This window comes from Scyliorhinus torazame, chromosome 20, assembly GCF_047496885.1.
Source record: "Scyliorhinus torazame isolate Kashiwa2021f chromosome 20, sScyTor2.1, whole genome shotgun sequence".
Taxonomy (NCBI): Eukaryota; Metazoa; Chordata; class Chondrichthyes; order Carcharhiniformes; family Scyliorhinidae; genus Scyliorhinus; species Scyliorhinus torazame.
Window position 1 is genome coordinate 13,167,788 of NC_092726.1, and position 58,429 is coordinate 13,226,216.

A 58,429-nucleotide genomic window follows, 5' to 3' on the forward strand; every position below is an offset into this window, starting at 1 on the left:
GCACTTATGACAAGTAACACAGGAAGATAAAAATAGGTTTCACTGTCCCTGGACTTGAGAGGAAGATAAAATTCGAAGCCAGGAATCCTGCTGCTGCAAAAGCTTCAGCTAGAAACAGGATTCAGAATAATAAGAACCAACATAAAAATGTACAGAAAGTAGCAGAGAGAAAAATTAACTTTGCTGTTTATTCCTCAACTGTCTGTTTCTGCAGAGACGTCTTCTGGTGATTTCTGCTTTAACCATTCAACTGCACAATATCAGCGTGTAGGCAAGCACGTGACTGAACAAATCATTGGGTACTCTAAAACTTTTTTCCGGACTAAGTACAGAGTGTGCTGGAAGAATGATCACAATGAGCTTCAAGCAGACCATTATTACTACAGTACTGCTTCTGCAGTTCTTTGGGCACATGATCTAATGATTCAGGTTATCCTGTTCCAAAGACAGTTCAGAATTTTTTTTTAAAAATCACATATTTGTCCATTTTGAACTTGAGGAAACGCAGCATTTTCATGAGATGCTGATGCCAAGCAAAATCATTCATGTCATTAACCAGGCTTAAAACATCAAGATCCCCGATGCCCAAAATGAAAAATTACCACATGGTATAAGGAATGGCGACAAATGATTTTAATACCTTGGTCTATACGAAGTCAGCTAATCTCAGCTAGGTAGCAGTTGAAGCAATGCAAATGCCCTCACAAGGAGAAATCAGCCAGCGTATCACCATCCAGTAATCCTGGTTGAAATGTGCACGAGTAGATGTTAGGTGAGAGAATAATCAGTCTTTTCAAATACAATATGCCAACCCATAATACCCAGGTGCACAATGACTCGTTGTCACAGATTTGCATTAAAATCTCTTCATACATAAACAGGTATCAGGCTTTTCCCATAACTCTCAGATTTCTTGGTACCGTACAACCAGAGCACCATGAGAAAAACACCTCCCACCTTGCTACACTTTTTAACAACTTCAAACATCCTCCTGAGATATTTTCTCCCTTTAGCCCAATCCAAATTCCTGCTCAGTGCTTCAGTGAGCCTCCCTTTACAGCTTCATATAGTACCCTCTACATTAAACTACATTAAAGAGTAGGGTGCTGAAAGTATGCAACAATTTTGGCTTTTAATGAAGATTTAGAAAGAAGAAATACAGGCTTGCATTCATGCGTTTAATGACACAAAAATGGTTATGGTGCTAATTACACATTAACTTGCGTACAATATACAAAGTGCTACCTGGCTAAATGTCAGATTTGTTGATAATCACTTCGGCTCAGTTGAATTCAATAGTTTCTTTTTTTGCAAAACTTGCCCCCAATCAAAAACAAAGACTTCATTTTTTAAATAAATATCTTTTTCATAAAAGTTTGTGCTGCAGCTTTTTTTTCACTGCTGCATGCACAACATACAGAAATGTGCAAGTACACATGTTAATTTCATTTATGTACAAATACGTGTTTTCATCAGGTTTATGTTTGTTGTATTCAAGTGATACTTTCTACTGCTTTTTTTGTTGATTGGGAGATATTAATATTAATTCAGTCTATAATTCCTCACATTAAATCAAGTGTCTGCAATTTAAGACGACGATCGTTTCTGCTCCCACCCCCACCTCCCCAAAATGAAACCATCGTTTTTATTGTCTGAAAACAAATGTCCTTCATCAATTTCTGCTCTAATGCAACACATCATTGATGGCATAAAAGCATTTAAATTCTCAAAATGTATGGTGCAACACCCAAGAGGAATGAGGTAAGTTGCAGATGGAACCCTTCCTCAGTGCTGTAGAGAGTCCGATCCATAACTTGACTGTATCTTTTTCCGTCAGGTCTGGACTGGTCTCAGAATTTCAACTTTGATGATTTTCTTTCGTTCCCTGAAATTATACATGTGTGCAAACACTTCCCAATCTCCTGCTTCAATTTCTTGAAAACAGAAAATAAACATCTTTCTTAAGAATTTAACATATGCAATATTGGCACACAATAAATTAATTATTTTCTGATAATTTGCCCTCACTTCCACCGAAGTGAAGAAAGTTAGAATGGAAGAACAGAAAATATTTTCAAACTGCACCAAGCTTCTCTTTGCTGCCAACTAGCTAATCTGACGAGGATATTTTTCCCTGCAACATTGTCACATTCATCTCAAACCAATACATTCTTAAACAAAAATCTTTTGTTAATATATCTAATTTATCAGAATTAAACTTGATTATATCAGGAGCGGCACAATCGTAAGAGCATGTTGAACAGTTCCGCTGAAGTTGAAATTGTACTTCTGTCTTCTTCCTTAAAAGACGGCATAATTAATTACTTTTCCTTCAGGTCAATGTGCTCTGTTGTTTTTTTCTTCATGAGATGCCTCAGTTAAACGCCTTAAATTTTTCACAAATGTGTTCTTCAAGGTCTTCATGCTTGGGAATGGAGCATTCTTCATTTCCCCATGTGAGCAACAAGGCACCCCGAAGACAAGAGTAGCACAGGTGACATGCAGAGTGAAGCTTCCTTTGCACTGCTTCAGTTTAAGTGCCTCATCTGCTGCACTGACATTTTTCTATTTCTCACACAAGCCAGTTTGGCTGGGCTAGTCTGAGCATGACTGTGAACTTAGTGATGAATTAAGGGCAATCTTGTGCTACCGGTTTTGTGCTATACTTTGGAAGCTAGATATCAAACTCATTTTGTCTGGGATCCTTCCCACCAGAATAAAATAGAGTTGCTCATCCCATTATGATGTGGATCATTCACTTGAGGAAGGAGCAGTGCTCTGAAAGCTAGTGATTTGAAACAACCCTGTTGGACTTTAACCTGGTGTTGTAAGACTTCGTACTGTGCTCATCCCATCATGAAAAGCCCAAATGTAATAAACTTCACTCAGTCCTCAAATATTGTTTGCCTAAACAAAAGTTCAAAACTGAAGTGCATTTAGCTAAAAGCAAACAACTGAAAGAAGCCTGGAAAGGTTACAGGAGGCTGGTATTTCACTTGTACCATTCTCCTTCCTATTAAAAGGAGTAGACCAAAGGCTAAACGGTCAATGCCACAGCAGGTTAGTTTCACAAGATGCTGCACAACAATGTGAAAATTATTATTCTTAGGCCAAGACAGGTAAGATGATGGGAGTTCATGGACCCAGAGAGAATGGCAAGTTCTTTCAGGTTATTCTGCAAACTTTCTTTCTGACAGTTCAGAATTCAGATCTTTTATTTTTAGTAACAATGACTACTCTGTGGCTGAATTAGCAACTCTTTGTTGGAATGCAACAGCACTATTATGAGCAACAGAACCCAGGGGTGTAGAAATCAGCTGGAGATTTCCCCGACTGAAAATGTCAAGTGAGAATATATTTTAATTTCGTTTTTTTAAATTAATTTACGGGATGTGGGTGGCGTTGGCTGTGCCAACAATTATTGCCCATCCCTAACTTCCCCCCATTTCAGAGGGCATTTGAGAGTCAACCACATTGTTGTGGATCTGGAGTCACATGTAGGCCAGACCAGGGAAGGACGACAGATTTCATTCCCGAAAGGACATTTGTGAACCAGATGGGTGGTTCCGACAATCAACAATGGTTTTATGGTCTTCATTAGACATTTAATTCCAGTTTCTTTTATTGAATTCAAATTTCACCATAGTGATTCTACACACTATGGTCAAAACATTTGCTGCCAAGGTTTTGTTCTCATTTCAGAAGCTGGAGAACTGCAATAAGGTTTCCAATGTAAAAATGAGTACATAAAAACAAACACAACTAACTTCAGAACTGTGGAAGAAGTAGAAATCGAAGACAAATAACTTTGCTCCTCCAAAGCATTGTCAGGGTCAAGCTGCATGTCTGTCCCTGCAGAGGACTGGACAAAAACTATAATTTCTGGTTGGGGGTGGAGGAAAGTATAGAATTTAACAAGAAGAAAAATGTAATGCAAATGTCTATGATCAAAAAGCAAATCCACCTGAAACAGCTCCAAACAGAAGCTCGTGTCAGCTTTGTTAATGCTAACTCATGTATCTCTCTTATACAGAAAGGAATGTGAATCTCAAAACATGAGATTGTATTGCTCGCTACAGCTGGTTCAGTGCTGCTGTACACTGATCCCTTCCTCTTCCATCCCCACTGGTACCTTTTGTTAACTGCATAGATTTTGCAATTTAATAATCTAATCTAAATGGAGTGCAAATACTCCTTGAATAAGAGTGTATGCTGGTGAATCTATTTTCGACCAAAGCAAACTATTAATTAAAGCAGATCAGGCTGCTGTCACGTGCATCCTGCTTAACAAGTCAAAGTTAAGGACAACAGTGATCAGCCCACTTTGTGCTAAGGTGGCCAAGCAGTTTCTTCAAAGAAAAAAATGCAATGAAATGGGATATCTTGTGCTTGTGGTGTTTTTTTTTTTTTTCTTCCTCCAATTCAAATGTACTGATGGAACAGCAACACAATTTCACAGGTCATGTTTAAATCTGAGTCTGGCTCTCAGAAGGTGCTGGATGATGAGGTTGTCAGTCTTTTTCCAATGTAGATCCTAAAACAAAAGGGTTCACATTAGGAAAGTAAGTTTTGCCTTCCCAAATTCATGTTTGCACAATGAAAATTACATGTTGTTTAAATTTAGTTGGTTGAAATTAACATTATCCAAATTATATAATAAATAAAAGCATGGCGACTTCTCCAAACTTCAACCCAATTTACAGCTGAGATTTAGGCCAGTGCAATCTCAAGCCAAACAGTGAATGCATCTTCAATTTAAAATAAGCAGTCATAAAATTTTGTCACTTCAAAGGCACCAAGGAGTTTCATCGTAAGTAAATTGTAAGTAGGCAAGTCATTTGCACTCCAAGTGCATTTTTTTTGTTAAACTAAAATAACCACGTAACTGCAAAGAAAAGTTTGCTTCCAGTACACTATGGAATTTTCATCAGTGAGCTGTTAGTATGAACTCCCAAAATTTAAAATCATCCAAATCTCGTGTCAGGAAAAATAGTGATGACATGAAAATATCAGGGAAATCCTATGAATTGGAATGCGTTCTGCTGGTTATATATTTTTTTTAATTATTGGAAAATGGAAACTGTTTATAAAGGGCCAGGACGGTTGGTTGGGTTAATGGAACAAGTGCTTTTGATATAAATGCAGAAATGCTGGATAAACTCTGCAGGTCTGGCAGCATCTGTGGAAAGTTAAACAGAGTTAAGTTTCAAATGTAGAAGAGTAATACGTACTAGAAACGTTAACTCTGTTTTCTCTCTCCACTGATGCTGTCAGACCTGCAGTTTATCCAGCATTTTGGTTTAATTTCAGATTTCCAGCATCCGTCGTATTTTGCTTTTATTTTAGTATTTTCGATATGTTCATGAGCCAAGCAACACTGCAAACAAATGTTTCCCAAAGGCAAGCTGGTAGCAATGGAGAATTGTACGCCCTAACTGTTTATTTCCTTTGTTCCCATTTCTTTTATTTTGGTTTATGGACCCAGCATCAGGATGTGCCTTTAAGCAGAAGACTCAAAGTTGAAACAGCCTGCTTACCAGGACACTGCATTTCCAAGTATTGTATTTTGGACAAGAGAAGCCAGACTCTTCAGACCAAGTGGTTTTTAGGAACCAGCTTTGGAGGGAGTCAGTTCGACTGGTTAACTGGCAACTGGTGTGTTGGCCAGGGATAGTGCTCTGCCTGACAATGGCAAGTAATTGGTTCCTGATGCTTTATGAGAGAACTTAGCAGAAGTGGTTAGACCTTGGAAGTGAAAGGGATGCTCTCTCTCGCTTTTTTTATCCTGCTTGCTGAAGTGAAAGAGCTGCTCTAATGTTCTGAAAGCAATGAGTGCCTGACACATTCTTTGCTGTGAACCTAAAATAATGTTGAGTCTGCAGAGAAAGTGGACAACCTTCCCAGAGAATATGATTGGATGCCTAGAAGGAAGTACCACCAAAATGAACATCTGAACTTCAGAAATACATTGATTAGAGTTCATCGCAGTGCATCAAGGACCCCTATCCTTTTATTTTTACTGATATTTTATTTCCCTTTCCACCATCCTTTCCCCGGTGTTGTTTGTCTTCGTGTGCATGAGTGTATATAAATATATATATATATATATATTTGAGAGAGTGGGGCGAGTTAGGAAGGGGGGGTGTTGGGAAAAGGATAGGAGACAGTCAGTTACTTTTTCTGACCGTTTAGTTATAGTACTGCACATAATAAAAGATTACTTCTGTTTTAAAGTTCCAAAGCTGGTTACTGTAGTTTATTGGGGTGGCTGTTTTGAGTCAACAGCAGCTGTTTGAACTTCCAGCAAACCATGTGTGTGAAGAAAGCCTGCTTGAAACACGAGTTGGCTTGGTTTGTTCTACCCAAGAAGCAACCCCAGAGAGATATAATAAATGTGCCAAAGTAGGATATAACTATCTGCATGCATGTCATTACCGATTCAGAATCCAATCTAAGTCATGCCCTCAGTGGATTTATCTGCCTGAAGCTTGGTATTTCCATAATCTCGTGATATCGCCAGTGAGGGGAGGGGAAATTTGGGAAACACGGTCTCTCTGCCGAGACTCAAGTTTCCCGATTCTTGCGAGATTTTCCATCCTCGCTGCCGATCCAGTGGGTGGCGAAAGCGGGTTCAAGATTCCACCCTGCTAGTTGGAGTCTATTATGAAGGAAGTCTTAACAATGCATGTAGAAAAGCATAGTCAGATTACAACAAGTAAACATGGTTTTACTGAGGGGAAAGCCTGTTCAACAAATTTACTTGAGATTTTTGAGGCTGTAACCCACAGGGTAGTTAAAGGTTAGGTTGATTGGCCATGCTAAATTGCCCTTCGTATCCAATCATGTGCAGGTTAGGTGGGGTTACAGGGATTGGGCGGGGACTGGGCAACGGTAAAGTGCTCTTTCAGAGGATCAGAGCAGACTTGATGTGCCGAACGATTTCCTTCTGCACTGTAGGGATTGTATGGATTCGAAAGGGAAATAAGTAGATGTAGTATACTTTGATTTCCAAAAGGCATTTAATAAGATGCCACACAATAAGCAAGGTAAGAGCTCAAGAAGCTGGGGGTAATTTTTACCATGGGCGTTGGATTGGTGAATGGATAGAAAGAGTGTGGGCAGTGAATAGTGAAATGCCGCAAGGATGAGCGTTGTGGCCTCAGCTATTTACAATCTATGCTAAATGACATAGATGAAGAGACAGGAGATAATGTATTGAACATTTCTGATGATACCATGCCAGGTGGAAACGTATGCTGTGGGGAGGACATAGTGAGGCTTTGAAGACATTTAGACAGGTTAACTAAGCAGGCAACAAGATGGCAGGTGGAGCATAATGCAGAGAAGTGTAAAGTTATTCATTATGGTCGGATGAATAGAAAAGTAGAATATTTTTTGAAAGGTTGTGAAACTTTTAAGTGTTGATGCCCGAAGAGACTCGAGTATGCTTGATAAGGAACATAGGACATTGTCAATTTAGTGGTGCGGGTAGATAGGTGGCAGATTAAGTTCAACGCGGAGAAGTTTGTGGTGATGCCGTTAAGAATGTTTCCAGGGCTGGGAAACTGCTCTTGCTCCTAAGGGGACCAAGAACGACAGGGCACAGGTTTAGTGATTTCCAAAAGAAGCAAATGTGATGCGAGAAAACACTTTTTAACACAAGTGGTTTGGATCCCGGAATGCACTGCCTGCAAGTGTGGTGGAGGCCGGTTCAATCAAGGCATTCAAGAGGGCATTAGATTACTGCTTCTGTGAAACAATGTGCAGGGGTATAGGAAAAAGGAAACCGACACAAGTCTGAGACGGTTTGATCGGGTAAACGTTGTGAGGTTGTTTCCACCGATTGGCCAGTCTAAAACACAGAGATACAGTCTCAAGATAAGGGGTCAATTGTTTAGGATTGAGATGAGGCAAAATTGCTTCATTCCAAGGGTTATGAATCTTTGGAACTCTCTGCCCAAGAAAATTGTCAATGCTCCATCATTAAATATATTTAAGTCTGGGATGGACAGGCATTTGGGCTCACGAGGAATTAAGGGATCTGGCCAACGGCTGAAAAGATGGAGTTGAGGCCCAAAACCAGTCATGATTGTATCGAATAACGGAGCAGGTTCGATGGGCCAGATTCCTGCTTCAATTCCTCATGTTCCTGCAGACACTTTTTAACATATTCAACCTCTATTCCAGAGCAAAACAGAGTTCAAGACCTGCTGTCTTAATCAGAAAGTTGCAGGAGGTATGAAACATGCCAGGGGAAGAGGGAGCAAAACATTAAGAGAGAACAAAATGTAGACTCAACCTAAAACTGGAGTCTTCTTTTATTTTGCATTGCTTTGCTGCTTGGAACTTGAACATGACTTTATAATTGCAGTTTGTCCAATGTTAACATTCGGCACTCTCAGGTCAGGTGCAACATAACTGAGTTCATAATAAAACTCTTCTGCACCTGTAACATTTCCACGATCCAACATATATGGATATTTCTAAAAACAGACAGCAGGCAAACAGCTGAACAAAATGAAGCAGCGGCACCAACTGCAAGTCCTCATGAAACAAGAAGCAGTCAAAAATGGGGCGATTTCAAATGGGAGGGGATATCAGGTTCAGTTTTGATGTGGAGATGCCGGCATTGAACTGGGGTGAGCTCAGTAATTAGTCTTACAACACCAGGTTAAAGTCCAACAGGTTTGTTTTGAATCACTAGCTTTCGGAGCACAGCTCCTTCCTCAGGTGAACTGTGCAATACAAATGTAACCTTGATATGGCACTGGATTATCACCTGAGGAAGGAGCTGTGCTCCGAATGCTAGTGATTCAAAACAAACCTGTTGGACTTCAACCGGGTGTTATAAGACTTCTTATTATGTTCAGTTTTGCAACTGAATAATGGCAAATGCACTTTGCACAGAATGCTCTGCACTTATAAAGCTCAATATCATCACGGCTCCTCTCAGATTGGTGGTACATCAATAGACAATCTTTCTTTCCCAACAGCATAATTTTGGCCTGAACGTTAATGGCAGTCAGGACCTTAAAATACCAGAGCCCAGATTTCCATCAGAATTCCCCACTGTAATTAAAAGGTGGCCACTTAATGCCGTGTGTAGACTACCACGTTTTGTAAACATGCTCCTCGTTGTCTCAATTTTTCTGTGCTGTTCAATCACTCTTTAGTTAGGTTTCACTTGGTACTTTTACCAAGAGCAGCCTTTTCCTGTAAAATCTCATACTCCACTGGAATCGGAGGGAATACCAGTTTGATCAGATATTACAAACAGAAATCTCATCTGAAAGCTCATGAAAAAAATTACATAGTATCTTTCTGAAAAAACATGGAGAGTTGTTCATCCCTCAACCAATGTCTGCAGAACAAGTTTCTTATTCATTTCTCTTGGTGCTGTGCCCATATCAGCTGCAATGCTTGCCTAAAATCCAACAATTTCCACATTTCAAAAGTAATTTATTGCCTTTGGAGTGCTTGGAACACAGCTTGGTTGCTAGAAGTGCTATTTGTCTGTTCCTTCTTCAATTTTCGAGCTAAAACTATGGTTGCTCATAAAACGATCCAAGTATTTTGAAGTGGGTTTTCCCTCTTACTCAGCTTTGAACAGCATTCTTTGGGTCATCCAGGATTGCACAGAACCTCATTGCTTTAAAACTCCCTCCCACACGATGATTAAATGCAGCATAAAATATTGCTTCAATGGGTTTTACATAGATGCTGGTTACGGATTTGTACTTTATTTATTGGATTTTATTTATTAATCTTTGATTTATTTGACTGAAACTGAAATTTTCACGGTCAAGCTAAAAGATCCGCAATTTTAAATTTATCACAAAGCTCTTCAGCAAAATCAAGTTTCTGCAAAAACACCATCAGCTCTGGGTGCATGAATTATACTCATTCATGTTTCTTGTTAAACTTGTTTCAGAACATTAATTTGAAGTTTTGATCCAGCGAATGCACATGAACTGTGCAATACAAAAGTGACCCTGACATGGCAGGGAATTATCAATCACTCCCCAAAAACATACAGGATGCGAAGTGCCACGCAAAATTAATTGAGCATTTTTTTTTCCTGAGTTAACGAAATGCATATCTCAGATGAAAAAAATCATTCTGCATCTTTAAAGTACAATACAAGTAAAGAATACATGTATTTGATGATGTGGATATCTGATAAGGAGTTGAGCCATTTTTACCCCTTTTTAAAATTGCAAATAATTCATTCAAAAACATTCCATGAGACCATAAGACATAAGAGAAGTAGGCCATTCGGCCCATCGGGTTTGCTCCGCCACTCAATCATGGCTGATATTTTTCTCATCCCCATTCTCCTGCCTTCTCCCCATAACCCCTGATCCTCTCATTAATCAAGAACCCATCTATTTCTGTCTTAAATACACTCAGTGATTTGGCCTCCAGAGCAAGTGACTTGGAAAATCACTCTCAACACAGGGTGGCACAGTGGTTAGCACTGCTGTCGCACAGTGCCAGGGACACAGGTTCGATTCCGGCTTTGGGTGACTGTCTATGTGGAGTTTGACATTTTTCCTGGATCTGCGTGGGTTGCCTCCAGGTGCTCCGGTTTCCTCCCACAATCCAAAGTTATGCAGGTTCGGCGGATTGGCCATGCTAAATTGACCCTATGTCCAAAGGTTAGGTGGGCGACAGGGTTAGGGCGGGGTAGTGGGCCTAGACAGAATGCTATTTCAGAGGGTTGCGCAGACTGGATGGGCTGAATGGCCTCCTTCTGCATTGTTAGGATTCAATGGATTTTCTTTCCACGGGGAAAACAGGAAACTAGTATTGTACAGAACTTGCCAACAAAATTGAAATATGAATTCACAGAAGAATTACATGAAGTGAGTGAGTCCCATCTCAGCTGAAGATCAGGGCAGCACGGTGGCGCAGTGGGTTAGCCCTGCTGCCTCATGTCGCCAAGGTCCCAGGTTCAATCCCAGCTCTGGGTCACTGTTCATGTGGAGTTAGCACATTCTCCCCACTTTTGCATGGGTTTCGCCCCCACAACCCAAAGATGTGCAGGCTCGGTGGATTGGCCATGCTAAATTACCTCTTAATTGGAAAAAATGAATTGGGTACTCTAAATTTTAATTAAATATATCAGCTGAAGATCGGTGAGGAGGGAAAATGCCCCTCCAATTGAAAAAAATCTGGTTGAAAGAGTGCAATTTAGAGGAAGCAATGCTAGGAGAATAAGGTGGAAAATCATGGCAGAGTGAGGTGCAACTGGTATCAGTATATTAAAGTGGGAGACCACAGCAACAGTGGAAGAATCAGTAAATATCAGAGTCAACCCAAAGGGCAACTTGTGGGTTTGGAACAGTTACAGAGTCAAGAAGTCTGGGATGCTCTCAGGTTTACACACGTTTAAAAAATCTTGAAATCAAAGATAGATTTGGGACAGAATCTTCTGCATTTCTATTCTTTCATTTTATTGGGTTGTTTATCAGTTAATCAGTTGAGAAGGCTTCACTGTGGACGCAGAAGTGTTCAGAGGCACCGTTTACCAAAAAATATTAACTGACAGCATTTATTTAACCACATATCAATGAAAGTTCTGCATCAATATATGTTGAAATCTCACCTGTTTGGTTGAGAGTTGTAAAAACAGAAGGAATATTGGAGCAAGACATAAGGCATTACTGAACATGCAATATCGTATGATCCTAAAATATCAAGGGGTCGTCAAAGAAGACAAAAAACCTCCGAGTACACTATTAAACACTTACCCCAGGCCAAGGGCCAAAATATGAGATAGAAATAGAGAGGGAAAGATGATCTTCAGAAAGTCTGCAGAAAATACGCCACCTTTCTTCATGGCTCCAGTCTTTCTCATACTGAGAGTGACTGAATGCTTAGGATGTTTGAAATGAAATTCCCTGAGGGAAGAATTAAAAGAAAGGGAACTGAAAATCATCCTAGTGTCATAATGTTTATATTACACATGAGCACAGAATTCTCCAAGTCATACATTTAATTCAGTTTCACAAAATCTAGAAACAGTTGATTTAAACACTTATACTTATTGGCTATTGATTATTATTTTTAAGTAAGTAGCAATAATAATCATACTTCACAGTCTCCAGGAATCATGCCAGAAAAAAAGACTGCAATGCTGGAAACAACTGAAGAAGGAAAAAGGCAGTTGTTTGGTTGTGAACGAAGTTTTGAAACTAAGTAACTTGGTTTGCCTCTTCGTAGTTACTGGTGGACCGACTTCGTGTTGTACCATTTTTGTTTTACCCAGGAAACAAGTTCCAGACTAGAACATGACATCAGATTTTTATAAATACTTTCAGCTTGGCTGCCAGTTTCAATATTCTTTCACTGCTCCTTAATCAGGCTATGTTTGAGCCTTCTCCAGATAACATGGTTTTACTTGATGATGAAAAGCCAATAATCTTTGTTTTTTAACTGAAAAAGTGATGCAAGTATTTCTCGAGCTGCCCAGCTTGCAATACATTTTAACTGCTTTTCTGTTTTTTTTTTTACAACTAACACTAGTGTACCTGGTCCAGTAAATATGTTAAATTGTGACAATGAGTGAGCTTTTGTTGAGTGATTTAGGTTGAGAATAATTCTGGAAACAGGACTATATCTGGTGAGTTTTGGGTATGTAACCAGAGCCTGAATTGACTCGATTCAGATATGACCAATGGAGCCTTTGAGGGATCCAACACATCAATCCGTGCAGCAGTGGCCAGATACACAAACCCATGTGTTGTCACATATTGAGTTCCCCACAGTGCCATTGATAGAAGCTACGGAATAGAACAATGAGTTGAATTCTCCAAAAATGGGGCTATGTCCCCACGCCAGCATAGAAACGCTGGCGGTTCACTCCCCAGTTTCCTGCAAAAAATAAAGAGCAATTCACATACCTGCAGGGTGCTAGCAAGGACCCGGAGTGCTTCACGCAGCTTTGGCTACGGATACGGGCTCCCACACTTCCCGTTCCGAGTCCGCGCATGCACACGGCGGCAGCCTCCAGCGGCCGCGCGAGCGCCATGGCAGACTTGGACCGTGGACCAGCACAAAGAAACAAGGTCCCCCTGACGCTTCATCCGAGCCGCCCGATCGCTGCCCCGGCCGCCCATAAGGCATCCCCAGCCTTCCCGGTGACGGATCCCCCTGCACCCGCCAGGGCGACGGGAACTCGGCCGCTCGGGATCAGAGTACCACTGGGAGGGCCTCTGGCAATGGCCCCCCCCAGTCGCACGGTGTAATTCGCGGGCAGGCGATTCTCCGGGGACCGGGGCGGCGCAGGGCCCGATTCGAGCTTAAAAGTCGATTCTCCGCCCCCATGCCAAACGCGATTTCGGCGTGGGGCTGCGGAGAATCCAGCCCCATGTGTTTCTTCTCTGATGTTTGCCTGCCTCCATCATCGAGAAATTTCCTGCATTTGTCTTACTTCCAGAAACAGGAGCAAATTGCTCAAACCAGTTCAAATGTTTCCTCTTTTAAATTTGGGATAGGAGCAAAATCTCAACAATCAGAAAAGGCATTTCCCCAACCGAATTAGGGCATTGCACAACTCAGCCTCCAAAGAGAAATCAATACATTTGCAAGATTCTTTTTTAAAGATCCCAGGGGCTGGATTCTCTGCACCCCAATGCCAAAATCGCGTTCGATGACGGGGTGGAGAATTCAGTTCCGTGTACTTACTGAAAATGTTAAATAGGTTTAGTAACGAGTGCTACCTGTACAAATCTGTTAAGGTAGAGATGGGGTGTATTATAATTCATTTTGTCTTGTTGTAAACATATTTTATTCTGTTTTTAAAACAAGTTCACCAGCTGACTCCTAGGACTCTCTGCAGTAGCCGTCTTCCACAGATCGAAAGAAAAAATAAAAGTTAGTATCTATCAAGCCAGGCTCCACCCTGGGATCTGTCTTGTCCAGCTGGGATCGTAACAGAGCAGAGTAAGGAGGCACAGCTGATAGAGCACATTCGAACCACAGAACAGGTTTGATCCCTGGTCGACAGAATTTGCTTACCCTAGATGGAGGTGAAACAATTGGTTTTAGTACCCTCGATTGAGGGTGGAGAGGAAGAAAAATCATCAACCAGTGTCCACAGTCAACTATGATGCCCTAAAAATGTCAATTTCCTTCAAATTGGTGCGAGTGGCTTCAAAAGAAAAAGAGGGGAGTATTCTGGCAATAAAAAGATTCAGCAAATGAGAACATTACAGTCATCACTCTACTTGCTCCAGCAATATATCTATCAAATCTGATAGAGGTGTTCATAATCATAAGAGGTCTAGGCTGAGCAGCCAGAGAGAAACTGTTCCCAAGAGTGGAAGGGTTGAGAACCGGAGGATACCAACTTAAGGTAAATGGCAAGAGAGCAAAAGGTGACATACAGGAAAATCTTATTTTCAACATAGTGGTGTTGCTAGAATCTGGAATACATTTCTTTCAAGTGGAGGAGGTTCAATCTTGACTTTCAAAAGAGAATTGGATAATTATCTGAGTAGAAAACTCTGCAGTGCTACAGGAAAGGGAAGGGGAGTAAGACTGGAAGTGTTGTTCGTGCAAAGAGCCGGCACAAGCATGATGGGCAAAATGACTTTCTCCTGTGTTTTATGAGTTTAAATATCTCAGTATCAATTCAGCAGGTGCAGCCCTGGCAACAGGATAACAGTGAGGCACAACATGCCATACAACAGACTTATTTGCCAATGATAAACCAGTACTCACTTCGGGGGAACGTTCTCAGGTCTACTTGACCAGTCAGAAATCCATTCAGCACTCCTCTTCATCATAATTTCTATCTCTTGGTCCCTCTCCAAACCATCATCTTCAGACTACAAAGAAAGCTAAAGAATAATTTCTCTCACATTCCCAGCATGCACAACATTATTTCAACACTTTGCAGCCTGAGCTTTTCAATGATAATACTTTTCAATAAAATACAGTTCACTGAAACTCTGGCTGTGAAACCAGGATTTGACGAAAGATAAAAAACAACTGCGAACAGCACCTCCGAGCCTCTTTCAATAATGGTCAATGAGGAGATGCCGGTTCAGCTAGGAGTTTTAACTATCCAACTATGTTTTTTCATATTTTATTCTAGTTCCAATAGGTTCAGCAGCTTCCTTGAAAGAACCAAAATGTCTGATTTTGTTTTAGGAATTTTAACGGGGAGAAAACCAGAGACGTAATTAACCGTTAAATATCAAATTTTGCAGCAAAAACAAACAATACTGGTCAATCTCAGCAGGTCTGACAGTATCTGTGGAGAGATAAGGGAGTAAAAGTTTCTAGTTTAGTCTAGTCTAGTCTAGTCTGGATGGTTCTTTGTGAAAGCTGTCAAAAACTGTCGAATGTTTTGCAGTGCTAGCATTAGCTGATAATATATTACAGGGTTGAACCGCACCCTCAAAGAGCACGCATCTCACATCTGATGAATACTTAAACATTATAACCACAAGAGCAAACTCAAAATAAGATTCAAATTTTTAGAGCTGCGTTATTGAACAAAGATACCACTGATGCAGCACTTCAGTTAATTTCCATTCACTTCTGGAAATTGCTGTCTGAGATTCATATTGACTTCATTCTGGTCCACTACAAGTAACTGCAAGTACATTTAAAAGCAAGAAATGTCCAAGCCGTTCTGCTCAACAGTTTTATTTTCAATTCACACACTGAGAGTGAAATAAATATTATGATAATATAACTATTCAACACCAGTACTAAGCAACTTTTCTTCTTATAAATGTAATTTTTTTTTCCAATTAAAGGGCAATTTAGTGTGGCCAATCCACGTACCCTGCACATCTTTGGGTTGTGGGGTGAGACCCACGCAGATCGGAGAGAATGTGCGAACTCACAAGGACCGGGATCGAACCTGGGTCCCGAGTGCCGTGAGGCAGCAGTGCTAACCACAGCTCCACCATGTCGCACGCTTCACGAAGCAACTTTCATACAATGACAGAATTTCCTATTGCCACTGTGACAGAGTGTGCAGGCGAGGGCTGCCAGGGGTTGCGGGAAAGGAATGTTGGTTGCTGGGGGGAATGCAGAAATGAACAATTCGTGATTTTTAAAAAAAAATTATTCTCCCTTTTTAAGATCTCTTGACAACAGTTGCCCATCAGTGAAATGATCCAACAAGGTCGGGAAGTGACTTCATGCGATGGGATCGGGCAATTTTAAATGACATGCACAAGCAATCTGTAAGAAGAGCAAAAAGGAAAGAGGTCCCTTCCAGGTGTAAAGGAGAGTTGTGAGAAACAGAATGGATGCAAATGCAAAGTAACAAAGGAACAGATTGTGGACAGAATGCAAGACTTGGATAGGAAGTGTTACAAATGCTCACGGTTCATAGTAATTGTACTTTTTCGTCATGGGAAGATTAAAGTTACCTGTAGAAAATAGGTTAAATGCAACTAGAGCAGTTTGAAGGCTCGTGCACAAAAGTTTTGAACCATGATGACTTATGAGATTAATAGCAGGAGGAATCACTTAGCTGACGAACTATAGATGAGGGGTCTCTCCTGCTGGCAAATAAATGCAGTCGAGAATCATTTTGTTTTGGGAGTTCAAGTTGCAATAAAGTGAAAAGCACTCAGTGCGCCATGCAAGATTCCATCATCATGGAGATGGGTAGAGCTTAAGAATGTTATCGGGTTTAAATTATGTGTTTGTTGCAGGGATGAACGTTTTGCAGCAAGGGAAGAGGTACTACTGTCAGCAAGCTCCAGGCAGCAGAGTAATGCAGTTGCTAGTTATGTGTAGTTGGGACTTTGGACAAGTCCCAGAAGCCATTTAATGGCTCTGTGCAGTTTCGGCTCAGAAGTCCTGGGGAGCTTAGATGGTGAAAGGTCACTTGGTCAATGTTGGATATGGCGAGGGCTCAGAAGTTGTCCTGGGGGCCATTTATAGCATGTTGCAGCTCGGGAGATGGGTGAAATCCAGGGGCAGTGCCAGCCCAAAGAAGCCAGCCAGCATTTAAAGAGCTGATATTGCACAAGTCGAGGCTGGAGTGCAGACTTGAAAATTCAAATGTGAACGCAGTTGCGTGATGAGTGTGAAACCCTGGGATGAGTGTCGTCGTTGAGACTGTCAGGTTGGAGCTGCTTCAGGAAACCCAAAGGCTTTGGACACTATTCTCCGGAAAAATGACTCAGTGACATTTTGGTTGGGAGTCGTCAGGTGATTTCTGCCGTATGTATGGGTGCAATCCAGATCGCAATTCACCGACACAAGATCAAAAAATGAATCCCGATGTGAAACACATCGAGCTGGAGTCCCCAGGCGTATGTCCCCCCCCCCCCCCCCCCCCCCGCGTCCCCGTCCCCCGTCCCCCCCCCGCCTCCACCCCCCCCCACCACCCGGTCTTGGCCCTGTCCAGCAGTCCCCTCTGGTGTGGTGCAGGTTGCAGCTTGCATTGGCCTTGATGCCCTTGGTGACGTCTGCCTGCCTCGGCTGTGACTATCAGGACAACAGCAACTTCAGCAGGACCGATTCCAACATTCATCCTGTATCTGGAAGGATTTGGAGAGAGAGAGAAAGGCTGACAATTAAGCCTTCCATCCAAGGAACATCAAATCTCCCAACCCTCCCCACAGCCCCTTGTCATAGAATTTACAGTGCAGAAGGAAGCCATTCGGCCCATCGAGTCTGCACCTGCCCTTGGAAAGATTACCCTACCTAAGCACATGCCTCCACCCTATCCCCATAACCCCACCTAACCTTTTGGCCAATCCACCTCACCTGCACATCTTTGGACTTTGGGAGGAAACCCACGCAGACAAAGGGAGAAAGTGCAAAATCCACAGACACTCACCCGAGGCTACTCGCCTCCATGCTCTCCCTCAGTGTCCATGGCACCTAGTCTCCACTCTTGTCGAGTTGTATTAAATGTCACCCACGTGACTTCCCGCTTGGGCGGGCGGGGACTCCCGGGCTGCTGCTGCTCCACTCAACTTTAACTTTGCTCGTAAGGTTAAAATGAATGCAATTGAGATATGATCAGTTTCTCGTCCTTTCTGGCCAAGAGTCTGATCACGCCAGCTGGAAAGGGCCAGGAGAATTCCAAACTGTTTGGTGCACGATGTGATTCGCGTTTTAGGGTTATCCTGTTATTCGCCCAATATAGCAGGATCAGAGCCAGGCACAATTAGGCCAGAGAATTGTCCCCTTTACCTTTAATATCAAAAAGTTTGCAGTTGCGCGTGAGGAAGACAGTAGCATCTGCTTTGGTCTCATTTTCCATTTATTATGCAATTGACCACTGTTTGCCTGTTAATTCACATTAACCCGTGATCTTAAGAGCATGAGATAGATATTGTAAATTGTTTTACCTTTTTGACCTTATATATTAATGTTTATTTTGTTTGTTCAAAACCCGTGGAGTCTTGTGGCTTTGTTCACTGGACAAGTGGCTCAAATCTTAAATTTTGTCTGCTTAAAACAAAACACCTTTTGTCCCGAACTAGATCTCACTGAAAACCCGGATCGGATCTGGTCTACGTTCATAACAATAGAAGTGTGAGAAAGGTGGAATGTTACATTAAAAAGCACAGAAAAAATATACAGACAAGGAAAAAAGGCAAATGAAACAACATGCTTATCGCAGAAGAAATGCTTAGGAGCATGAGATCATGTGGGAAAAGATTTAAAGTGGGAGATTAACAAAAGATGGGCAATTGTTTCTATCTTTGGCAGTGAGCAACAACACTGAATGACAATGACTATTGAGAGATTTTTTGTGTTCTCATATTTCTATTCTCTTGTGATTTTCTTCATTTTCTAAAATATTTCACTTGTCTTTTGGAACATTTCATGGAACTTCACAATCACTAACTCATTCACAATGTCCTCTCCTTCATGGATCAACTCAAGTTTGGAAGTGAAGTCACATAGGTTTGGCTCTAATCAGTTTTTCAACTCTCTAACCAATCAAAACCAGAAATGAGATGTACTTATGTCAACTTGATACAGAAGCTATATCAAACTCACAAGTGCCACTGTCATGGCATACCCAATTCAACTGAGGCCAGATGACGAAACTGATCCATGGCAGACAAAGAATGAAAACAAAAATGGATTCATTCGGACTGAGTCGGCAGAGAAGTTGACTTGAGAATCAGCTACTTATCTTTACTCTCGCATCCGCAGCCCGTGAAACAGCTGACTTCTGTAAGAGTACAATTCCACACAGTTGCAATTCTTGGGATATCATCGCTCTGCATGCAAATGCATGGAACACCAGCACAGACGGTATCGGGCACAGTATCATGGGCAGAAGCACACACATCTTACCCAGAAGTGCATGAAATCATGCAAGAAGATACTGGCATACATCCCAACACCAGAGTCAGAAGTGTGTCCGCTGACAATCAAGTTGGCAATTTAGTCCATCAAGAGGCTATTTGAACACAGTACGGTTGGCAGGTGGGCTGACTGACCTTTACTTTTCAGCTACAACCTCAATCCAGGGCAGATGAAATGTTACAGCTGAAGTAAAATAAAAAGTGTCTGGGGTCTGAGGTTTGTGCTTAGACACTCACTGCAGCGGTTCTCCATTACAAATGTTTTTTGTTTTTTTTAAAAAGGGTCTGTAGCTCCCTGAGACAGCTCCATATTACCTGGCTCCAAGGGATCGCATTAGCAAGTGTCAGCCGGCACCCTCCCTTTTCTCCGTACCCGCCCTCTTCCCATCTTCTCCGGCAGCACTGAGCCTTTCCCAGCGTGTTTCACGCTAGCTGAGCATCCATTGGGCAGCAAGCCAATAAGTGTGCTCCAGAGCCCATCACTGCTGGAAGTGGGTTTCACGTCCGCCTCGGAGGCAGAGTGCACGCGCTCAGCGTGTGAAAAATACAGGCCCGTGCCTTTAGTGATCAACAGTCTGCGAACTTTTCACGGTCTTGTCTCACAGGAAGAATGCCAGTTGGATGAGTTGCGAAATGTTTGTCGAACCGTACCAAGCAGAGGTTTGTGTATTGCGATAAGAAAAGGCAGAGCTGGGAGTTGGGGAGGCAGAAGAAAGAACTCAGTATGATTTGCAAGATCAAGAAGCCTGATGATTTAGTTTAAGGGAGTAGAATTCTTGGGAAAGGGCTACTTTATTTTTCAAGTGGAGAAAGAGCAAGATACAAAAATATTGAAATCGCACTGATATGGAGGTCTTTATGTTTCCAATCAGTGTCAAAACAACCTCATGCATAAATCACTAATATTCGGAAATAAATTTGTCAATCAGATTCTCTCCTGGTCTGTCTCCCACTTACCATTCTCTGTAAACTTGAACTCATCTAAAACTCTGATGCCCCGATCTCAACTCAGACCAAGTTCCACTCATTCATACTCCTGTGTTTTCTGACTTATATTGGCATCCATCCTGGTTGTAAACTTCTTTCTTCCAGGTCCTCACGCCCTCCTATGGATGTAGTATGTTCAAGCCCAGCTGCCATGCGTGATCACCACACTCCTCCAATCCTAGCCTCTTTCACATGCATGATCCTAAGTGCTACAACTTGGCAGCCATGTCTCCACTTGCCTGGGTACCAGCTCCAGAATTTCCTCCCAACACCTTTTGGTCTCTCTCTTTCTTCAGTTGCTCTTCAAAACCCACCTGTTAAAGCATTTGGACACCTGTCCTAATCTATCTCAATGTAGCTGGTGTAAAATTTCATCTGAAAATGCTCCCATGTGACATTTTGCAATGTATAAATGCAAGTTTTTATTGCTGTTGTTTTAATTCAACGAAGAGTCAAATCCTACAAGTTTAACATACCTGAGAACTGTTATCTCTGCTGCGCTGCAGTTCTACTTCAAAGACTGCTTGAGCCATCTGAGGTGTCTGGGGACGAGACTGGCTGGAAAATTGAAAAGAACAGTGAATATCAAATCATACTCAAACTGTGAATTATAATTTCAGCAAAATGGCTGTACCTGTAAATGATTGAGTGCCAAAGGTGGCTGGTAAAAATCTCAAAGTCTATATTAAGAAAGGATTGCAAGAGAACCTCGTCTGAAATTGCTTCGCTACTTGACCTGAGAAGCTTACAAGCAAGTCGCCCAAACTTCAAAAACATCTGCTTCATTTTTGAGATTGTACATTTAGAGTACCCAATTCATTTTTTCCAATTAAGGGGCAATTTAGATTGGCCAATCCACCTACCCTGCACAAGTTTTGGGTCTGAGGGTGAGACTAACGCAGACACTGGGAGAACGTGCAAACTCCACACTGACAGTGACCCGGGGCCAAGATCGAACCAAGGTCCTCAACGCCATAAGGAGCAGCGCTAATCACTGCGCCTGTAAACATTGCTTCGTGACCTGGAACCACAACATCTCAGCCAGATAACTCCCATCATTGTTTCTGCTGTGGGTGCCCAATGGTAGTACTGTGTTTCGTAGGGCCAGGCCCATGGCGCTTCTTCTTTGTAGGACATTTTTGGGAATCCTTGGGTTCTTCTCTCTTTCTCTCGCTCTCTCCTCCCCGCTCAATGAGGTACTTCCACACGACTCTGTCCAGGGAGTCGATCACCTCTGGTGCTCTCTCCCTGGATGGAGTCACTATCACGTTTAGCTGTCGTCTGATGTTCGCTGTTAGCTGTCAACTCTTAACGAAGCCGTCTGGTCCTCTGCGGCCACCTCTGGTATGCAGTTCTCCAGCTGCTTAGCCAGAATTTGTGCGAGTATTTTCACATCCACATTGAGCAGCGAAATGGGTCTGTATGATCCGCATTCCGTTTGGTCTTTGTCTTTCTTTGTATCAGCGATATCGTGGCTTGTGTTAGCATTGGAGGCAAGGTGCCCCTCGCTCGCAAGTTTGCTAACATCTCCCACAAGTGGGAGCCAGTGCGGTCATGAATTTTTTGTCCGCTGGGAACCCATTGGGTCCCGGCGTCTTCCCCGTATTGATTTCCCCAGTTGATGCATTCGATGATCTCTCCCAGTCCTAGTGGTGCTTCCAGCCCCCTCTTCCTATCTTCCCTGACGACTGGCATGTCCAATATATCGAGGAACCATTTAATCCCCGAGTCCCCGTTGGGGGGCTTGGAGGTGTACAGCCCCCGGTAGAAGGCCATTGAACGCTTTGTTGACCTTTTTTGGTTCGGCTCCGAGTCCGCCTCTGCTATCCTTCGCCTGCGTTATTTCCCTCGTGGCTGCCTGCTTTCTCAGCTGGTGAGTCAGCAGGCCGCTCGTCTTGAATCCGTGTTCGTAGAAGGTCCCCCGTGTCTGGCGGAGTTCGTGCACTGCTTTTCTGGTGGATAGCAGGCTGAAGTCCATTTGTAGCTTTTTCCTCTCCACAGAAGCTCCACAGTCAGGGCCACGGAGAATCTTCTGTCGACCTCCAGAATGGAGTCTGTCAGTTGCTGCCAGCCGCCCGCTCTTCCCTGTCCCTGTGTGTCTTACAGGTGATAATTTCTCCTCTAATCACAGCCTTCAGCTGAACCTTCCCGTTCCAGTTGTTAATAATATAATTGTCTATGGCCTGTGATGTTTACTGGCAGAAGGCCATGTCAGCCAGGAGGATCATGTCCAACCTCCATATGGGGTGTTGGGCACGACCCGTCTCCAACCTCGCATCCAGATAGTGTGGAGCATGGTCAGAGATAATGATCACAGAGTATTCCATTCACTATCCCTGGAAGTATTGATTTCCCCACTACAAAGAAGTCGATGCAGGTATAGATCTTGTGTACTTGCAAAAAAATTAAGAACTCCTTCTCATCTGGGTGCATGAACCTCCATGGGTCCACAGTCCCCATCTGCTCCATAATTGGATAGATTGTTGGCAGGAGTTAGTAAAGTGGAGTTCACTTCTCAAGCAGGTCAGCCACAAATGGAGGAACAGGCTTGAAGGGCCGAATCATCTACTCCTTCTCCGAATTGATACAATTGTACGTTAAGAGTATTATGCAAGCCGGGTGCGGCGATGACCAGCTGAGTCGCACGTTTCGGCAGCTCCCTGTGAAACGGACTTTTGGGCTCTTGATAGGAGCCCCAACGGCAATTTTGACGGCTAAAAACACTGTGCGGTAAACCAGAAGGGAATCCCCCCTAGATACGGATGGAAAAAGGAGGAGAGAGTGGCCATATTGCAGTGGATCCTTTAGAACAGTGGCAAGGAAGGCAAGCAAAAACCAAGATGGCGTCGTAAGGTGGCAGTTTAACATGGGGCCCTGAACAACAAGAGTTCTTGAAATGCTGTGTGGAAGAGATCAAAAAGGAAATGAAGAAAGAGCTGTTGGCCCCGATACTACAGGCGATCGAAGGGCTAAAGGAGGAACAAAAGACCCAGGAGCGGGAGCTTCGGGTCGTGAAGGCAAAGGCAGCCGAGAATGAAGACGATATACAGGGCCTGGTGGTGAAGACGGAGGCGCAGGAGGCACATCAGAAACGATGTGTGGAAAGGTTGGAGGCACTGGAAAACAACGCAAGGAGGAACAACCTGAGGATTCTTGGTCTTCCTGAAGGTGTGGATGGAGCGGGCGTCGGGGCATATGTGAGCACGATGCTGCACTCGTTAATGGGAGCGGAGGCCCCGGCGGGTCCGTTGGAGGTGGAGGGAGCATACCGAGTGATGGCGCGAGGACCGAGAGCAGGAGAAATTCCCAGAGCCATAGTGGTGAGATTCCTCCGTTTTAAGGATAGAGAAATGGTCCTTAGATGGGTGAAGAAAACTCAGAGCAGTAAATGGAAGAACGCGGTGATCCGCGTTTATCAAGACTGGAGTGCGGAGGTGGCGAGAAGGAGGGCGAGCTTTAATCGGGCCAAGGCGGTGCTTCATAAAAAGAAGATAAAATTTGGAATGCTGCAACCGGCAAGACTGTGGGTCACATATCGAGGGAGGCACCACTACTTTGAGACGGCGGATGAAGCATGGACTTTTATTGTGGAAGAAAAACTGGAATGAGCGGGTTATTTAAAAAAACGTTCGAACAAAGTGGTGGGGCGAATGTGGGGGGCAAAGAGGGGTTTTATGTACTAATCCTGCGATGTGGTAACTTTTCTCTCTCCCACAGGTGGTGATGGGGGGAGGAGGGGAGGTGGAGGAGATGGGGTGTTGGCCATTGGGGGCGGGGCCAAGGGAGAAGCGCGGGCTTGGTTCCCGTGCTATGATAATCATGGCGGGAATAGAGAAGCAGGAAGGAGGGGGCGTCGCACGGTGCGAGCCGAGGTCACGGGGGGAAGCAGAGGTCAGCCAGAGTTTGCTGACTTCTGGGAGCAACATGGGGGGAGTAATTACGCTAGCGGGGGATCTAGCGGGGGGGGTGGGAGGGGGGAATTACTGGGTCGCTGCTGCTGGGGAGAGGGGGGAGCTGGTATGGGAGAGGATGGGCGGGGGGGCACCGCTTGGGGGAGATACAGCTGCGTGGGAACCGGGTGAGGAGCTGGAAAAAGGTGATGGCTAATCGACAAGGGGGGGGGGTAGGAAGCCCCCCAACTCGGCTGATCACGTGGAACGTGAGAGGGCTGAACGGGCCGATAAAGAGGGCACGGGTACTCGCACACCTTAAGAAACTTAAGGCAGATGTGGTTATGTTACAGGAAACGCACCTGAAACTGATAGACCAGGTTAGGCTACGCAAAGGATGGGTGGGGCAGGTGTTCCATTCGGGGCTAGATGCGAAAAACAGGGGGGTGGCTATATTAGTGGGGAAGCGTGTAATGTTCGAGGCAAAGACTATAGTGGCGGATAACGGGGGCAGATACGTGATGGTGAGCGGCAAACTACAGGGGGAGACGGTGGTTTTGGTAAACGTATATGCCCCGAACTGGGATGATGCCAATTTTATGAGGCGGATGCTAGGACGCATTCTGGACCTAGAGATGGGAAAGCTGATAATGGGGGGAGATTTTAATACGGTGTTGGAACCAGGGCTGGATAGGTCGAAGTCCAGGACTGGAAGGAGACCGGCAGCAGCCAAGGTACTTAAAGATTTTATGGAGCAGATGGGAGGTGTAGACCCGTGGAGATTTAGCAGACCTAGGAGTAAGGAGTTCTCGTTTTTCTCCTATGTCCATAAAGTCTACTCGCGAATAGACTTTTTTGTGCTGGGTAGGGCATTGATCCCGAAGGTGAGGGGAACGGAGTATATGGCTATAGCCATTTCGGATCACGCTCCACACTGGGTGGACTTGGAGATAGGGGAGGAAACAGGAGGGTGCCCACCCTGGAGAATGGACATGGGACTAATGGCAGATGAGGGGGTGTGTCTAAGGGTGAGGGGGTGCATTGAAAAGTACTTGGAACTCAATGATAATGGGGAGGTCCAGGTGGGAGTGGTCTGGGAGGCATTGAAGGCGGTGGTTAGAGGGGAGCTGATATCAATAAGGGCACATAAAGGGAAGCAGGAGAGTAAGGAACGGGAGCGGTTGCTGCAAGAACTTTTGAGGGTGGACAGACAATATGCGGAAGCACCGGAGGAGGGACTGTACAGGGAAAGGCAAAGGCTACATGTAGAATTTGACTTGCTGACTACAGGCACTGCATAGGCACAATGGAGGAAGGCACAGGGTGTACAGTACGAATATGGAGAGAAGGCGAGCAGGTTGCTGGCACACCAATTGAGGAAAAGGGGAGCAGCGAGGGAAATAGGGGGAGTGAGGGATGAGGAAGGAGAGATGGAGCGGGGAGCGGAGAGAGTGAATGGAGTGTTCAAGACATTTTATAAAAAATTATATGAAGCTCAACCCCCGGATGGGAGGGAGAGAATGATGGGCTTCTTGGATCGGCTGGAATTTCCCAAGGTGGAAGAGCAGGAAAGGGTGGGACTGGGAGCACAGATCGAGGTAGAAGAAGTGGTGAAAGGAATTAGGAGCATGCAGGCGGGAAAGGCCCCGGGACCGGATGGATTCCCAGTCGAATTCTATAGAAAATATGTGGACTTGCTCGCCCCGGTACTGACGAGGACCTTTAATGAGGCAAAGGAAAGGGGACAACTGCCCCCGACTATGTCTGAAGCAACGATATCGCTTCTCTTAAAGAAGGAAAAGGACCCGCTACAATGCGGGTCCTATAGACCTATTTCCCTCCTAAATGTAGATGCCAAGGTCCTGGCCAAGGTAATGGCAATGAGAATAGAGGAATGTGTCCCGGGGGTGGTCCACGAGGACCAAACTGGGTTTGTGAAGGGGAGACAGCTGAACACGAATATACGGAGGTTGTTAGGGGTAATGATGATGGCCCCACCAGAGGGAGAAACGGAGATAGTAGTGGCGATGGATGCCGAGAAAGCATTTGATAGAGTGGAGTGGGATTATTTGTGGGAGGTGTTGAGGAGATTTGGTTTTGGAGAGGGGTATGTTAGATGGGTGCAGCTGTTGTATAGGGCCCCAGTGGCGAGCATGGTCACGAATGGACGGGGATCTGCATATTTTCGGCTCCATAGAGGGACAAGGCAGGGATGCCCTCTGTCCCCATTATTGTTTGCACTGGCGATTGAGCCCCTGGCGATAGCGTTGAGGGGTTCCAAGAAGTGGAGGGGAGTACTTAGGGGAGGAGAAGAGCACCGGGTATCTTTGTATGCGGACGATTTGCTACTATACGTGGCGGACCCGGCGGAGGGGATGCCAGAAATAATGCGGATACTTGGGGGTTTTTCAGGGTATAAATTGAACATGGGGAAAAGTGAGTTGTTTGTGGTGCATCCAGGGGAGCAGAGTAGAGAAATAGAGGACCTACCGTTGAGGAAGGTAACAAGGGACTTTCGTTACCTGGGGATCCAGATAGCTAAGAATTGGGGCACATTGCATAGGTTAAATTTAACGCGGTTGGTGGAACAGATGGAGGAGGATTTCAAGAGATGGGATATGGTATCCCTGTCAATGGCAGGGAGGGTGCAGGCGGTTAAGATGGTGGTCCTCCCGAGATTCCTCTTTGTGTTTCAGTGCCTCCCGGTGGTGATCACGAAGGCTTTTTTTAAAAGGATTGAAAAGAGCATCATGGGTTTTGTGTGGGCCGGGAAGACCCCGAGAGTGAGGAAGGGATTCTTACAGCGTAGCAGGGATAGGGGGGGGCTGGCACTACCGAGCCTAAGTGAGTATTATTGGGCCGCTAATATTTCAATGGTGAGTAAGTGGATGGGAGAGGAGGAGGGAGCGGCGTGGAAGAGATTAGAGAGGGCGTCCTGTAGGGGGACTAGCCTACAGGCTATGGTGACAGCCCCATTGCCGTTCTCACCGAGGAACTACACCACAAGCCCGATGGTGGTGGCTACACTGAAGATTTGGGGACAGTGGAGACGGCATAGGGGAAAGACTGGAGCCTTGGGGGGGGGGTCCCCGATAAGAAACAACCATAGGTTTGCCCCGGGGGGAATGGATGGGGGATATGGAATGTGGCAAAGAGCAGGAATAACGCAACTGAAAGATCTGTTTGTGGATGGGAAGTTCGCGAGTCTGGGAGCGCTGACCGAGAAATATGGGTTGCCCCAAGGGAATGCATTCAGGTATATGCAACTGAGGGCTTTTGCGAGGCAACAGGTGAGGGAATTCCCGCAGCTCCCGACACAAGAGGTGCAGGACAGAGTGATCTCAAAGACATGGGTGGGGGATGGTAAGGTGTCAGATATATATAGGGAAATGAGGGACGAAGGGGAGACTATGGTAGATGAACTAAAAGGGAAATGGGAAGAAGAGCTGGGGGAGGAGATCGAGGAGGGGCTGTGGGCAGATGCCCTAAGCAGGGTAAACTCGTCATCCTCGTGTGCCAGGCTAAGCCTGATTCAGTTTAAGGTAGTACACAGGGCACATATGACTGGAGCACGGCTCAGTAAATTTTTTGGGGTGGAGGATAGGTGTGCGAGGTGCTCGAGAAGCCCAGCGAATCATACCCATATGTTTTGGTCATGCCCGGCACTACAGGGGTTTTGGATGGGGGTGACAAAGGTGCTTTCAAAAGTAGGAGGAGTCCGGGTCGAACCAAGCTGGGGGTTGGCTATATTTGGGGTTGCACAAGAGCCGGGAGTGCAGGAGGCGAGAGAGGCCGATGTTTTGGCCTTTGCGACCATGTTGACCAACATGGTTATCCTCAAGCACACAGTATAGAAGTTAATGCAGCACTTATCAAATTTCTGAACATAACTAAATATATACACTGTTTGTTCCAATCTCTGAATCAAATATTTCATATTTCACTGTTAAACAACAACTTGTTCTCCAAACCCTTCTAACTCAGATGAAAGCACCATAGTGGAGTAGTCAAGCATGGAGATGACAAAAGACATGGTTAAGCATTTCACCAGCCGATGGGCTACGGTCGGGGTGGAGGTTTATGGGATTAAGGAGGTGAAGTTGGCAGTTTGCAATGTAAAGGAAATATGGTCAGCAGCTCTTCTCAGGTAAAATTGGACTCTGAACTTGCAAACAGTCCATTTCAGCCCAAGGAAATAACTGGAGCTGGTTGTAAGGGGGATGGGGGCCAAAGACATGTATTAGCTGCCATCTTCCCAATGCGCAAGTTTAAATAATTGCAACACATCTTAAGACTGAAGATCAGGTGAGTATTTGATAACGTAGACATAATATAGAGAATTGGCAGCAGCTGTGGAGATAGGTTTTTGTCAAACTCAGGTGAGAAGTCTTTCCCTTCCACAAGCTTGAATATTAATGCCATCCGGTTAACAACCAAGCATCTTCTGATCCATGCGAGGTAGTACAAACCTCACAATGAATTATCTTTTTCACATGATGCCACAAGAAAATAGCATGCAGCCGAGTGAACAGGATTAACCAGCGGAGCCACATAATAAACTTCTTTTTTTACTTATACTCAGGCCTTCGTGTGAATATTTTCAGCCCGAACAATTTAAATGTGTCTATTTGCAGCAGTTGGCCATTCAGATGATTTAATTTTGAGCAAAACCAAATGCAATGGTAAAATAGCATCAATTTTCTATGTTGTAGCCAGTTCTCTCATTTCTCATCAGTTCCTCACCTATCACAGTGGGAACTTCCCCGAGAACTGCTCTGACGCGATTCATGCTGCGCGTCCAGAAGTATTTCTTCCATGTCTCCGTTGTGGATAGACGAAGATGAGGGCACATGCTCCAATCCTCCATTCCGGCTGCTGCCATTATCTTTCCCATTTCCATTGATCTTCAAATGTAACTCCACCCAGGAGCCTAAAGCATGAAAAAAAAAAATCACAAACAGTAAAATTAAAACTTCTATATCAACCATTTTGCACCCCACCCACCCCCGCAAACTAAAAACATTTGCTCGGGAGTCGTGTGATGTGAGCAGTGGAATAGCTGTGTTTCTGTGGGCTCTGGTGTGACTCATACTTTATTGCTATCATTTATTGTGCTCACGCAGCCCATACTTACCTAATCCAGGAGGACTCAATATTATGTCCCTGTAATATTTCTGGCTAAACATTGGTGACAAAATGCTGAGAAATACAAAGAAAGATGTCAACAAAAGAGAGCAGTTGGAAGCATCTGGGGTGGAGCCAACTCCTCAACATGGCGTCTTAATTCTCGAACAGGCTGTCAACCCAGCACTCTTAAAGGCATTACAACTCATGACGGTTAATATTATTCAAATTGACAAAAAATTTGAATTATTAGTGAAGAATATCAATGCTCATGCTATAGAATGGCAGAATACTGGTAAAAGGCATAATGAAGCTGACGGGAGAATCCTGACCATTGTAAATACAACTTACTTGTTTGAGGCCCGCTTACAATCCTTAGAAAGGCAGCTACGATATGTCAAAATTCCTGGACGATCTGGAAAACTGTGGCCGGAGAAAAAAAGTCTGGGTTGTTCGTTTATCATGAGGAGCGGATGGCAAGCTCCCAGTTAAATTCTGACAGTTGGCTATCACGTTTTCTTAATCTGCATGTGAAAACTGGGTGCATTAAGTTATAACGGGCACATTGTATCCGGATCGGAGGACAACCAGCATCCCTTGCCCATAATTATGCTTTTTCATTTCTACGGGGAGAGTCAAAGAGTACTGGAGGCAGCTAGACGCAATGGGGCTTTGTCTGCAATGGAGCAACGGTCTCTTTCTTCCAGGATTTTTCGGCGGCGATACAACAGAGGTGCAAGGGTTTCGATTAGAAAATGACTAAAGACTATTGGAGTGCAGTAAGCTCTGCTATATCTTACTATACTTCGGGTGATATCCGACAACTCTATAAAGAACAAACAAAGAACAAAGAAATGTACAGCACAGGAACAAACCCTTTGGCCCTCCAAGCCCGTGCCGACCATGCTGCCCGACTAAACTACAATCTTCTACACTTCCTGGGTCCGTCGTATCCCTCTATTCCCATCCTATTCATTTATTTGTCAAGATGTCCCTTAAATGTCACTATCGTCCCTGCTTCCACCACCTCCTCCGGTATCGAGTTTCAGGCACCCACTACCCTCTGTGTAAAAAACTTGCCTCGTACATCTACTCTAAACCTTGCCCCTCTCACCTTAAACCTATGCCCCCGAGTAATTGACCCCTCTACCCTGGGGAAAAGCCTCTGACTATCCACTCTGTCTATGCCCCTCAATTTTGGAGACCTCTATCAGGTCGCCCCTCAACCTCCGTCGTTCCAGTGAGAACAAACCGAGTTTATTCAACCGCTCCTCATAGCTAATGCCCTCCATACCAGGCAACATCCAGGTAAATCTCTTCTGCACCCTCTCCAAAACCTCCACATCCTTCTGGTAGTGTGGCGACCAGAATTGAACACTATACTCCAAATGTGGCCTAACTAAGGTTCTATACAGCTGCAACATGACTTGCCAATTTTTATACTCAATGCCCCGGCCAATGGAGGTAAGCATGCCGTATGCCTCCTTGACTACCTTCTCCACCTGTGTTGCCCCTTTCAGTGACCTGAGGACCTAGATCTCTGTCAATACTCTTGAGGGTTCTACCATTCACTGTATATTCCCTACCAGCATTAGACCTTTCAAAATGCATTACCTCACATTTGTCCGGATTAAACTCCATCTACCATCTCTCCGCCCAAGTCTCCAAACAATCTAAATCCTGCTGTATCCTCTGACAGTCCTCATCGCTATCCGCAATTCCACCAACCTTTGTGTCGTCTGCAAACTTACTAATCAGACCAGTTACATTTTCCTCCAAATCATTTATATATACTACAAACAGCAAAGGTCCCTGCGGAACACGACTGGTCACAGCCCTCCAATTAGAAAAGCATCCCTCCATTGCTACTCTCTGCCTTCGATGACCTAGCCAGTTCTGTATCCACCTTGCCAGCTCACCCCTGATCCCGTGTGACTTTACCTTTTGTACTAGTCTACCATGAGGGACCTTGTCAAAGGACTTACTGAAGTCCATATAGACAACATCCACTGCCCTACCTGCATCAATCATCTTTGTGACCTCCTCGAAAAACTCTATCAAGTTAGTGAGACACAACCTCCCCTTCACAAAACCATGCTGCCTCTCACTGATACGTCCAAATGGGAGTAGATCCTTTCTCGAAGAATTCTCTCCAGTAATTTCCCTACCACTGAAGTAAGGCTCACTGGCCTGTAGTTCCCTGGATTATCCTTGCTACCCTTCTTAAACAAAGGAACAACATTGGCTATTCTCCAGTCCTCTGGGACATCACCTGAAGACAGTGAGGATCGAAAGATTTCTGTCAAGGCCTCAGCAATTTCCTCTCCAGCCTCCTTCAGTATTCTGGGGTAGATCCAGTCAGGCCCTGGGGACTTATCTACCTTAATATTTTTTAAGACGCCCAACACCTCGTCTTTTTGGATCTCAATGTGACCCAGGCTATCTACACACCCTTCTCCAGACTCAACATCTACCAATTCCTTCTCTTTGGTGAATACTGATGCAAAGTATTCATTTAGTACCTCGCCCATTTCCTCTGGCTCCACACACAGATTCCCTTGCCTATCCTTCAGTGGGCCAACCCTTTCCCTGGCTACCCTCTTGCTTTTTATGTACGTGTAAAAAGCCTTGGGATTGTCCTTAAACCTATTTGCCAATGACCTTTCGTGACCCCTTCTAGCTCTCCTGACTCCTTGCTTAAGTTCCTTCCTACTTTCCTTATATTCCACACAGGCTTCGTCTGTTCCCAGCCTTTTAGCCCTGACAAACGCCTCCTTTTTCTTTTTGACGAGGCCTACAATATCTCTCGTGATCCAAGGTTCCCGAAAATTGCCGTATTTATCCTTCTTCCTCACAGGAACATGCCGGTCCCGAATTCCTTTCAACTGACACTTGAAAGCCTCCCACAAGTCAGATGTTGATTTGCCCTCAAACATCCTCCCCCAATCTAGGTTCTTCAGTTCCCGCCTAATATTGTTATAATTAGCCTTCCCCCAATTTAGCACATTCATCCTAGGACTACTTTTATCCTTGTCCACCAGCACTTTAAAACTTACTGAATTGTGGTCACTGTTCCCGAAACGCTCCCCTACTGAAATTTCTACCACCTCGCCGGGCTCATTCCCCAATACCAGGTCCAGTACCGCCCCTTCCCGAGTTGGACTGTCTACATATTGTTTTAAGAAGCCCTCCTGGATGCTCCTTACAAACTCTGCCCCGTCTAAGCCCCTGGCACTAACTGAGTCCCAGTCAATATTGGGGAAGTTGAAGTCTCCCATCACCACAACCCTGTTGTTTTTGCTCGTTTCCAAAATCTGTCTACCTATCTGCTCCTCTATCTCCCGCTGGCTGTTGGGAGGCCTGTAGTAAACCCCCAACATTGTCACTGCACCCTTCTTATTCCTGATCTCTACCCATATTGCCTCACTGCCCTCTGCGGTGTCCTCCCCTAGTACAGCTGTGATATTCTCCCTAACCAGTAGCGCAACTCCGCCACCCCTTTTACATCCCCCTCTATCCCGCCTGAAATATCTAAATCCTGGAACGTTTAGCTGCCAATCCTGTCCTTCCCTCAAACAGGTCTCTGTAATGGCAACAACATCATAGTACCAAGTACTAATCCAATCTCTAAGTTGATCTGCCTTACCCTTAATACTTCTTGCATTAAAACATATGCACTTCAGGCCACCAGACCCGCTGTGTTCAGCAACGTCTCCCAGTCTGCTCTGCCTCAGAGCCACACTGTCCCTATTCCCTAGTTCTCCCTCAATGCTCTCACCTTCTGACCTATTGCTCCCGTGCCCACCCCCCCCTGCCATACTAGTTTAAACCCTCCCGTGTGACACTAGCAAACCTCACAGCCAGGATATTTATGCCTCTCCAGTTTAGATGCAACCCGTCCTTCTTATATAGGTCACACCTGCCCCGGAAGAGCTCCCAGTGGTCCAGATAACGGAAACCCTCCCTCCTACACCAGCTGTTTAGCCACGTGTTCAGCTGCTGTATCTTCCTATTTCTAGCCTCACGCACATGGCACAGGGAGTAATCCCAAGATTACAACCCTAGAGGTCCTGTCTTTTAACTTTCTGCCTAGCTCCCTGAACTCCTGCTGCAGGACCTCATGCCCCTTCCTGCCTATGTCGTACCAATATGTACAACGACCTCTGCCTGTTTGCCCTACCCCTTCAGGATGCCCTCTACCCGTTCGGAGACATTCTGGACCCTGGCACCAGGGAGGCAACATACCATCCTGGAGTCTCTTTCACGTCCACAGAAGCGCCTATCTGTGCCCCTGACTATACTATTGCTCTTCTGCGCTTTGGCCCTCCCTTCTGAACATCAGAGCCAGCCGTGGTGCCACTGTTCTGGCTGCTGCTGCTTTCCCCTGATAGGCTATCCCCCCCGACAGTATCCAAAGGGGTATACCTGTTCGAGAGGGGGACAACCACAGGGGATTCCTGCACTGGCTGCCTGCCCTTTCTGGTGGTCACCCATTTCTCTGCCTGCACCTTGGGTGTGACCACATTTATATAACTGCGATCTATGACGCTTTCCGCCACCTGCATGCTCCTAAGTGCATCCAATTGCTGCTCCAATCGAACCATGCGGTCTGTGAGGAGCTCCAGTTGGGTGCACTTTCTGCAGATGAAGCCATCCGGGACGCTGGAAGCCTCCCGGACCTGCCACATCTCACAGTCAGAGCACTGCACCCCTCAAACTGACATTGCGTCAATGAATTAGTAAATTAAAATTAAAAGTTTGTTTTTTAAAAAAACATTTAAAAGTTACTGTTTACTATCTGTTTCCCAGCACTAGATTTCTACTATAAATGTGAAAGCTAAATATAGTACTCTCTGATCTCTGGCTTAGATACCCCTCTAAATTATAATTCAGTAATTATGATTAATTAGTTACCAATGCTTAATTTTTTTAATTTAGTGTAGATTCCCAACCAGCCACTCAAGTCACAGAGCTTTTCTGTGATGTCACTTCAGTTCCCCCCCCCCACCCACACACACAATTTGAAAAGGTAAATAAAGTAAAAATGAGAACATTCAACAATCCGGCTAAAGCCATGGCCTTTGTGAACTCCGTGGAAGACAAAAGTTTGGAGTAAAATACTGCAGTTCAGTGTAAATTCTGGATAATTTTGCATATTTTTTGCACTTTGTAAAATTTGGGTTTAAAGAATCGTTAGCTGGTTCCTGCAAGAGAACAGGCAGGTCACATATTCTAGAAAAAAGACTTTATAATGTGTCAATGGCACCTCTGGTCTAGATGGAGGTGAGGGAGGTATGTTTTGGTGCATGCCCAAACGGGGACCCGAAGATCTCTCTGGCTTGTAAGCCTTTTTGCTCTGTGTGTCAATATCCTATACTCTCTTTGGCTGAATAAGCAATGGCAGTAGCTACTTTGAAACTTTGCTCCTGGAATGTGCACCATACTACTAAAAGAAACAAGATTTTTCCTTTCCTTCTCACTCAAATCAAAGCACCTGAATTACATAAACCACTGCTGATGCACAACTTTCACATGTTCCATGCTGTAAAATTGACTTGTTTTTGGCTCCCACTTGATGTTAAACATAATTTTTCCCTCATTTGTTGTAAAAAATTGAATTGAACAGCCATATGCACACACAACACTTTTGAACAATGTTATGCTTTCATGTTAATTCAACCTGTACTTTATTTAACCCAAGTTTGATTTCCTAACCAAATGGGCAAATTTTGCAAACATGCAATTTTGTGAAACGCAAAATATTAACTTAATGAAAATATTTTACTCAAACTGAAAATACTGGGACTTCCGGTGGCGGCTATGAAGGAGTAAGTCGCACATTTGGTGGCTCCCGCTCGGGTCGGACTTTTGGACCTTTTCCCCCGATTTTTTACCGGACTGGAATTGAAAATTTGACGACAGAGGCAATTGTGCACTGGATAACCACATTGATGCATGGAGAAGAGGACTGGAAGTGCTCACTAAGGCAGGAACAGGTGAACAGAGAAGACTTGGGCTGAAGCTGCAGCGGGAGGAAGCATGGCGGAGGACCGGACCTCTGGCTTGTCAACCCAGTGGCCAACGGAGCAGCTGATGCAAGTTATCCAGGAGGGCTTCGCTGAGCAGAAGCGTGACTGCTTGGACCCGACTAGAGTCAATTGCGCGGCTGGAGCTTAGATTGGATGCCCAAGATCGGGCGATCCAGAAAGTAGAGAAGGCGCTGGCTGACCAGGCGGCTCATCAAACTGCAGTGGAGTTGGAGGTGGGGATCTGCGAACCTATCAGGACCTGGGTGTGGAGCTGGCCTGAAGAACGGGGTTTAACCAGATCAAGTCGACCCTTTTTAAGAAAAAGATGAAGTTCAGACTGCTGAATCCGGCCCGTCTCTGGGTCACGTACGAGGAGCAATATTTTTATTTCGAGTTGCTTGAGGAAGCGCTGGGCTTCGCGAAAAGGAAAGGACTGGTGGCGGACTGAGAACTTTGCTGCAACGTTCATGTTTTTTAAAGTTTCTCGTTTTGTGGACGCTATTTGTAATGCCTTCTGTATTGATTTGGGGCCAGTTGCAGAGTTGAGTGAGTTAAAGTTTACATTTGCACAGTTGGGGGATGGAGTGTGTTTGTTTAGATGTTGGATCTCTTGCTTGATCTTTTCTTTGTTTAGCGTTTTATTTTCTGTCAGGCAATTGTATTGGGATTGTTTGTCATTTGAATATGTGTATATGAGCGGTGGGGCAGGGCGGGGGAGGAAACAATAGGACAATAGGTGGGAGACTGTCTGGCGCCAGGAGTGGGGGGGCACCATGCTAGCTGGGCGGGCAAGCTCACGGAAGCGTAGTGGGGGGTGAGCAGATGTTGGGCTTATCAAAGGGGTTGATTTACATTGTGCTGTTACTGGGGGGGGGTGCGAAAATGTTCTGCTGACGAGGGAGGAACTGTGGCTGAGGGACAGAGAGATCAGTGGTGGAGGCTGCGCCTGGGGGCGGGCTGGTGGAGTCACGGGGCGTGGGCTGGAGACTAGCCCAAGAAAGGTGACCCCAACTAGGCTGATCACCTGGAATGTACGAGGGCTCAAAGGGCCGGTCAAGATGGCATGCGTGTTCGCACATTTGAGAGGACTGATGGCGGACGTGGTAATGCTGCAGGAGACGCACCTGACAGTAGCTGACCAGATGAGATTGAGGAAAGGTTGGGTCGGTCAGGTCTTTCACTCGGGACTAGACTCGAAGACTAGAGGGGTCGCGATCCTGATCAACAAACGGGTGGTGTTTGAGGCCTATGGGAAGAATAGTTTCGGATGTGGGAGGCCGGTACATTATGGTCAGTGGGAAATTGGAGGGGGTGCAGATGGTACTAGTAAATGTGTATACGCCAAATTGGGATGATATGGAGTTCATAAAGAGGATGCTGGGGAAGATACCATACCTGGACTCGCATAAGTTGGTCATGGGAGAGGACTTCAATACAGTTATTGATCCTGGTTTAGAACGGTCAAGCTCAAAAACGGGCAGGGTGCCAGCAGGTTGTGGTTGGGAGGGGGGACCCATGAAGATTTGGGCAGCCGAGGGTGAAGGAGTTCTCCTTCTACCCACACGTGCATTAAGTGTACTCCCGGATCGATTTCTTTATTCTAAGCAGGGTTTTACTGACGGGGGTGGCGGTCACGGGGTACTCGGCGATCACGATCTCAGACCATGCTCCGCACTGGGTTGACCTCCAGGTCAGTAAAGACAGTAATCAGCGCCCGCACTGGAGGTTAGACGTGGGTCTTTTAGCTGACGAAGAGGTGTGCGGGCGGCTGGGGAAATGTATTCAGAACTACCTAGAAGTCAACGACACGGGGGAAGTTTCAGCAGCGGTGGTCAGGGAGGCATTGAAGGCGGTGGTTAGAGGGGAGCTGATTTTGATACGGGCCCATAGGGAGAAGGTAGACAGGGCAGAGACGGACCGACTGGTAAAGGAGATACTACAGGTCGATAGGAGGTATGCGGAGACCCCAGAGGCAGGGCTTTTAAGGGAACGGCCACAGCAGAGTTTGGCTTGTTAGCCACAGGGAAGGCGGTAGAGCGGCTGAGAAAGGCGAAGGGGGCGATTTATGAGCATGGAGAGAAGGCCAGCAGAATGCTTGCACAGCAGCTTCGAAAGAGAGTGGCAGCCAGGGAGATAGGGAAAGTAAAGGATGGAGATGGGAACCTGGTGGGAGACTCAGCAGGGGTGAGTAAGGTGTTTCAGGATTTTTATAGCAGGCTGTACAGGTCGGAACCCCCAACGGGGCCGGAGGGGATGAGGCACTTCCTAGGGGGGCTGAATTTCCCGACGGTGGACGGGGAGTTGGTAGAAGGACGGGGAACTGATAGAAGGGCAGTTGGTGGCCAATAGAAGAAGGCTATTTAACGTGATCATGATGCCCGCGGAAGGTAGGGAGGTGGAGGTAGTGGTCGCAATGGATGCAGAAAAGGCCTTTGATCGAATAGAATGGGAATATCTGTGGGAGGTGCTGGGACGGTTCGGATTTGGGCGGGGCTTTATTGACTGGGCCAGGTTGCTGATCTGCTCCTGTATGTATCAGACACAATAGAGGGGATGGAAGAAATCATGAGGATTCTGGGGGAATTTGGCCGGTTTTCGGGGTATAAACTAAATATGGGGAAAAGTGAGATGTTTGTAGTGCAGGCGACGGGACAGGAGAGGCGATTGGGGGAGCTGCCGTTTAGAGTGGTACGGGGGAGCTTTCGTTATCTAGGCATCCAAGTGGCACGGGAATGGGAATGGCTGCACAAATTAAATCTGGCCCGACTAGTAGACCAAATGAAGGACGATTTTTGGAGGTGGGACGCCTTCCTGTTGTCACGAGCTGGGAGGGTGCAGACGGTGAAGATGACGGTCCTCCCAAGATTCCTGTTTGTGTTTCAGTGTCTCCCCATCTTCATTCTGCGGTCCTTTTTTAAACGGGTCAACAAAGTGATCACTGGCTTTGTCTGGGCGGGCAAGACCCCCCCCCCCCCCCCCCCCCACCGAGTAAGGAAGGTGATGCTTGAGCGGAGCCAGGAAGAGGGCGGGCTGGCGCTGCCAAACTTCAGTAACTACTATTGGGCGGCAAATATAGTTATGATCAGGAAGTGGGTGGTGGGGGGAGGGTCGGCATGGGAGCGTATGGAGGCGGCTTCATGTAAGGGCACCAGCTTAGGGGCGTTGATAACGGCGCCTCTGCCGTTTCCGCTAGCACGGTACTCCACCAGCCCCGTGGTGGTGGCAGCCCTGAGAGTCTGGGGGCAATGGAGGAGACATGTGGGAGCATCGGTTTGGTCTCCAATCTGTAATAATCACCGGTTTGCCCCGGGAAGTATGGACGGGGGTTTTCGGAGATGGCAGAGAGCAGGGATTGAGAGGATGGGAGATATGTTAATAGAGGGAAGCTTTCTGAGTTTGAAGGAGCTGGAGGAGAAATTTGGATTGGCATGGGGAAACAAATTCAGGTACCTGCAGGTGTGGAACTTACTACGTAGCCAGGTTTCAACCTTTCCGCTCCTACCACCAAGGGGAATACAGGACAGGGTAGTTTCCAGAGGGTGGGTGGCAGCAGGGAGGGTCTCTGACATTTACAATGTCAGAGGAGACGCGCTTCAGCTCCTCAGTCTACAAGTGGGAAGGGGAGTTGGGAGGAGTAATAGAAGATGGTCTATGAGCGGACGCGTTGAGTAGAGTCAACGCATCCACAACATGTGCCAGGCTCAGCCTGATACAATTCAAGGTCGTTCACCGGGCTCACATGACAGTGGCCCGGATGAGCAGATTCTTTGGGTTGGAAGATAGGTGTGCAAAGTATGCGGGAGGGCCAGCAAACCATGTCCACATGTTCTGGACATGTCCAAAGCTTAGGGGATTTTGACAGGGGTTTGCAGATGTCATGTCCACGGTGTTAAAAACAAGGGTGGCACCGAGTCCAGAGGTGGCGATTTTCGGGGTGTCGGAAGATCCGGGAATCCAGGAGAAGAAAGAAGGCAGACATTCTGGCCTTTGCTTCCCTGGTAGCCCGGAGACGGATATTATTAGCATGGAGGGACACAAAGCCCCCGAAGTCGGAGACCTGGCTATCTGACATGGCTAGCTTTCTCTGTTTGGAGAAAATCAAGTTCGCCATGAGAGGGTCAATGTTAGGGTACGCCTGGAGGTGGCAACCGTTCGTCGACTTCTTTGCGGAAAATTAATCGTTAGCTTAGAGTAGGGGGTTAATAAAGGTGGGACCTGTAAGGGAGGAAGACGGCTTTTGCACTGTTTATAGATTCATGTACATTGTTTATTTTGTTGTTGTTGTAAAACCAAAAATACCTCAATAAAATGTTTATTAAAAAAAAACTGAAAATACTGGAAATGCACAGGAAGATTATTTTTTAAATCATGCAAGAGAATTGAAAGGTCAATGCTTCTGAAGAGAAATGTTAATCTGCCTTTACTAGTCAGAGTTTCAAATTCAAATTTCGACCATAAGGGCCGCACGGTGGCAGTGGTTAGCACTGCTGTCTCACAGCATCATGGACCTGGGATCAATTCCGGCCTTGGGCGACTGTCCTTGTGGAGTTTGCGCTTTCTCTCAGTGTCTGCGTGTGTTTCCTTAGAGCACCCAATTATTTTTTTCTAATTAAGGGTCATGGCCAATCCACCTATCCTGCAACCTTGGGTTGTGTGGTTGAGACCCACACAGACACGAGGAGTGTGTGCAAACTCCACATGGACTGCAAAAAGTGTTTTTTTTAAGCCTGATGGTTTACAAGAGAAAATTATTACTTTTAGCACGCCCAATGATTTCTTTCTCAACTTCTTTCACATTAACCAATGGAGCACAAATTAATCTCCATAAAAATGTCTGTGAATCTATTTGTGGCAAAAATATAGGACACATTACTCGAGCTCTGTTCACATCATTTGGGGCCATTATATTCACCCAGCAAAACATGGAGGGTTATATTCTCCCAGTTCCTCTGTCCTGATGACAAGGATGTTTGGCAAGTATTTTGTTCTTGAGAGGTCAATATGGTTGCATTTTTTTTGCAACAAAGTATAACTGTTAACTTAAAATATTTGAGACATTTAATTTCATTTTTAAAATGCAATGACCTTGAAACTCTCCGAAAATGCACAGCTTAGTAACACAGCTTAGTAACACAGAATAGTGCGTTTGTGCGTTTAACCAAATGCCAATACAGGGCGCAGCACATCTTTCACCTGTATTTAAGAACACTAATCCACTCTTCTGGACCATCAGAATTTACATTTGCCTGTAATATTCTGTCTGCAAGACACATAACACAAATTGATTTTGCTAACAAATAAGCAAGTTGAACAAGAACTGTGAAAACAATTTGATTTTCAAAACTTAAGTCTATTCAGGTTATGCAACATGCCACAGAATTTTACTCAACCGTAATCTCATAAGACTGGCATTTTTGGCAGCAAATATAAACTGATGAACAGGACAGATAGAGCAACGGCCAGATGCACTCTAATGATCAGTTCTCACTCAACCTGGTCAAGCACCTGAAATATTAGTTATTCACACATGACAAATGACCTGAGAACACCGTCCCATTTCCCATTGTAAATTCTTATGTGCAGAATTATGATGTTAACTGTTGATATCAAGTTGTCTCATTGCAGTGACACCAGTGGGACAGTTGTATCTTTTGGCAGCTCACTGCGAGGTTCAACTTTGGATCCGATTACTTTATTCTCCGTGGACATATGAATTGATGATGGGAATAGAAAAATATGGGGCAAAATGACTTATTTCCAATTGAGGACTAGCTTGCATCTTCTTATTCTGCTCCAAATTCCCTTTCATGCCCTGCTCTACCTGGAAACTACTGTTATATCTTCTTGTCAGGGTGGAGATGGGGCACATTTAGTATTGGTGACTGCAGATTATAAATTTGTTCAACCATTTCCACTTACAATAATTACGGGGAAAAATAAAACATTTTGTCCAGAACAATGGATGTCACTCCTTATATTTCGATGAAAGTCGACAAAGGATCTGGCAAGGACAATCATTCGCAAGTCTAACAAAAATCACAAAATAGCAAGAAAAATAATTAAATCAGCTCTTACTGTCTAACTCATTTGCTTGTACTCCACAATATATTGTGAAATGTGAGCAAATTTTGAAAGTTTGCATTCCAAGGTGTTCAAGAGATTGGAGTAACCCTAACATGGATGGCTGCATAAAAACAGATCATCATAAACGATGGGACAACAATTGTCTCAAAACTAACAACGAAACTTGCAAACTAATTGCTGAGTGGAACATTAAAAATACAGCTTTCCAATTCCCCAGAGTAAATTAACCCAATCACAGCCAGATAGCTTGTCTTTCAAAGTGGAATGGTACTTCTCAATTTAATATGGTCATTAACTTTCCTGTGCACTGGAAACACATGTTTTTAAAATGATCAATTCAGTTCCCAAGCAGAGGGACTGTGCTGATTTTCAAATATTTTAATATTAACTGTATTTTAAATGTAAATTGTCATAATTCTTATGAATGCAAAACAGGATGCATAATCAAAACTATATCCCACAACACAATGTAGGCTGGGACTGTCTCAGTGAGTAGCTCATCCAAATTGAACATTGCGTTCTTTGGACTGTTCTTTAAACAACTTTAGACTGTGAACTCTCCTCCACCTTCACCCCATTTGTCACTTAACACACTTGTCATAACATCTATCCTTGCGGAGACTTACGGCGTCGGGATCTCGTATTCTCAGAATCCTTGGGGAAAGACCGTTGTTTCCCCACTAAAGGGACGGGTCAACTTGAACACTTTCGGTAAAAGCACTCACTCGATTAGGTATCGCCAATTGCGGAGTACCTAAAATAAATCGGAATTATTTCACTAAACTTTGTGTGGACTCCCCCTTCATGCAAGTACAAAAACACTCCTTACCTCTGTTCTGCCATTAACACATTCTGATATCTTAATGTGCCACCATCAGCACCTTTCTTTGTCATTATCACCACCATGTACATTCCCTTTTGTCTTTTCGTCCACGACATCCTTGTCAATCTCTCCCTATCGCTGGCCCTCTATCCAGCCTCATTGCTCCACTTCCCCCATGCCCCCACAATAATACAAATCTGATCCTATTTCATGTTCTCTCTAGCTTTGACCAGCAGTCATCCAGGCACAAAACGTGAGCTCTGTTCTCTCCCTCCACAGATGCGGTCAGACCTGCTGAGATTGTCCAGCAGTTACTGTTTCTGGTCATTACCAGGTTTGCGTACAATAAACCAGGCCTAGAAGAAAAGGATATGACTCACTGTTAAATTATCATAGAATTATCATGGAATTTATAGTGCAGAAGGAGGCTATCCGGCCCATCGAGTCTGCACCGGCTCTTGGAAAGAGCACCCTACCCAAGGTCCACACCTCCACCCTATCCCCATAACCCAGTAACCCCACCCAACACTAAGGACAATTTTGGACATTAAGGGCAATTTATCATGGCCAATCCACCTAACCTGCACAACTTTGGACTGTGGGAGGAAACCAGAGCACCTGGAGGAAACCCAAGCACACACGGGGAGGATGTGCAGACTCCGCACAGACAGTGACCCAAGCCGGAATCGAACCTGGGACCTTGGAGCTGTGAAGCAATTGTGCTATCCACAATGCTACCGTGCTGCCCAAAACAGAGTAGCAAGAATTTGGTGTACCAGTTTTCATGTGAATGACTGATGCTTTCTTCTCCTTCAAAAGCAGGAGCCTGAGAAATAAATTTACTCACGAACCAGTCTGAAGGTTAATGTTGCAGAAAGTTATTTGTTTTTCTATTTAAGGTGTAGATTGACCTCTCTGATCCCCAAAGTTTCAGATGATTCTAAATGTCATCCTCACAATTTAATTCTGTTGCAGTTACTATGAGATATGACTTGTGACATTTATGTAATTAATTTGGTGAAACTGCCTGGCAGGCTAAAGATAACAGAAATAAATAAATGTTGAAAGGGGGATTTGGCTGAAAGGCAGGCCAGTTACAGAAATCATCCAATACAACAAATGCTTTGCGTGCAAGCAAGGATGTATATTTTTCAATGTAAAACTATCACTAAACCAAAACTATAACTGGTTGGAGGAAAAAAAAAGTTGTGCCCAAGTATCTGGTGTTCACCACTTGCAGGCTCGAAGGGCCGAATAGCCAACTCCTGCTCCTAGTTTCTCTGTTCCGATAACTATTTAAAAAACAGTATTTTTTGTTTCATAATTTGCAAGCCTTTATCATAGATTATCATAGATTATCATAGAATTTACAGTGTAGAAGGAGGCCTATCTTCAATGAAACTCGATAATAAACAAAGCTCTCAAATAAGGTCCATCATAAGCTGACAACTTTTGAACACTCAAGAATGACATATCGATGGAAAGCAGTTCATAAGGAAACACATTCAAGTTCTCCCATAAAACGTAAACTCCTATTTCCACCAATTCACTCGTCAGATGTCCTCAATTTTGACTCAGCATGGGAACACATCATTGCCTAAAACTCTGCTTACTCTTGAAACGTTGTTGTTGTAAATCTTGAAAAAGACTATGAACAACATTTACAATCATTAATTTCACCATTACAAGAACCTGACTCTTAACATGATTGCTCTCTCAGCGGTTGCTAATTTTTTCCATTAACTTATTTTGTTGTAAAGGAAACAGGAGTAAACTAACAGCTTGCAAAACAATGGGTCATTGATCCAAATGACCCTGCCTGCTTTCTTCAGGCAAACAACAGAGTAGCGCAAAAATGTCACTCATGTTCGACCAAATATTCATTTGACTTTAATGTCAACTTGGAGCTGATAATAAGGGCTGCACGGTGGTTCGCACTGCTGCCTACGGCGCTGAGGACCTGGGTTCAATCCCGGCTCTGGGTCACTGCCTGTGTGGAGTTTGATGTGGAGATGCCGCCGTTGGACTGGGGTGAGCACAGTAAGAAGTCTTACAACACCAGGTTAAAGTCCAACAGGTTTGTTTCAAACACTAGCTTTCGGAGCACTGCTCCTTCCTCAGGTGAATGAAGAGGTATGTTCCAGAAACATATATATAGACAAATTCAAAGGTGCAAGACAATGCTTTGAATGCAAGCATTTGCAGTTAATTAAGTGTTTACAGATCCAGAGATAGGGGTAACCCCAGGTTAAAGAGGTGTGAATTGTCTCAAGCCAGGACAGTTGGTAGGATTTCGCAAGCCCAGGCCAGATGGTGGGGGATGAATGTAATGCGACATGAATCCCAGGTCCCGGTTGAGGCCGCACTCATGTATGCGGAACTTGGCTATAGGTTTCTGCTCGGCGATTCTGCGTTGTCGCGCGTCCTGAAGGCCGCCTTGGAGAACGCATACCCAGAGATCAGAGGCTGAATGCCCTTGACTGCTAAAGTGTTCCCTGAGTGGAAGGGAACATTCCTGCCTGGTGATTGTCGCACGATGTCCGTTCATTCATTGTCGCAGCGTCTGCATGGTCTCTTGTATCAAGCCATCTGGCCTGCGAAATCTTACCAACTGTCCTGCCTTGATACAATTCACACCTCTTTATCCTGGGGTTACCCCATCTCTGGATCTGTAAAGATTTAATCAGCTGCTAATGGTCGCATTCCAAGCATTGTTTGGCATCTTTGAATTTGTCTAGATATGTGTTTCTGGAACAGACCTCTTCATTCACCTGAGGAAGGAGCAGCGCTCCGAAAGCTAGTGACATCGAAACAAACCTTTTGGACTTTAACCTGGTGTTGTAAGACTTCGTACTTTATTAATTAGAAACGCAGAACATTTTTAATTTTGAATCACCAATATTAACGCATGCCAGAACGGGGAATAAAGTTAAAGACCATGGAGATCAGGATTTGGGTGAAGGTGACAAAACTCGCCCGCGCGATCCCAAGACACTGAGATCAATGGCAACATTGAGGGGCAAATTTAGGGGGGCTGGGACACCCAAAGATTTCCCTTGCTCTTGGCCGAGCCGTGCCATTGGAATCATAGAATTTACAGTGCAGAAGGAGGCCATTTGGCCCATCGAGTCTGCACCTGCCCTTGGAAAGATCATCCCACCTAAGGCCACACCTCCACCCTATCCCCGCAACCCAGCCGAACCTTTTTGGACACTAAAGGACAATTTACCATGGCCAATGGACCAAACCTGCACATCTTTGGACTGTGGGAGGAAACCGGAGGTAACCCACGCAGAATCTTTCGGTCCAACCTAAGGGAAGCATGGGGGTTGATCCACAAAATGGCACCTCAGATAGTGCCGCACGCTCTCAGCACTGCACTGGTGCAGGCGAACCCGTAACTGTCTGACTCGGAGGAGAGTGTGCTGTCATTGGGCTGTTGGCTGGCAGACATGAGGGTGGGTGGGTGTCTGGGGGAAGCCATGCTGCTTGCCCAGCGACCCACCCCGATGCCCAGGTGTCCTCCAATGCCCGCGTACCCACCGTGATAACCCTCCCCCTGGCCCTGTCTCTCCCTCGCTCATTGGCCGACGCTCCCTGGCCCGACACACCACGCCGCCCTCCCATTGGCCGGAACCGCTGCCAATCATGGGGACGGCAAAGCCCCCTACCTCCCTCTTGTGTTTTGTTTGCAGCCCGAAAAAAAGGAGTCGTCCGAGCCGCCTTCAAATGAGTCACCCCTCCAGGATTCAACGCAACCCGAGCCCCCGGTGGAGGACTGACCCGTCACTTTTGACTCGTCCTTTCTTCACGAATTAGTCATTTTTATATATCTATGTAGATGTAAATCCGGCGGCTCCTGGTCCTCACCGTTGAGTCCGGTCTCTTCGTTGTTGGCCTGTGGTGCGGCTGCCATTTTTGCTGTTGCGCCCACTCCGGGCTCAGACCTAGTGCCCGCGGGGCCCCTGTTCGCCGCGAGGATGCTTTTGAATTTTCCAACGGTCCTTGCGCGAGCTCCTCTCTCCCCCCAACTGCGCATGTCCCACCCTGCACGCCTGCCACGTCCGCCATGACGTCATCGCACCCCGGGCAGCCTCGTGGCTTTGGCTCCACTCCAGCTGACTGCACCCACAGCCCCAGTTGCAGTGTGCCAACTTGCACCTTTTCCAGCCAATAGAATCAGAGGCTGCAGGTTCCCACTCGATACACATCCCAGTTACTATTCCAATCCTCCACTGGTCCCACAACAGTGCAGGTGAAGGCCAAGGCCATTCAGCTGATGGAGTGTGCACCGACCCTCCGAAAGACAATCTACCGAAACGCACTCCCCATCCTCGTCCCCGCGCATGGATTATGGCCAATCAACCTCCATCTTTGGACTGGGAGGAAACCATGGAGACACGGGGAGAATGGACACACTCCACCCAGTTGTCACCCAAAGCCAGAAGTGAACCTGCGGGCCAGGCGTTCTAAGGCAGCAGTCCTCACCACTGTACCATCTTCTCACTCATGTGTGTTCAGTTCACAGCACTTCAAAAATAGCACCTCTGACAACCAATTGCTTTTCAGCCGTTTTGCTCAGATCAAGTCGGAAACCAGGTGCCCTGCCTGTGGTGACAGCTTCGATCGAGTGCATCTTTTGTGGGGACCAGTAATTGGATTCAATTTGAACTCGTTTTTTTGAATATGCAAGCAGGATCTCTGGCCATGGCAAGCGCTGCTCTGACTAGGATCTGTTTTTTAGGTCCTTGTGCCTTATTTTTCGGGAGATTTTGTAAGGACGCACATTGGATTTGTACTACAAGGTACCGCACTAAAGACGAGCCAAAAAAGAAAGAAACCCAGAGGACAATTCTTTGGCAGACTCTCGCTTCACGCAGTTACTCACCTGAGTAAATAATATGAGAAATGAGCATTTTATGTTGTTTTCACATGAATAACTCTGGCTCACAAATAATAGTGCTTGATGGGAAATAGGATGTCAAGTGGAGTTTTGTATAAACTGCAGTGCCCGAGTTTTGTAACTGTGTACGTGACTGACCTTCGGGATGAACAGAACTTGCAATAACAAGATGTAGGTGGGGATAGGTTCCTCATTCTAAAACATACCAAGTTCCAAATAAGGAATAACTGATAAAGAAACTGCCAGCAAAGCAGAGGGCGGGGTGTGTTTAGAGATTGTATAGAGGACTAATGCTGTGTCTGCTCGGTGTGTCTGCTAATGTTGACAGGCGGCACCCGCTCTTGCAAGATCGACTGAATAAAATACTTCTTCAGAATTTGGCTAAGTGTAAATTATTATCAAGTGAGCGGTGTTTCTCACAATTGGGGGCTCATCCGAGATAGTCTTCATTGATCGAGGAGGGCGGCTCAAGAGGAAACAAGAAGAGGCGTCCCGTTATTTAAACGGTCTCTTACTTCGTCAGAGTAGTCATCCACGGTCAACTGAACACATTCCTAGGGTAGTCATTCTGAAGAAGTAAATAACAAAATATAGTGGCAGGCACGCCGTGAAAGTCAGGCAACTCTGTGCACGGAGCAAGGTAAGAAAAATTACTTTTAAGTATTACCTTGTTGACTTGAGTTCGTATCTAGACATCCGTATAAGTTTATGGGCGGATTGATGATATAAGTACTTTCAAAATTGTGATTGTTTGACGGACCAGTCATAACTAGACACTTTACTTAGAAATAAATGAAAGTTGATTACATTACAATGGGGAGTAAAAACTCGGAACAAGGAGGCGACCCCGATAAAAAAAATCCCTAAGAATATCCCACCAGAAAGTCCATTGGGTCGGATGTTAGTTAATTGGGATTTTGAGAGTTGTACAAAAAAATAAGGACAGGAAAACAATGATAAAATTTTGTTGTTTCATATGGATAAAAGAAGCAATCCGTAAACCCTCAGTCTTTTGGCCTAAAGACGGTTCAGACGAAGAGTGGGTGTGCCAAATTTTGAATATATATGTCAATGATAAAAGACCCTGTTCCGATAAAGAAGTTACGCGAGTTGTTGGCTTCCCAGCAGGAACGCCACCAGAATATATCCATCAATCCCACAGGGCGAAGACGTTCCCACTGCCCCTGTTAGACAATGGGACGTCCTAGATAATTTGCCACCCCCCTATAAGAAAAAGACAAATGACGATGACTCGTCAAATGACCAACAAATGAATAAAGGTAAATCAGAGAAAGTCCCTGAAAAAGGAGAGAATAAAATGCAATTAAGATCCGTGAAAGGGCAGGGAGAGGACCCAGAAATAACATAAATGAACCCCCTTCGGGAAGTCCCTATTGGAGAGGGAGAAGTAGGATTTGTAAATTCTCCTTTAAATTCAGGAGAAGTCAGAGCATTCAAAAAAAGAGATGAAGACGTTAATGGGAGACCCCTTAGGATTGGCAGAACCATTCGATCAGTTCTTAGGTTCTAATATATACACATGGACCGAATGAGTATTATGAGTATCCTATTCACGGGGGAAGAAAGGGGTATGATTAGAAGAGCAGGCATGCGACTGTGGGAGAATAAACACCTGCCAGGGGGAAGCGAACCAACAGCAGAAGAAAAGTACCCCAATCAGGATCCAGGCTGGGACCATCAGTCACGGGGCCATCGAGATCGAATGAGAGATCTGAGAAATGGTATCATTGAGGGCATAAGGGAAGCGGTGCCCAAGGTACATAATCTAAATAAAGCCTTCGAAATTAGACAGGAAGGGACAGAAACCCCCTCAGCGTTCTTAGAGCGACTTCGGGAATCAGTAAGGAAGTATTCTGGACTAGACCCTAACGACCCAGTAGGACAGGGACTACTGAAGGTACACTTTGTGATCAAATCCTGGCCTGACATACATAAAAAGTTACAGAAAATAGAGGATTGGAATGAGAAATCTCTAGATGAATTACTAAGAGAAGCATTGAAGGTATTTGTAAGACGGGAGGATGTGAAGGAAAAACAGAAAACCAAAATGATGGTTGCAACTGCAAATGAGGTAGTGAGCAAACAGGGACAGCGGGTATATGAGAACCAAGAAGAGGGTATCAGGATGTAGGATACAGAGAGAGAGAGAGACAAAGAAGGCTGCAACATGCCTGGAGTCACTGTTTCAATACAGAGAGAGAGGGAGAGAGAGACAGAGAGAGTGAGAGACAGTTTGTTACAGAGAAGGCTGCAACATGCCTGGAGTCACTGTTTCAATACAGAGAGAGCGAGAGACAGAGCGAGAGACAGAGAGAGAGAGCTTGTTACAGAGAAGGCTGCAAATACTGAACTACCACCCGTGGGAAGGCTGAAAATACGTGTTAGTCCTGGTAGACCACCTTACGGGTTGGGTAGAAGCTTACCCTACAACCACCATCACCGCAGGCGGAGTCTCTAAAATCATTCTGGAGCAAATAGTTCCCCGATACAGGTTGGTAGAAAATATAGACTCGGACAGGGGAAGTCACTTTACCTCCAAGGTCTTACAAGAAACCATGAGAAGTTTGGAGATAAATTGGGACTTCCACACTCCTTGGCACCCCCCCTCATCAGGGCGGGTGGAAAGGATGAATCAAACCCTTAAAAATCATTTGTCAAAAATAATACTAGAAACTAGGCTCCCCTGGACAAAATGCTTACCGATAGCCCTTCTAAGAATCCGAACGGCTCCAAGAAAAGATTTGGGGTTGTCCCCATACGAAATGTTGTTCGGATTGCCATACCTTGGAACAATGGGAGAATTGCCCATTACAGAATGTAAAGATATCTATGTAAAGAAATATATACTGGCACTGTCTTCCTCATCATCATTCCTCAGGAGACAAGGACTGCTGACGCAGACACCTCCTCTTGAATTCGCAGTCCACAAATTTAAACCAGGAGATTGGGTACTGGTGAAATCGTGGAAGGAAACCAAGCTTCAACCCACTTGGGACGGACCGTTCCTGGTCTTGTTAACCACAGAGACTGCCATACATACCGGGGAAAATGGTTGGACTCATTACAGCAGAACGAAGGGACCTGTGAAATTACCACCTGAACAGGAACAATGGCATGTGGAGGCCACTGAGGAACCATTAAAGATAAGGTTGAAAAGACACTGAAAATAGGACTAAAATAATATGAAGAAACTACAGCAAAAATGGATACAGCAATGTATAATAATATTAATAATGTGGGAGGAACGATCGGGAGTCAAAATAATAGAAGTAAAAGATTTAGAGAAAGCCTTTGAGATAGAAGGGCAATTGTTATGCTTGCACATCAGGTAGACCACAGGCCCATCTGGAGCCCTTTCCAATGGGGTGGAAAGAAAATAGAGGGAGCATGGAATGCATGATGGCCTTGTACCAAGATGAGACCGCCTGGGGCAACAAGACCTGCACTGCCCTATCTCTGATGTTTCCTCCTGTTAAGAAGAAACAATCAGCAAACCCTTCCTCCTTCTTGGTTACCGTGACGCATCATAAATCGTGTATAAGTCGTTCTGATACGGGACTAACTAAAGATATGGGAGAACTCAAGACGTGTCTTGAGACTGAGAACGTGACTACCCAGAGCAATTACTCATCACTAAAAATGCCACGTGCAGATATATGGTGGTATTGCAGAGGAAAAATCCTAAGACCCACTCTACCCCCCCATTGGAAAGGGACATGCGCATTAGTTCAGCTAGCCATACCGTTCAGTATAGCCTATGAAAGACAAAAGGAGAAGGGGAATGTTGAAGGGAAACGATCTAAACGAAGCATACCCACCTCATTTGATGACAGAATTTACCCGGACTCCGTTGGCATCCCCAGAGGAGTACCAGACGAGTTCAAAGCCCGAAATCAGATCGCAGCTGGGTTCGAGTCCCTCCTCTGGTGGGATACGATCAATAAAAATGTAGATTGGATAAACTATATATACTATAATCAACAAAGGTTCATAAATTATACCAGAGACGCCGTAAAGGGCATAGCGGAACAACTAGACGCAACCAGTAGAATGGCCTGGGAGAATAGATTGGCTCTGGATATGATTTTGGCGGAGAAAGGTGGTGTATGCGTAATGCTCAAGGGACAGTGTTGCACGTTTATCCCCAACAACACGGCACCCGACGGATCGATTACCCGTGCGCTACGATGATTAACCACTCTGGCTGAGGAAATGGCAGACAACTCTGGGGTACACACATCCTTGACTGGGTGGCTTGAATCAATGTTTGGGAAATGGAAAGAGTTAATTGTATCCATCCTCACCTCCATTATCGTAGTAATAAGAGCATTGGCGGCAATAGGCTGTTGCATCATCCCGTGCGTAAGAGGCTAATCAAAACAGCCTTGACCAAGCAGATGCCATTACCCCTGGGTAAAGGAGGCCAGGAAACAATTTGCCTACTAGAAAGTGGGAAGACTGAAGGGGAGGACGACCCCATAGAAAGAGAGGTTGAGAGGATGTTGGACAATTTTGGGGAAGGCTAGAAGGGGCGACAGTGTGAAAAAGCAACAAGAGTAAAAAGAAAAAAAGGGGGAATTATGAGAAATGAGCATTTTATGTTGTTTTCACATGAATAACTCTGGCTCACAAATAATAGTGCTTGATGGGAAATAGGATGTCAAGTGGAGTTTTGTGTAAACTGTAGTGCCAGAGTTTTGTAACTGTGTACGTGACTGACCTTCGGGATGAACAGAACTTGCAAAAACAAGATGCAGGTGGGGATAGGTTCCTCATTCTAAAACATAACAAGTTCCAAATAAGGAATAACTGATAAGGAAACTGCCAGCAAGGCAGAGGGCGGGGTGTGTTTAGAAATTGTATATATGGACTAATGCTGTGTCTGCTCGGTGTGCCTGCTAATGTTGACAGGCGGCACCCACTCTTGCAAGATCGACTGAATAAAATACTTCTTCAGAATTTGGCTAAGTGTAAATTATTATCAAGTGAGCGATGTTTCTCACACTAGCAACAGCAGCACTACGGACTACTGCCCCGCTAACAGTGGACATGCTCTCGGGTGTGCTCGCAAAAGAATTTGATCAACATTTCAACAAGCAGTGGAAGTTGGTGTCAGAGTAAAATTGTAAAATAAAAAGCTTCGACTATTTGTGGGTGCAGCTGGCACAGGACTGGGGAAGGCACAACAGGTACAATTTTACTCGAGGAACAACCTTCCTGTCACTGGCAGGTTGGGTGCAGGCGATTAAAATGAACGTGTTGCCGCAATTTATGTTTTTTCTTTCAGTGCCTGCTGTTCGTTTGCCGAAGGCATTATTTGAGGAAGTAGACAAGTCGGTCACTTTGCTTATTTGGGAGGGGGAGTAGCCAGGGTCAGGAAGGTGGTCCTGCAGAGAAGTTGCGTGCTCTTTCCAAGGGCCGGTGCAGACTCGATGGGCAGAATGGCCTCCTTCTGCACTGTAAATTCTATGACATGATTCCATGATATGATTCTAAAGCCAACTGGGAAGGAGAGTTGGTGGAGTGGATGCTTCCTCTTGTGGAACAATCGAGAATGAGAGGTCATAGTTTTAGGATAAGGGGTAGCTGATTTGAAGCAGAAATAAAGAGAAATTACTTCTCTCAAAGGAGTCATAAATCTGTGGAATTCACTGCCCCAGAGTGTGCTGGATGCGGGGATATTGAGTAAATTTCAGCAGACGGACAGATTTTAATTAGTAATGGGTTGAAGGGTTTGTGAGAAGAGGCAGGAAAGTGAAGTGGAGGCCGAGAGATTAGCCATGATCATATTCAATGGCAGAGCAGACTAGAGGTGAATTGACTCATCCTGTTCCTCGTTCTGGTGTTCATATGCTTGATTGTCATTGAGCTAACAGTCACCATCACAACTGAAAGTATCCAGCTGTGTAGAGAAAGGAGCCAATGTGTACCAGTGCCTCAATGGTGCAGAACCTGGGGACCAGACACAAAAGGTAATTAAAATGCTATGAATTGGTACAGAAAATAATCAAAAAGTTTATGGTCTTCATATTTGGAGGACGAGCACAAGGGGCTGAAGCTATATGCTTCAGCCACACCAAGTCCTCATTAAGTAGAGTTCTGGGCATCACACCACAAGGGGGATGTCTCAGGCTTGGAGCGAGTGCTACTTAAGTATATCACAAATTATATCTGGACTTGAAGGGTTAAATTATGAGAGGTTACACAAACAAAGGTTTTATTCCCTGGAATTTCCACGGTTACAGAGCGATTTACTCACATCTGCCCAGATATTAAGGGGACCAGCTGGATGGAAACGATTTCCACTGCTTACGGAGTCCAGGGCAAGAAGCACAATCTGAAAATTAAAGCCAGACCTTTCAGAAGATAAATTAGGATTCAGTTTTACACATCCCGAGCGCCATAAAACTTTGTAACTGCTGGAACTGCTCATTTAAGCTCGATCAATTGTTAGTTGAAAATCAGAGATGATCTTTGTGAACCAGAAGTACGAGGGATTTGGGGCAAAGGTATGAAGCAAGGAGTTAAATCTCACAATCTCATTAAATGGCGTTCCAAATGGTCTTTCCTGTTCCTTAGACCCAGGATACAATGCGGCTTTGTGGTAGCATTCCTTCAGGAATTGCACGCAAAACAGAACACTGCTTGTTCTGTGGTTCCAAACGAAAAGTTAACACAAAAATAATCTGAAGGAGCATCCCTAACATGCAGGCTGCAACGCATGTCAAGGCAATAACCCTTTGGTTGCCTGGGTAGCATAAGAATGCTATCCCGTGACTCAAATCTAAAAATGTGTACAGCAATTGGGCGTTAAAGACATTCAAAGAAGCTATAATCAATCCAATATTCACAAATACTACGCACTCAAGCTCCTTTACCATATTTGCCTTTGTTTTAACAAGTGTCTTGTGGCACACACAACAAACAGCAAACTCCCTTTATGGTCTGCTGATTTGGTTTGCCATGATCTGACAACATGTGGCTTGAATTTAACTTGTATTCCCTGAAAATAGTTTCAGGAATATCAGTTTATTTTTTACTTTTCAATTTGTGACGGTTGATTTTAGACTTCTGACCATGGAGACGTTCATGGAAATTGTGGGGACCATCGGTCCTCTCTTCCAAAAGGTAACAAACTGCACAGGGAAAACAGCAATATCACAACATTGGGACAAAAACCAGAACGGTGAAAGTGATGAGCACTGCTGCCTCACAGTGCCAGGAACCCAGGTTCAATTCTGGAATTGGGTCACCGTTTGTTTGTGGAAGTTGCACTTTGTCCCCTTGTCTGCAAGGGTTTCCTCTGAATATTCCAGTTTCCTCCCAGTTCTATGATGTGCATGTTAGGTAGATTGACCATGCTAAATTGCCCCTTAGTGTCCAAAGGTTAGGTGGGGGTATGGGGACAGGGCAGGGAGTGGGCATCGGTAGGGTGCTCTTTCAGAGGGTCAGTGCAGACTCGATGGGCCAAACGGCCTCCTCCTGTGCTGCAGTGATTCTGCAAAATCTGACAGGCATGCAAGTAGTCACGGGTGGAGAAAACTCAAATTTAAAAACATGCATTCGCAAGAGTAACTCTGGTTCATCGCAGCACCACCATGTGGCAGGGAATTGGGAATACATGAATAATTCCTGTTCATCCAAGGACAGAGTTGAAACCAGAAAATTTGACAGTCATCCAGACTCAAACTGCTAGCTCCCTTCTCGCTCCTGTCCGGCTACTGAGATTGTCCAGTTTGTTCTGTTTTTGTTTCAGATTCCAGCATCCGCAGTAATTTGCTTTTGTTAACAGAAAATTAAAATTGATCTCAACTAAATTAGCATGGTGGTGTAATGAGGAAAATCTTCACATCAAGACCACAATAATTTGGACCTCCATTTTAAGATCAACTAAAAATTCTTTGGTTGTCTGCATATCATAAGAATGCTCACACTTGGCATGGATTGAGTAACCACCAATTCTGGTCCACTGCTTAATTAATCCAAGGCCAAAACTCATGGCAGTTTGCGTAACATAATATTCCTGAGTTCAAACTGTTAACATTGAAAATTCATTTTAAAAAATGCACCTCATTTAAACATCAATTCACATCCTCTGGCATCACACGGGTAAATAAAGTGGTACTTCACAGATATAAAGTCGCACTGCTAATCTGGTTCTCCACTTGATTACGGGGCTGGTTTAGAACAGTGGGCTAAACAGCTGGCTTGTAATGCAGAACAAGGCCAGCAGCGCGGGTTCAATTCCCGTACTGGCCTCCCCGAACAGGCACCGGAATGTGGCGACGAGGGGCTTTTCACAGTAACTTCATTGAAGCCTACTTGTGACAATAAGCGATTATCAGTAGTTAATATGCAGTAAAACAACTTGTTTGAGTGGACCTTTCTCCATCCATCGGATACAGTGCTGTTTCCCATTAACACAATCGACAATATAAACACCCTTCTCTCACGCTGCTATGACAATCAGCAATGGTCTGCCACGTAATTCTCGAACTGTTCTTTTGCACTTCAGGAACACTGAACAAAAATACATTTCAGGATGGTCATTCAACACATCTCAGTTCAACTGGAAAGTGGTGCATTTGTATTTCCTTTACCCTACCTGCAAGTCAAGAGTGCTAACAATATTTCCCAGCAAGAATAGTTGAATTGATCAGAAATCTGGTTATGCACTGCGACAGCCTTGGTGGCCCAAACTAGAGGTTATGTGGTGGGGGATAGATGAGAATATAATTTGGACAATGTTCCTGATGATAATTGGTGCAGGGGCATGTGGAAAAAAATAGACATGGACTGTGCATACTCAGAACTGAGCGCTATTCAAATTGCTGTACAAATCGGAGTCAACATTAAAGAACTTAATTTCAAAGCAAAGCAGTTGAGTGAAGTATTAACTTAGTACCTTCCTTATTTTTGTCCCTCAAATAATATTTCCAGCCTTTTCCTCATGAAGGTCTTCTGTTGAGAGCAGTTGTTCTCCATAGAAATTACAACATGCAGACAGGATTATGAGCCCATGCAAGTACTTCAAATCACATTTGTTTGCGCAATCTCTGTATCTGACAAGTTTGCGATTGGGCAACCAATGTACATGAAATATCAGGAACCTACACTCAAAATGATCTCAAATGGGATTACCAAGAGCAAAATGAAGACTAAAATTCAATGCCTTCTCAAGCATCACAGCTATTTGCTGTGTTCAAACCTTAGCCAAGACACGGTGTTGAATTGGTTTGGAATACTGGATTTACCCAAGAGCATGTGAACAAGTTCAAAAGCGTTCAGAAACGAGCACTGAAACTCATTCTCAGTGATGCAAAGCTAATCTGTCATAAGCAACCAACTGAATGTGTTCCTCTACGTAAAGACAGTAAAAAGCCTGGTCTTGTCTTCGCCAGGCAACTCATGAACCTCACCTCCCATTGACACGTTGTCTTGCCACAACAACCTACAAGTAAACGTCCAATGGAATTGAGAAGACGCGATTCTGAAAATACGATATTTTAGGACTACGGCACAAACCAATTCCCTACTTCGTTAAATTATCTAGTGTAGATTGAGAATTTAAGGAACTCAGCCCGAGAACACATGATGTGTGGACTTTAGTACAAAATTCAGAGTGCAGGAGATTTTCATTTATATAATGTTAAATTAACATTCATAACTGTGCAATCCTTATATTTAATACTTCATTGTAATGATCGTCTATAACCGTTATAAATTACGATTATTTAATTTGCATCATCACAATTTGGCACCTGCCACTATCATGATCTTTCAAGAAACCAACCAATTATCTATCTTTGCACATCCTTCCTCCACTTCTTAAATCAAATCACAAATGTTGGCTATTTGTCAGCCACTCTCACTGATGTAAATTCAACAACGTCCCAACTTTGCTTCTATCTTCTAAATGCCTCCCTTTAAATTTGGGAACCTTCCATCACTGGATTGAAGTCACCAGTCATCACAAGAAAGTCTAAACAGCAGGCTGTTATTCTGTGGGGGCCATCACATTCCAGATTCCATTTAACCTTATGTTTTGGGCGGCACGGTGGTGCAGTGGTTAGCACTGCTGCCTCACGGCACTCAGGACCTAGGTTCAATCCCGGCCTCGGGTCACTCTTCATGTGGGGTATGCACATTCTCCCCGTGTCTGCGTGGGTCTCACTCCCACAATCCAAAGATGTGTAGAGTAGGTCGATTGGCCATGCTGAATTGCCCTTTAACTGGAAAAATAGAATTGGGTACTAAATTTTTCTTAAAAACCTCATGCTCATCAAAATGCAACGAGTTGGAAGCACTGGACAGAGATCACCGGCAAAATTAATCCTCAATATTTCTCCTCCCTCCCAAACAACTCTGGTCAGAGGACTCTCCTTCAGTTTAACAACTCAGCACAAAGCAGGAATCAAATCTAGTTTACAATTGATGTGTTCAACCAGTCAAGATGAGTACTGGACAAGCAAAATCATGTGCATGCTGGAAATATGAAATAAAAAACATTAAATGCAGGCAGCATCTGGGGGGGGGGGGGGGGGGAGAGGGAGAGAGAGAGAGAGAGAGAGAGAGAGAGAGAGAGAGAAGATCCTTCACACTCTGCTTTCAAAAAGAACTTCCCTCCAACAGCAGTAAACTAGATCATAGAATTTACAGTGCAGGAGGCCATTTTGCCCATCGAGTCTGCATTGGTCCTTGGAAAGAGCAGCCTACCTGAGCCCACGCCTCCACCCTATCCCCGTCATCCAGCAACCCCACCTAACCTTTTTGGACACCAAGGGCAATTTAGCATGGCCAACCCACCTAACCTGCACATCTTTGGACTGTGGAAGGAAGCCCATGCAGACACAGGGAGAACGTGCAGACTCTGTGCAGACAGTGAGTCAAGCTGGGAATCGAACCTGGGACCCTGGAGCTGTGAAGCAACTGTGCGAACCACCGTGCTACCGTGCCTCACCCCAGACTGCTCCCGAAGAAAACCTTTAACCAACTGGTTATTTCTGTGGTGTCAAACCACACCTCGTATCATGGCCACTTCCGAGATAGGTGGTGGTGGAACAGTGATTGTCCAACATTTTGTCATACTCTCATATTTGCTGCGTAACCATGTTGGAAGAAATAAAATATTTCCAATTATTTCAAACCTTTCACTTCAAGGTATCCCAAAACACGTGACAACCAATTAAATACTTTCTTTGACGTAGTCACTCATGTGTGGCAGCGATTGTTTGCCCAGCAAGGTCATACAAACAGCA

The 58,429-nt window shown here is 44.9% G+C and overlaps 1 protein-coding gene across 2 annotated transcripts; it reads right to left on the reverse strand.

Annotated features, from left to right (window-relative positions):
• Positions 1-1,113: 1,113 nt before the first annotated feature.
• On the reverse strand, positions 1,114-46,294 carry bnip3la (BCL2 interacting protein 3 like a). Of its 2 annotated transcripts, XM_072485672.1 has the most exons (6): positions 46,118-46,294; positions 28,931-29,117; positions 20,774-20,855; positions 14,728-14,834; positions 11,754-11,903; positions 1,114-4,534 (listed from the first exon to the last, which is right to left on the reverse strand). In XM_072485672.1, exons 1-6 carry the CDS (start codon positions 46,284-46,286, stop codon positions 4,486-4,488), a joined length of 744 nt encoding a protein of 247 aa, XP_072341773.1. In that variant the 5' UTR covers positions 46,287-46,294; the 3' UTR covers positions 1,114-4,485. The 2 variants fall into 2 exon arrangements, 1 of the variants encoding a protein (XP_072341773.1); XR_011936646.1 differs by lacking the exons at positions 1,114-4,534; positions 11,754-11,903; positions 14,728-14,834; positions 20,774-20,855; positions 46,118-46,294 and adding an exon at positions 29,663-33,032 and having other exon boundaries at positions 29,020-29,117.
• Between the last annotated feature and the right edge of the window lie 12,135 nt (positions 46,295-58,429).

Coding starts and splice junctions, on each gene's coding strand:
- bnip3la (XM_072485672.1), bottom strand. CDS start 46,286: ATGCGCAGTTGGGGGGAGAGAGGAGCTCGCGCAAGGACCGTTGGAAAA. Junction 14,835..20,773: donor GCAGAGATAACAGTTCTCAG/GTATGTTAAACT, acceptor CTTTCTTTGTAG/TCTGAAGATGATGGTTTGGA. Junction 11,904..14,727: donor CCTGAGAACGTTCCCCCGAA/GTGAGTACTGGT, acceptor TTCTTCCCTCAG/GGAATTTCATTTCAAACATC.